At 42.7% G+C, this 71,117-nt stretch overlaps 3 protein-coding genes and 3 pseudogenes across 6 annotated transcripts; 3 read left to right on the forward strand and 3 right to left on the reverse strand.

Moving 5' to 3' along the window:
* The first annotated feature begins 5,809 nt into the window (after positions 1–5,809).
* LOC147316750 (glutathione hydrolase 5 proenzyme-like) lies at positions 5,810–14,134 on the forward strand. The gene is made up of 10 exons (XM_086313050.1): positions 5,810–5,960; positions 6,645–6,822; positions 6,911–7,071; positions 7,299–7,445; positions 7,578–7,708; positions 8,306–8,490; positions 8,595–8,686; positions 13,550–13,656; positions 13,800–13,910; positions 13,997–14,134. The coding sequence occupies exons 1-10, from the start codon at positions 5,810–5,812 to the stop codon at positions 14,132–14,134; spliced, it is 1,401 nt and encodes a 466-aa protein (XP_086169176.1).
* Positions 14,135–19,004: 4,870 nt separating this feature from the next.
* On the reverse strand, positions 19,005–34,093 carry LOC147316751 (glutathione hydrolase 5 proenzyme-like). Of its 3 annotated transcripts, none has more exons than XM_086313317.1 (12): positions 33,763–34,093; positions 31,461–31,591; positions 31,291–31,386; positions 25,771–25,948; positions 25,522–25,682; positions 25,148–25,294; positions 24,885–25,015; positions 23,051–23,235; positions 22,794–22,885; positions 20,576–20,682; positions 20,291–20,401; positions 19,005–20,205 (listed from the first exon to the last, which is right to left on the reverse strand). In XM_086313317.1, the coding sequence occupies exons 1-12, from the start codon at positions 33,957–33,959 to the stop codon at positions 20,068–20,070; spliced, it is 1,674 nt and encodes a 557-aa protein (XP_086169443.1). In that variant the 5' UTR covers positions 33,960–34,093; the 3' UTR covers positions 19,005–20,067. The 3 variants fall into 3 exon arrangements, 1 of the variants encoding a protein (XP_086169443.1); XR_015131726.1 differs by lacking the exon at positions 19,005–20,205 and adding an exon at positions 20,873–21,323 and having other exon boundaries at positions 20,362–20,401; positions 20,576–20,702; XR_015131725.1 differs by lacking the exon at positions 19,005–20,205 and having other exon boundaries at positions 20,362–20,401; positions 20,576–21,323.
* A 5,493-nt stretch (positions 34,094–39,586) lies between these two features.
* Positions 39,587–42,305, forward strand: LOC147316752 (uncharacterized; annotated as a pseudogene). The gene is made up of 6 exons (XR_015131696.1): positions 39,587–39,728; positions 40,031–40,173; positions 40,543–40,686; positions 40,811–40,909; positions 41,098–41,362; positions 41,733–42,305. The product of XR_015131696.1 is annotated as an uncharacterized LOC147316752 (transcript).
* An 867-nt stretch (positions 42,306–43,172) lies between these two features.
* Positions 43,173–45,900, reverse strand: LOC147316753 (uncharacterized). The gene is made up of 8 exons (XM_086313051.1): positions 45,814–45,900; positions 45,413–45,646; positions 44,501–44,604; positions 44,338–44,385; positions 43,891–44,102; positions 43,589–43,786; positions 43,415–43,501; positions 43,173–43,252 (listed from the first exon to the last, which is right to left on the reverse strand). Exons 1-8 carry the CDS (start codon positions 45,898–45,900, stop codon positions 43,173–43,175), a joined length of 1,050 nt encoding a protein of 349 aa, XP_086169177.1.
* A 6,324-nt stretch (positions 45,901–52,224) lies between these two features.
* On the reverse strand, positions 52,225–53,967 carry LOC147316754 (uncharacterized; annotated as a pseudogene).
* Positions 53,968–71,088: 17,121 nt separating this feature from the next.
* Positions 71,089–71,117, forward strand: part of LOC147316755 (ribosomal biogenesis protein LAS1L-like) — a 2,179-nt pseudogene continuing 2,150 nt past the window's right edge.

A 71,117-nucleotide genomic window follows, 5' to 3' on the forward strand; every position in this document is an offset into this window, starting at 1 on the left:
AGAAAAACAGCCCCATAGCATGATGTTTCCACCCCCATGCTTCACAGTAGGTATGGTGTTCTTGGGATGCAACTCAGTATTCTTCTTCCTCCAAACACGACGAGTTGAGTTTATACCAAAAAGTTCTACTTTGGTTTCATCTGACCACATGACATTCTCCCAATCCTCTGCTGTATCATCCATGTGCTCTCTGGCAAACTTCAGACGGGCCTGGACATGCACTGGCTTCAGCAGCGGAACACGTCTGGCACTGCGGGATTTGATTCCCTGCCGTCGTAGTGTGTTACTGATGGTGACCTTTGTTACTTTGGTCCCAGCTCTCTGCAGGTCATTCACCAGGTCCCCCCGTGTGGTTCTGGGATCTTTGCTCACCGTTCTCATGATCATTTTGACCCCACGGGATGAGATCTTGCGTGGAGCCCCAGATCGAGGGAGATTATCAGTGGTCTTGTATGTCTTCCATTTTCTGATGATTGCTCCCACAGTTGATTTTTTCACACCAAGCTGCTTGCCTATTGTAGATTCACTCTTCCCAGTCTGGTGCAGGTCTACAATACTCTTCCTGGTGTCCTTCGAAAGCTCTTTGGTCTTGGCCATGGCGGAGTTTGGAGTCTGACTGTTTGAGGCTGTGGACAGGTGTCTTTTATACAGATGATGAGTTCAAACAGGTGCCATTCATACAGGTAACGAGTGGGGGACAGAAAAGCTTCTTACAGAAGACGTTACAGGTCTGTGAGAGCCAGAGATTGTCCTTGTTTGAGGTGACCAAATACTTATTTTCCACCCTGATTTACGGATAAATTCTTTACAAATCCTACCATGTGGATTCATGGATTTTTTTTTCACATTCTGTCTCTCACAGTTGAAGTGTACCTCTGGTGCATATTACTGACCTCTGTCATCATTTTAGGTGGGGGAATTTGCACAATCGGTGGCTGACTAAATACTTTTTTGCCCCACTGTATGACCTTGTGGCCATCAGGAGAGAACTGTGTGCAGGAGGGATGCACAGACAGCGCATGAAGGTCACCCACTCTCTTTGCCAAGCCAAAGCGAGTAGCAATGCAGTATTATATGAAAGAAATTTCATATCCACAGACTCAGTGGGTTCAAACGGGGGCTACAAAGGCCTCCAGCACCAAAGACAAGTCCCAAGCAGGGACACTGGACACTGGACTTAAGCACGGGCCTCAGCCGGCACACTCCTTTCAGAAAACGCATGGCAAGGGGATGTGCACCTGGTGTCACCCCGTCAAAGCAGTCTGCGTCCCAGCTGAAACTGAGCGAAGCAGCGATGAAACGTGGCCACTCTGTGCTCCGACAAACGTGCGCGGCTGGAAAGCGAGCATATTTCCAAACCGAGGAAAGAAATCTGCTGACTCGGAATTAGCGAGCTCTTTTGAAAGCTCACAGAAAACCCCAGTGTCTGAATGTGTGACAGAACCAGCGACAGCTGTGTCTCCACCTGCTACGAGTCACTACTGCTACGAGAGCCCAGTTGTCTAGGTAGGCTAAAATGCAGATACCTCTCTCTCTAAGGGGTGCTAGCGCTGCTTTGGCACATTTCGCAAATATGTTTCAGCTAGGGTTGCCAACTCCTTGAAAAATAAATAAGGGACACCTCGTGGCCAGGGCCGGGCAACCCAGTTCACCCTTCCCAGTGTGGTGAATTTTGTAGCTTTTTTTTGTGTGTGAAATTATTTTTTAACCATCCATCCATCCATCCGCTTCCGCTTATCCTTTTCAGGGTCGCGGGGGGCGCTGGAGCCTATCCCAGCTGTCATAGGGCGAGAGGCGGGGTACGCCCTGGACAGGTCGCCAGTCTGTCGCAGGGCCAACACACAGGGACAGACAACCATTCGCACTCACATTCACTCGCACATTCACACCTAATGGCAATTTGGATTATCCAATTAACCTATCCCCACAAGTTGCATGTCTTTAGACGGTGGGAGGAAGCCGGAGTACCCGGAGAGAACCCACGCAAACACGGGGAGAACATGCAAACTCCACACAGAAAGACCCCGGCCTGATGGTAGAATTGAACTCAGGACCTTCTTGCTGTGCGGCAACAGTGCTAACCACCGTGCCACCGTGCTGCCCCTATTTTTTAACCAATTGACTTGAATTTGATTTAAGCAGATGCATATTCTTTGTGATATGACCATATGGGAAACAAATGATCATTTAGCCATTTATTTTTAGCTCAAAATGACAACATTAACACAGTAAAACAGGTCTCTTTCTTAAACAGAAGCCTGTCATGCTTAACTTTTGAGAATATAAGTAAATCTTTCTTTAAAAGAACTCTGTCCTGCTTAACTTAAAATTACATAGAAAACAATAGAACGAAAAATATTCTTGTAACAGTGCACATATAGTGCATTTAGTACAATTGGCTTCAGTTGAGGTATTATTTCAGCTTTTCTAATGCTAATCAGCTGCTCCTTTTTGTAAACCCACTTGTTCCCATGATTACGCATCATAACTCATCATCATTATTAATCTATGTATTACTTTTATGTATTAGTGATCTATTTGTTGTAATCATCTATCCTTGCAGTTGTTTATTACACAAAATAAATTATATTATCACACTTCTGGCCACATAGCGCTGATATTCACTGCACATGCCCATATTAACCTTAACCAGAGGGTTTAAAAAAAACAAACCAGTGTTTACATACCATATCTGCTTCTGCCGTGGCCTGGTGGACAAAAAATTGGTTAAGGGTTCCCCGAGCTGTCACGCCCCTCATGTTCTTCATGTGCCCACCACTAGAAGCATGCCTATGGAAAAAGTGCGCCGGCACACAGTGCAGTGCGCTTTATAGGTGTTATCGTGCACTTTTCCAGCCAGGTGTTTTCCTTTTCCCATTCCTCCCTGTACTTTTGCAGCCTTTTTCTTTTTCTTTCTCTGAGGGGAACAAACATTGCTGCTCTAATGCTGGGCTTACACTGTGCGATTTTTGGCCCATTTTGAGACGATTTTTGAGTCGTGCGACCGATTTGGTGATCGGCCCGATTTTGGCCTTCATCGTGCATCGTGTAGTATACGTGGGGTAACGAGAAGCGATTAACACCTCACGACCAGCTCCCGATCATCAATCGCTCGTGAGGGTGTCACCACAGCCGCTCACACTGCTCAGCGCAAACACGTAAACGTCAGTGAAAAAGATGGAGCAGTACAGCTGTGCAGCGTGTGATCTGGACACAAGTGATGGAGGCACAACTTGTAGAACTTTGGAAAGCTCATCCGAGCCTTTTCGATGTGGCATCACAAAATTATCACGACCACAACAACCGTGAAAATAGTTGGATTTACACTGCTGCTCAATCACAGCTGCCTGATCAATGTTTTTCATTAGCAATTTAGCAAAGTTGATGGTGGTGGTGTGTCTGTGTGAGTGAAAGACAGAGAGAGAGAGAGCGATAGATTTTCTGTTATAACCTTCATTTTATGGAGGCACAGTGTGAGCACTCAGGTCGCATCAGAGCATCGGGCGGTATAGTGTGAGACCCTGCATCGTGACCTACCAACTTCTAACCTGTCAATCGGCAGTTTGAGCAGGAGCTGAATAACGTGACTGAAAAAATCGCACAGTGTCTGCCCAGCTTTACTGCCCAGGTGTACTGTCGTCCAAGACTTGCACCGCAGTGTCGGCGTTTGTTTCCCTGTTGGCCATGCTTCTTGTTGTGGTCATCTGTTGTCTTGCGGTATTTTCTCCGTAAGCGACCTTTCCTCGACCAATGAGATAAGCGGTAATCTGAATTGTCATACTCGAATTGTCATAAGTGTGCTGTCAGCTCATTGGTCACAAAGCAGGAGAGGGGCTGGGAATTATGTTTTCAAACGAAGCGTTAATTCCATTAACATTTATAGACTACTTTTGATTCTCACTGTATTACGGGACAAAGTGCGTCCCTTATTAGCTCAATACGGGACGTGTACTTTTGTTTCTAAATACGGGACGATTCCGTTTTTTAAGGGACGGTTGGCAACCCTAGTTTCAGCCCGAATGGCAGCACTAGGTATTCGTAGGCTACGCCCTCGAATGCAAACCTCAGAAACTGCCTGTGTTTCGGGTGTATAGTCACATGAAAATACGCATCTGTTAGATCGATTGTTGCAAACCAATCTCCCGAGCCGACCGCATTCAAGAGCTGTCTGAGTGTTAGCATCTTGAACTTGTACATTCGTAGATACGAGTTCAAGACTCACAGGTCGAGGATGGGCCCTCCCCTTTTTTTTGGAACAACAAAATAACGGCTGTACCAACCTTTGTCTGTCCCCGAAGCGGGGACCACTCGTATTGCTCTTTTCTGCGATAGCAACTTTATTTCCTCTCTGAGTACCATGGCCGCCTCTGTGGCAACAGTCGTGTTTACCACTCTCTGGAAACGAGGCAGCTTGACCCAGAACTGCAACCGGTAACCCATGGCAACGGTTCGCAGCACCCACGGAGAGGGGGCGCAAGCGTGCCATTGAGGGAAGTGAGCAGCCAGCCAGCTGACCTGCAGCACCGTTGGCGGGGCGTTATCCCTCCCCAGTGTGTCTGTAGGGGAATGCATCACCTGCCTGACCTGGCTCATTCTGCCTGCAGGCTGAGCATTTGTGATTGTTTGAGAATAAACAACACTCTTTATTGATTGCAACATGGGAACTTGTACAGTCATACATTTTGTTGGAGGAACCTTTCCTGGGGCACAACAATGAAAAACAGCAGGAACACTTGATGTGGTCACCTGACATTTTGTGTGCAGGGGGTTTGTGCTTGGGAGACAGTGTTAGGAAAGTGCAGCGCCTTCTGGGGCTGACAACCTGAACAGAACTTAAGCGGTACCTCTTGGGCGGCAACAGAGGGGTAAAAGCAGTGTCTCCCTGCCGCTGGACACCTTCTCTACTCGAAACCACAGCTAGGAGGGCCAAGGCTTCTTCCTCCTGGGTGTCGGGTCCCGTTGGGGGCCCGAGGGTGGGACTCCAGGCCGACTGGCGTGGAGCTCGGGCTGGAGGATGTGCTCCCGCTGGTGGCACACCCACTGCAGCGGTGGGTGCCGGTCTCTTGGCAGTCCGCAGAGGAGCAGTAGGCCTGTGAGAGCTAGCTGCGGACTTGGGCTTCGCCTGACGTCTGGGGATGATGTCGTGCAGAGCTTCTGTCTGCTTCTACCTCAGATCGAATCTAGCCAGCTCTGTCCCTATCTGAAACGTCAGAGAGGGTCAGCCACAGGTGCCTCTGCGCCACTACTGTCGAAGCCATCCCTCTGCCCAGGGAGAGCGCTGCACAGCGGGACGCACGGAGGATGTAATCTGTGTCGACTCTGACCTCGTTAAGAAGAAGTGCCAGCGGGCGATCATCAGGAACCAGTGAGCTGAGCTCCGCCAGGCACATCACCTGGTACGTCTGGAGCATGGTGACGGAGCTCATGGCATGAGCAGTGCCGGCCTGAGCCCGATAAATCTTCTCTAGCTGCGAAGCAGAGAATCTGCAGTGCTTGGACGGCAGAGTTGCGGGGCCGCCGACACCATGGTTATGGGACGAGGCAGTCAGAGACTGCTCCATAGGGGGAAGGTTAGCTAAGCCAGCCCCCTCGGTGCCATCCAATTCCATGTACTGTCCATAGCCGAGCACAGTGATGCGGGTAGACAGAGGTTTGTCCCATGATGCTGTTAGCTCGCAGACAAAGTCTGGGCAACCCAGTCTTCAACCCAGGCTGAAGCCCGTCAGCTCTCCTGCATGGTTCCGGCTCGGCACATATTCCATGTGGTCAGCCCAGCATCGACCGGATAAGACTCGGAAAGGAGAGGGTCATGCCGTGCGACAGCCGAGCGTCCCAGCACTTTTTCCACAATCGTCACCCGTCTTTCCAGGGTCGAGCGCTGGAGCTGGCAACAAAACGCACAAGCTTCGGGCTCCGTCAACGCTCTCCTAGCGTGGACGATCCCCATGCAGACAGGGCAGGCATTGTGCTGGTCGCTGTCATGCAAAGATAAACCGCATCCCTGAGGACAGGGGCGAACAGAAGATTTCTGCTTTGTTCGCTTCGGCTTGGAGTCCATTCCAAAACGCAAAGTGAAACGCTGCACAGGAAAACGCTGCTCCGCCAGCAGCTTAGCACCAACTGCGCGGTGGAGGCTAACACCAACAGGGGCAGTTAAGCTAAGTTCAAGTCGGCAGAGAACGAAGCTAACTAGCAGCAGCTAGCTAGCCCAACTCAGCAGAGGTGTTCTCAGCGAGGTGAAGAGCGTAAGAACTGAGGGATGACTGTGACAGCAGCTATATGTCGCAGGCACGGCCGTGCGCGTGTCATCACACATTATCTGGTGTGAATAAAGGTTTCTTCAGCCAGGACACGCGAGGGTGTGATATCCCATACTTATGTGTTGTACCGAGTGAATCGACTGAATGAGAACAGGAAAACACCACCATGTAATCCATTCATTTCAACAAAGTAACTGTATTCTGAATACCACCTTTTTAAACGGTAACTGTAACGAAATACAGTTACTCATATTTTGTATGTTAAATACGTAATGGCGGTACATGCATTCCGTTACTCCCCAACACTGCTTACAGTTTACTCAAAACACGAGCAAATGTATGTGGGACTTTCCAGCCCTGACTATCCATTATCTATCTAACCAGATAGCAGATGGATTGGGGTTCCTGGGGAAATTCGAGGTTATGAAGCAGCACACCGGCTTTATGGGAAGTTGCCGTGGGCCGACCTCTTTCAACCTGCCATCAAATTAGCCAGAGAAGGATTCCCTATTCCTTACTACCAAGGTCAACACATCCCACGCATTGGTAACACGTCACTACGGTATGAAATACACCCACAATGTGATTTCAAAAATACGAAGAGGAAACAATGAATGTTTCAGCTTTATTTCACTGTCTTTGTCTTTTAGGGAGTTATATTTAGATAAAAATGGGAACCTGCTTAAGACCGGTGATACTGTGAAATTTGAGAAACTGGCTGACACTTTGGAGACGATCGCAAATGAGGGACCAGATGTGTTTTACAACGGAACAATAGCAAAGAATTTAATCAGTGACATACAGAAAGCAGGTATTATCAGACGGGTTTCATCCTGCTCTCTTTCTGACCGTTTTCTATGTCTGCCAGGCACAATGATCTAATTACAAATTAAAAAATCTATTGGTTTTGGAAAAATCTAACATGATCCCTCACAGGCTGCACTGTGATCTGTCTGGAGCCATTCAAAGTCTTGATTATGAGATGTGTTGTGTTCATTTTTCTTCAACAGAATCATTTGTTTCACTGTTTTTGCTTAGGAGGAAAACTCACACTGGAGGACTTGGCATCGTATGAAGCTAATGTGACTGATGCGTGGAATATTTCTTTGGGAGAGTACCGGATGTACTTCCCTCCACCCCCTGCAGGAGGAGCCATACTCAGCCTCATCCTCAACATCACGAAAGGTTCATGATTGTTGCTTCTAGCATGTAGAGTTTGTTTCATATAAGAAAAGGATCATTCTCAATCTTTACAAATGTGATACACTAAGAAATGATGTTTTAAATAAAAGAGATAACAATTATTTATATTTTCAGGATACAAAATGAATTCAGAACCTAAGACGACTGATGAAAAGATTTTGTTTTATCACCGTTATATTGAAGCTTTAAAATTTGCCAATGGATTAAAGAAACATATCAGAGATCCAAAGTTCAACTCAGATAAAGTAAGTATCTGAAAATCCTACAGATTTGCACCTGCTTTGTTGCATATAGTATGATTATATTTAAGTGACTAAATGGGTAAAAGGAGCAATACCACATGAGTCTCTGCTCTGCCTGAACCCACTGCTCCACCCCCGCCTGCAGCTCATCCACAAACCACATCCCATCACAGTCGGTTTATGCACATTGATAATGAGTTGTGGCCTGAAGTTTTTTTGTAATATCTCTGAGCATTGCACAGTCGGACTTTGGGTTAATTTGCTGGGGTGAGATTGTGACTTTGTGTTAATGATCAGTTTATCAAGGGCATTTGCATATCACTACGTGGCTGCTACTTACCCTTAAAGTTCTTATAGAAGCTTATTATAACAATAATTAGTTACACCTTTTCATCATGTCTGGACAGCATCAGTATCACACATTGGTCTGTGCTGGCTGAAAGTGCTTCTGCTGTGTTCGTTACCAGCAGCATCAGTGATGCATCAATGATTAAAATTCTGGTAATATTTGGCTGTAATTTGTTAATTTTCTTGATATCAATGTATTTTCTGTAATGTTCTTATTTAATTATGGGTCTTAATTCTCTGTATTTCACACAGATGGCAAAGAATTTGACAGAGGATAGCTTTGCCAACCACATACGGAGCTTGATCAGCAGCGACAAGACTCATGATCCCCAGTATTACGGCAAAAACTTGTATCTGGACAGCATCGGCACCACACATGTATCTGTGCTGGCTGAAGATGGATCTGCTGTGTCTGTCACCAGCAGCATCAATGATGAGTCCATACCTGCATCATTCTGTTTCACTGTTAGAAACCAGCTGACTTTTCCACAACAGTGTGACAGGGTTTAGACCTAGTTCATTTAATGTTTATTCTTTACAGATTTGGGTCCAATGTCCTCTCTTCAAGCACTGGAATCATCCTCAACAACCAGCTCTCTGACTTCTGTGGTAGAGCTGATAACATTTTTCATGGTAAGGGATCAGCAGGATTCCTTCTAAATTTAATATTTATTAACAAATTTTCTGGACTTCAGTTCTGATTTTTATAGTGCTAATTCGCAGTTTTACTTTATCTGCTAAACTGATGCGTTACACATGGGTAACCCTTGTGGTGTCCTCAGATCAAAACTGGTCCCTAGGTGAATGGCAAACAAGCATATGGGAATTCCGAGGACATATACTTGATAAATATGCATGCAAATATATAGGCAAATATAAGAAATTTGAAAGAAAAAAACAACATCTGGGCAAACTGCACACCATGCATTTTTAATCTAATAGTACCAAAAAAAAGCACCATTGAAGAAATAAGAAGAGAAAATGGCATTTCATAATTCATTGTGATGCATCATGTGTTGTTGATCATGAAAATGGTCAACAAAACTGCCAAAACAAAGCACATCAGGTAAATTTGGAATAAATTGCATTTTCTATTTAATGTCATAGCCTGCTAAAATGTTTTCAATGTTCAAAAACAGGCACAGTTGAGCTCTGAGTGAAGTTCTGTTAACACAAATTACATAAGCTCTCTAAATCTGTCCTGTCTTCCTCACCTCACTCTTCAGCTAGTCACAGCAGATGACTGCCCTCTCTGAGCCTGGTGCTGTTGGAGGTTTCTTGCTGTTAAAAGGGAGTTTTTCCTTCCGTCTGTCACCAAGTACTTGCTCATAAGCGGCTCATCTTATTGGTTTTGTCTCTATTGAAGGGGGTTATCCTTATAATATAAATGTGCTGTTGTGATTTAACAGTATATGGATATTTATACTCATTTAAATATATACATAGGGCACCACAGTGGTGCGGTGTTGCCTTATAGCATGGAGGCCCTGAGTTTGATCCCACCACCTGTGTGGTGGTGGGATCAATATCTGTTGTAATTCCAATTTAACTTCTGGTCAGCTGGGATAATTGATGGATGCAAAGAATTTTACTTTGGTTACTGAGATTCTGAATAACGAGTTTTAAAGGAGTTACACTGGATCACCATATAGTATGAAAATATGAGAAAATAATATGCATTAATTTTATATTGGCTTGCGGACAAATTTACTAATTGGGACAAATTTTTGTACTAAATGTAATTAGTAATAACCAGCATTACAAACTATTCCACAATATTAACCTGAAATGAAAATACAGAAGAACGCCAAACATTATTAACTGATAGATCATGAGCAGTCCCTGCTTTAATGAAGATACCGTTACTGTGACGTGGGGAAATTTATATATTGTTCAGTTTTTTCTTTTCTAGTACATAGCATCATTCAAACATTAATCATTAGTCAGTCTGCCCCAGGGCAACTGTAGCTTGCCTCCACCAGTGTGTGAATGTGAGAGTGAATGAATAGTGGAATTGTACAGCGCTTTGAGGGCCCCGAAAAGCGCTATATAAAATGCAATCCATTATTATTATTAATCTAACACACTGTGACAGTCTCATTAATAGCTGCACTTTGACAGACATTTCACTAGGGCTGGGCGATATGGCCTAAAATCCATATCATAGTATAATGTGAAGCATGTGCGGTAACAATATATATATATCGCGATATAGTCTTTTCTTCTGTATAACGTATTTTACACACTATAAGGCAAAATGATCAGCGTTGCTGCTTTACTAGGTGTACCAATTAAGTTTAACATCCAGGCATCCATGAAAACAGAATTTATTAAATTCAACAGAGTTAGAGGTTAGCAGGAAGTTAGCTCAGTAGTTTCCCCCTAAACATAATATACCATGTTCTGACTGAGAGATTTCTGAAATAATTAAAACATACAGCTCTGCTATCACTTCCAACATAAATGAAGACAGAAAACTAAACAGCAGTGACTTTTGTAGTTGAACTAGCTGGTAAATAATGATGTCCTACGTAATCGCTAGCAATGCAGCTATGTTAGCATAACATTAACACAGTGAAGCTGAAGGATGGCCACTAACTTTTTCCCATTTGATAGAAGTTAACATGAGGGTTTCTGGTGGTTAGGGACAAATACAATCACATGGCAGGATGATGTAAACGGACCAAACTTCAGTTTGGAGAACAACTGAGATAATCTATCCACAATACGAGGTTAGTCATTAATATACTGCAACAACATGGGAATAGAGCAACTGCGAGAGAATTCAGCATTAATGGATCAATGGTACGGAAGTGGAGGAAGCGCAGTTTTTGGCTTTCCCCATATTCCAAAAGTGCTTTGTCTCTTTGCTATTAATGTTGCCCGGCATAATTTGCAGATGATGTTGTTCGCTGCAGCTGCAATGCTTTCGACGAAAACAGGCGCAGCTTGATGACACCATCAACATGCGCTATCGCGGTAGAGCGGTATAGTAAAAATCTCTACCGTTGGCCAAATTTATATCATTTCTACCATATACCGTTTATACCGCCCACCAGTGGCGGCTCCTGAAAAAAATCTCAGGGGGGGCAATTTTTATGATATCGACTAAAATGACCCATTTAACCCTTTAAGACCTACCATAGAACCAAGTTCGCCAGAGCTTATATTATATTTTTACATGCTGTGGAGCCATTTTTGGGAGCATTTCAAGTTGCTATACATCAATACAACCATTATAGCCCAAACTTTAATAATATGTCTGCATTAGGTGCATAGTAATTACATAAATTGCAAAAAAGTGCAATAAACTACAAAAAAATTGAAAATCGTTTTTGTTTTTTTAACATATATTTCTAGTTAGAGAAATTTAAGAGGCTTATCCCTCAAAACTGTAAATACAAAAAAGTTACACAAACTAGTTTCCCACCACAGGAAATTTATTTTGAGTGTCTTCATAGTTTTATTTTTGAAATACACCAATTTTTATATACTGCAGGAAAAACAAAAATAAATATTATAGTGCAAATTTGCAAAATAACAGCATATGCATCAAAATAAACTATTTCCAGCAGTGCAATATGAGTCTTAAGCATCCCAGAAACGACACAGAAAGTCATAAAGTCAAACATAACTTTTTAAAACACATAACAAGTAAAACACAAGCTCATAAGGCCTCGATCGTAAAAAACTACATTTCCGCAAAATGACGTCACTTCCGGTTTCGGGCAGGTCATGCGGTCATGTGATAGTTCGCGCTGATGGACGTAGGAAGTGTTACAAACAGCTGATGGATCGGCGAAGCGTGTTTCTGGAATATCATGTTTTTGTTGCTGCAAGTGATTTTTATGCAGTTTTTGCAAAGCTATATGTGGAAGGAAACTGTGACCGAGGACAAGCTGATGGCATAAGATGTAAGTACAACTCCTCCAGTTTCATATGCAAAAAAAATTATTGCGCTAGCTTACTTGGTTGCAGAGCTACCGGGATTTAAAAATAGTTACGCAAAACAGAGCGTGCCCGCTCCGATCGGCTGTAAAGGGTTAATGAGTACATCAAACAACACAATTTAAATTTAAATTTAAAATGAACAACCATATTCTGGCCATTTGTATAGATTTGTAAAAATGAACATGAACAGATTTTTTTTTTTTTTTTTTTGAATGAATGAAAAATAACTATTGAAAACAACAACTGTAAACTGATTGGGGGGGTGGGCTAAATGCGTCCCCGCATTGCTAGCTCAAAAGCACCACAAAACTTAATACAATCGATGATTTTAGATAAAATATGACGGTTTTTATCTACCTCTTCGTTGTGCCTTCTTAAAGCAATCCGATGTCCATCATCTAGCTGCGCCGCTATGCTAGTTTTCCCTAGCACAGCTAGCTTTACACTGTTGTCCATATGAACTCGTGAGCTTTCATGTTTCTTGATTCGTTCGGAGAGGTGCTTTAAGTCGGTTTGTCCAGATTGTGTCCACGTCAAATCACACTTGTCACTTTTGAACAGTATGCACGGGAAACAAAAAAGTGCATTAGCTGTTCCACAGCCTGTCAGCCACGACTTGCGCTGGAACCAACTCCGACAAAAAGTCCTGTTGTATGCTTTTGACTTCTCCTTCGTTGCCTGGGTTAGTTGAATTTCGGGCTTGTCAGGTCCCAACTCTTTAACTTGCAGTTTTTCTGCCATTGTCCTTCTGGCAAAAGGGTAAGTTAGAAGCGATCTAACCGAATTTGGGGGAGGCTGTGCCTCAACCGTTAACAATACCGCTGCCATCGTCTCTCTCTGACCTTATAGCTCACTTAGGCTACTGACTGAGGTAAAATTCTAGAACAGCAAATCTTCGCGCGTTTTCTGCAGGGGCGCAATTTTAAGCGCCCCCAAACCATTTAATTCAGCGACGCTGATAGGTCAAATATTTATTATTTTCCCCTGGCAACCATTTAATGATAGGCTATTTCGCTGCATATCAAGGGCGCTTTGACGAGCGCCCCAGAAGAAGAAAAACACCGTTTGTTGGTTGAACTTTAATGAGTCAGCTGGTGAAAATGTTAAAATACGCCTGGCTGTATATGGGCACACACATAGTAAAACTATCATTGATGAATTTTTTAAAAATATATATTTTTACTCCTCCACATTTGGGGGGGCGGAGCCCGAGCGCCCCCTATGGGCCAGCCGCCACTGCCGCCCACCCCTACATTTCACTTTTGTTTGATACAGATTCAGTAGAAAGCACTCACTTGTTGCGTATGCACTTTCATTTGTTGATAAGCATGGGCAGAGGCACTTCTAAATTTGTTTGTAGAGCATAAAAAATCCAGGTATGAAAATACTGCAAAAAAAAAAAATAACTGATTTGTGTGTGAAACATTTGTATGAATGATTTATGCACAAATATGTGTGTACAGACTGATTTCTGTTTTCTAGTTTTGTCCTGCAAAACCATTGAAAAAATGGTTTTGTTGTCCTGGTATTTGTTGTATTTCTCAGGGGAGCGACCTCCCTCCAATATGGCCCCATCTGTGCTGAAGTCTCAGTCGAAGATGTTGGTGATTGGAGGGTCTGGTGCTGAAATGATTCCACCGGCAGTGGCTTCGGTACGTATGCATGGTACACACACAAAAGTGTCATTACATATTAAATAAATTTGCTGTTAAAGCTTGCATCATAGTAACAAGATTCTTCACCCTAATTTATCCTGTAATCATCACGTTGTCATCTAATTTTCTTTCTCTTCAAGGCACTCATGAACCACCTTTGGTTTGGAAAGAGCCTTAAGGAGGCAATTGATACTCCTGTTGTTCTTGTAGACTCTCAAAGTGAAATAAAACTTGAATCCAAGCTTGAAAAGGTATTATATTCAGTGTATTTAAATGATAAATTAAGACATTTTACACCTTTTGTTCCATCTGAGTCTCTCTCCTCTTTGCCTTGCAGGATGTAGTTGATGGTCTTGAAGCTAAAGGACATAAAATAGCAAAATTCTACAACACAGTTAATGCTGTGGAAAAGGCGGGCAGCTGTATCTCTGCATGGTCTGATGAAAGGAAAAAAGGCAAAGCAGCTGGTTACTGAGACCAAGAGTCAGTGATGTTAGTTATACAGCATGGTCTTAAGGTTATGGACACTGCTGTAGCTACAACATTGGTCCATCTATATTCATCTGTTACGTGATAATACATTCATTCTTTACTCATATGCAGTGTTGGGCAAGTTACTTTTGAAAAAGTAATTAGTTACTAGCAGTGTTGGGACTAACGCGTTATTAAGTAACGCGTTACAGTAACTACGTTATTATTGTGGTAACGAGCACGGTAACTAGTTATTATGCCAAAATCAGGAACGCGTTACTCGTTACTGGGATTTAGATAGGGTCGTTACTCGTTACTTCGTGTGGTGGCTATCGCGGAGCTTCCACAGATTCAGTAACATTAGCAAGTGGTGGAGGCCAGCAGGTGGATGAAGGAAAAGGGACGCAGAAGGAAAAGAGACCCGAGGGGGCCGCCGGTCCAAGTGTGAACTGAACTTCAGGTAAGAAGTTATGACCTGCAGTCTATCTGGGTCAGATATAAACCAAGTTTAGGTGGAGTTTATTTTCGTTATGCTGACTTTTTCCGTACTGCGTGCTAGCTAGCATGACGGAGTTTCTATACAGCTGGGTGGGTGCTATGAAGTTAATGATGTTGAACTTTATTTTGTTCATAAGTTATTAGAGTTGCCAACCGTCCCCTCTGGTATTCAGAGAAAATATTACGCGTTTCTTATTGAGGTGAAAAGGAACAGTTTGTCCCGTAATTCAGCTACAATGAAAAAGGCACAAAGCTGGAGTTATTCTGTGTCTTTGCTGCACAGCTGCCTCTTCTTTCATTCTCCCCCCTCCCTCTCCTGTTTCTACTTCAATCATGAAAACTGATCAATGATCAGCTGATTGGCTTTTCTCTCTTGTTTGTTTATCGCTCACTTTGCGCCGAAAGAGGAAACCAGCGGATGTCGCACTAAACAACAGCAGCACGTTTAAGCTTGATCAGCTGTTGTTAGAATTTATTTAATATTAATTTCTAGTATCAGCTGATGTTTGCTGGAGCCACAGCTGCAAAAAAGCTGCTGGTCATGATATTGGTTTGGTTATCTGGTGAGAGGGAAACATGAAGATGAAACCAGGAGATGTCCTTACTGGATCATCAGAGCTGAACAGGTGATGGAAAAACAGGTTTACCTTTTAGGTGACATGAATGAGTTGAAGGGAAGTTATGAACTGAGAGACAAATAACACCAGGATCCTTTTTTAGGTAGCTGACAGCTGGTAACTGTGCAGGTGCGGATCTAGCAAAGTGTTGCCAGGGGGGCAGGTAGGGCATTAACAGGGAGAGGGGGGCACAAAGAAATACTTTTCTTTCTTATTCTCATTTAAAATGTCTCTGACCAGGCGTTCAAAGCACTTCATCACTACTGAGGTGAGGGCTACAGGGCGATAGTCATTGAGAGAAGCAGGGTGGGGTTTCTTCGGGACAGGAACAATGATGGACTCTTTGAAGCATGTGGGGATCACCGACTGAGATAAAGAGATGTTGAATATCTCAGTGAACACAGGAGCTAGCTGGTATGCGCAGTCTCTTAGGATACGACCTGGGATGCCGTCTGGTCCTGCTGCTTTCCTGGTGTTCACTCTCTTGAAGGCTCTCCTTACTTCATGCTCGGAGATGACGAGCACGTTTCCGGTGCTGGCAGTATCTTCCTGTCTGCAGCCGTTAGCGCCGCTAACACTAGCATTGTTGGAGACCTTAGCTGCAGCCTCGAAGCGAGCATAGAAAGTGTTCAGCTCGTCTGCCAGAGTCACGGCCGCGTTCGTCATACCGGTTGTTGGTGCTTTATAGTCCGTTATTGTCCTTAGTCCCCGCCACAGGCTCCTAGAGTCACTCTGTTGGAGTTGTGACTCTAGTTTCCTCCCGTAGCGCTGCTTCGCCTCTTTCACCGCCCTCCGCACGTTATATGACGCGGCTTTGTACGGGTCCATGTCCCCCGTCATGAGTCCCGTGTTGTAGGCAGCGGTGCGGGATCTCAGAGCGTCGCGGATGGTTTTATCCACCCACGGCTTCTGGTTGGGAAACGTTGTGATAGTCTTTGTCTCCACGGTATCATCCGCTAGTTTCCCGATGAATCCCACAACCGCTTCCGTAAACACGTTGACGTCATCGTCGGAGCTGTTTCTGAACATGCCCCAGTCTGCGTCATCGAGTGCGTCCTGTAACGCGGCCACCGATTGATCCGTCCAGCGCGCGACCTTCCTCTGAACCGGAACTTCCTGTTTCAGCCTTTGTTTGTATTTTGGCATGAGGAAGATGGCGGCGTGATCAGATTTGCCAAACGGGGGGCGGGATTGTGCCTTGTAGCCGTCCTTGACCGTAGTGTAGCAGTGGTCCAGTGTCCTTTCACCTCTGGTGGGGCAGGTGATGTGTTGATAAAAGTTCGGCGCTGCGCGTTTGAGGTTGGCGCTATTAAAGTCCCCCGTCACAATAAGCGCAGCGTCCCGGTGTTGTGTCTGGTGCTGTGTGAGTGCCTCATGCAGCTCGCATAAGGCGGTGACCGTGTCCGCTTGTGGTGGAATATAAACGGCACTTACAATGACCGATGTAAATTCCCGAGGTAGATAAAAAGGACGACACATGATGGACAGTAGTTCCAGATTTGGTGTGCAGGAGCGTGTGAGAGGAACAACGTTCGCACTGTTGCACCAGTTATTGTTCACCATTAAACACACGCCGCCTCCCCTTGACTTCCCCGAGTCCCGTGTCCTGTCCATGCGGTGAACCGAGAAGAACTCGGCCGGCTGGATGGCGTGGTCCGGCACCGCTGGGTTCAGCCATGTCTCGGTGAAGCAGAGGAGATTGCAGTCCCGAATGTCTCTCTGGAACTTTATCCTGGCCCTGAGGTCGTCAAGCTTGTTCTCCAGTGACTGGACGTTGGCGAGCAGGATGCTAGGCAGAGGTGTGCGGTGTGCACGAGCTCTCAGCCTGTTCCTGACGCCGGCTCGCTTCCCTCTAGGCCGCCGCCGCTTCCCTTTGTTCTCCCTCGAGATCTCACTCGGCCAGCTCAGATCCGGAGTTAAAAACTTCGAATTGTGAGTACATTGTATACCAATAGAAACAAGAGTGTCACTGTCATACCTAATGTACCCAATGGTGATGATTTTGCCGATTTAGAAACGCTGAAAACTAACTTAAAAAACAAAGACAAAGAAAAAGTGGTCGGAGCAGTATTTTGTTCATAAGGTTAGTTAGTAGAGTTGCCAACCGTCCCCTAAAAAACGGAATCATCGCGACTTCAGCTACAATGAAAAAGACACAAAGCTGGAGTTATTCTGTCGTTGCGCTGCAGCTGCCTCTTCTCCTCTCATTCTCTCTCCTGTTTCTACTTCAATCATGAAACTGATCAATGATCAGCTGATCGGCTTTTCTCTCTCGTTTATTTATCGTCCACTTTGCGCCAGAAAGAGGAAACCAGCGGATGTCGCGCTAAACAACAGCAGCACGTTTAAGCTTGATCAGCTGTTGTTAGAATTTATTTAATATTAATTTCTAGTATCAGCTGATGTTTGCTGGAGCCACAGCCGTAAAAGCTGCTGGTCATGATGTCGGTTTGTATACCTGGTGAGAGGGAAACATGAAGATGAAACCAGGACATGTCCTTACTGAATCATCAGAGCTGAACAGGTGATGGAGAAACAGGTTTACCTTTTAGGTGACATGAATGAGTTGAAGGGAAGTTATGAACTTTTTCTGAGAGACAAATAACACCAGGATCCTTTTTTTATGTAGCTGACAGCTGGTAACTGTGCAGGGGTGGATCTAGCACAGTTTTGCCAGGGGGGCCAGTTAGGGCATTAACAGGGAAAGGGGGGCACAGAGAAATACCTTTCTTTCTTATTCTCATTTAAAATGTCTCGCTTTTAACAAGTAATTATCTGAATCCTACAACAAACAGTGTACATCACTGTCATAACAGTGTTTGTTTTCATTCAAAGGCTTTATGATTTTTCCTATAATGGCGGGCCGATCTCTAGTCATAATGCCCGGGCCGATTTTTTGTCCCAGTCCAGCCCTGTATGCAGCTCATCTGCAGTCTGGTGTTGCCTACATCTTCCTATTCGGAAGGCAGAATTTCCAAGTTCTGAGTACAATCGAAAGCACCACGACTGCAGTTTTTGTGTTGGATGTAAAAAGCGCACATGACGCTGTGACGTAGGCTAGAATCATGGCGTCGGTCAACAACGGTCCAGGCGTGGGATTTCTCTTGTGGAAATATGCACATTATTTTTTCCTTTCCGTTGGTAGGTGGCACAGTGCACTTGTGGCAAGTAAGCAAATAGAAGACTGGGTATCCAGTTACGGAAGCAACACAAGAGAATTTTGAGTAAAACCAAAGTTACTTTCTCTAGTAACTAGTTACTTTGAAAGTAACGAGTAACTTGAAGTAACTGAGTTACTTTTGATAAAAGTAACTAGTAATGTAACTAAGTTACTAACTGTGTCTTCCACAGCACTGGGATCCTCTGCAGACTCAGGTTCTTCATGAAGAGTTTATGAAAGTCTCCACAAAGCTTTGGGGCACAGGTCTTGAGGACACGGGGACTCACCCCATCTGGTTCAGCAGACTTGCCTAAGTGTAGTCTTCTCATCTCATGAATAAAAGCAATAGGTGGGGAAAGGATGTCAGGACGTTTAACGGAGGCTATGGTGTAGCGTGGAGAGAGAGTGTCGTGGCTGTGGATTGCAGGCTGACTATAGGCACCACAGTCACACACAGTGCTTTAATGCACTGGACAAGACTACTCAGTATTTTCATGCAAGATTGGAAACAAAGTTGTTGAATCGTGATTTCCAAAAGGCAGCTTGGATGTAATCCAATAATGAAAACAAGGCAGACATTAAACACTGAAGAAAGGACTTTATTGTACACAAAATTGAGAGTTTCAAAACAAAACATATCCGTTCAAGTCTGGGTTATCTATATCTATCAGTAAAACACATTAAACAACTATAAAGGCAAACTGTTGCTTCGCAAAATGCTTGCCAGATTAACTTTTACCCTGACCATATCAGCAGAATTACCCACACTTTATAACAGCACAACAAAAGCAGGATGAACTAATAAAGCAAAAAAACAAAAAAAACAAAAAACGTAATACGCAAACTGAATTAAAAAAAAACAATACTAAAAAGCATTTAAATGTAGCTACTAATATTCAAATAAAAAACTGACCTTTCTATTTGGCTCTAACAGTCTGTGAGTTCCAGCTTTGTTGATGTTGACATACCTGTAACAGTAACTGCAGGTTATGCTGGTCTTTTTTTTAATTTTTTATTACAAATCAATTGATAACTTAGGGTACACTTTAGGGCAGCCCTATTTTATCTCCCTTCTGGACAATCTAGTGGGTTAAAATTTACAAAGTAAACATGAATTTGATAAGACTTGAAAATATGAATTGTTTACTGGTGGAATGGAACATGAAGTCTGTAGCTCATTTTCCAACAATCTTTTATATAACCAAAGATTTCTGCAGTCAGTCTCGTCCTGCTGGCCTGCTGCTTAGAAAGAATGCAGGTTGAAGGAAAAGGCATGGGCTTCACATTTCAACCTGAAAGCTGTGACCTTGTTTAGCCTATTCTGTGTATCAAAAACCAAAATGAACAAATATTTAAAAGGTCATATTGATTTTTTATTTTTATTTTAAAAAGACGGATATCAACAGCAACCCCTGAAATTAAAAACAAAACAACAACATCGTTTTTACAATGCTGTCTTTGCACTATTTTGCATGTGACATTGGATTTAAATAATCTGATTATCGCATTATGTTTTCAATATTACAAACTTTTTAGACACATGATTAAAGCATGAATGATCTATCAGTTAACAGACGAATATAGATTTACCAATGTTGTAGCTACAGCAGTGTCCATAACCTTAAGACCATGCTGTATAACTGACATCACTGACTCTTGGTCTCAGTAACCAGCAGCTTTGCCTTTTTTCCTTTCATCAGACCATGCAGAGATACAGCTGCCCGCCTTTTCCACAGCGTTAACTGTGTTGTAGAATTTTGCTATTTTATGTCCCTTAGCTTCAAGACCATCAACTACATCCTGCAGGGCAAAGAGGAGGGAGACTCAGATGGAACAAGAGAAATAGAACAAGGCTTTTATCATTTGAATACATTGAATAAATTACCTTTTCAAGCTTCGATTCAATTTCTACTTCACTTTGATAGTCAACAAAAACAACAGGCGTAATAATTGCCTCCTTAAGGCTCTTTCCAAACCAAAGGTGGTTCATGAGCGCCTTGGAGAGAAAAAATAATTCCATGAGATGATAAAGTGATGATTACAGGATAAATTAGTGTGAAGAATCTTGTCACTATGGGCCAAGCTTAAACAGCAAAGACGGGCATCAGTCTGCATCAATTTATTTTATTTAATATGTAATGGCACCTTTGTGTGTACCATGCATACGTACTGAGGCAACTGCCGGTGGAATCATTTCAGAACCAGACCCTCCAATCACCAGCGTCTTCGATGGAGACTTCAGCACAGATGGGGCCATATTGGAGGGAGGCCGCTCCCCTGAGAAATACAACAAAGACCTTGAATTGCAGGACAAAAGTAGAAAGCAGTCAGTATCTGGTGTGGCCACCATTTGCCTCACGCAGTGCAACACATCTCCGTTGCATTGATCAGGTTGTTGATTGTGGGCTGTAGAATGTTGGTCCACTCTACAATAGCTGTGCGAAGTTGCACATACACCTGCCCATACCAGAACTCCACCGCCACCATGGGCCGCTCGATCCACAACGTTGACGTCAGCAAACCGGTCACCCACACGAGGCCACACGCGCTGTCTGGAATCTGCCCTGAACAGTGAAAATCGAGACTCATCTGTGAACAGAACGCCACTCCAGCGTGCCAGACGCCATCAAATGTGAGCATTTTTCCACTTAAGTTGGTTACGACAACAAACTGCAGTCAGGTCCAGACCCTGATGAGGACGATGAGCATACAGATGAGTTTCCCTGAGACGGTTTCTGACAGTTCGTGCAGAAATTCTTCTGTTATGCAAACCGATTGTTGCTGCAGCTGTCCGGGTGGCTGGTGTCAGACCATCCTGGAGGTGAACATGCTGGATGTGGAGGTCCTGGGCTGGTGTGGTTACACATGGTCTACGGTTGTGAAGCCAGTTGGATGTACTGCCAAATTATCTGAAACACCTTTGGAGACGGTTTATGGTAGAGAAATGAACATTAATTTCATGGGCAACAGCTCTGGTAGAGATTCCTGCAGTCAGGATTCCAGTTGCACACTGCCTCAAAGGATGGGACTTCTGTGGCTGTCATGGTCCCCGTGTCTGCCCAGCCGGCCCCGCAAGGCTACATGTGTTTTTGCTTTGAAACGCAGACCTTCTCGTCGCTGGATGATTGTGCGAGACATGTTAGTGATCCTCTCTAGCTCTTGTGAATGTTAGCTTGTGTAAGATTCGTGACTTTGTGTAACCTGCCTTTCCTGTGTGATAGTTTTCCTCCCCGAACCCGTGACCTTCCCGCTGGGTGGACGTGTGTGTGTTGGAGTATAGGAGAAGAGAATGAGTGCAAGAGAGTTTTCCTCTGGACCCTTCCCTTGGACCCTCGGAACCCCGGATTTTTATAGGCTCAAATCATGGTCATAAATATTTTGTACTTGTAAATCAGGATTTGTATGTGTAAAAAGAATTTGTGTGTGTGTAAAAAAGTTTTGTATCTGTAAAAAGAATTTTTGTGTGCGTATGAAAGATTTGTGTGTGTCCAATCAGAGAACCCATCTGTTCTCTGATTGGATTGTTAAATTTGTGATTGACATGACATTGACCAATCAGCTGAAAGGAAGAAAAATAGGGTCAAAATTCATACTTGTAACTTGAAACTTGAGTGCAGAGTTTCACACGTATTTTTTAGCTAAGTCCACACACAAATCTTTTTAACGTACACACAAATTCTTTTTACACATACAAATCTTGTACAAATCAAGTACAAAAGTACAAAAGATTTATGATCACAATTTGAGCCCATAGGATTTTCCCCCACTGTATATATTCTGCACTTGGTGTTTGTAAATAAACCCGCTCTGCATGTGCCAGCTGCATTGTGCTGTGTGATCAAACTGCACATTTTAGAGTGGCCTTTTATTGCAGGCAGTCTAAGTCACACCTTTGCAATATTCATACTGTCTAATCAGCACTTTGATATACCTGTGAGGTGGAATGGATTACCTCGGCAAAGGAGAAGCGCTCACTAACACAGATTTAGAGAGCTTATGTAATTTGTGTTTATAGAAGGTCACTCAGAGCTCAACTGTGCCTGTTGTTGAAAACATTTTAGCAGGCTATGACATTAGAAAATGCAATTTGAATCCAAATTTATATTATAATATAATATATATTTGGCTTATATTTATATTGTTTTCATGAATGGTCAGATGATGCGTCACAATAAATTACGAAATGCCATTTTCTCTTCTGATTTCCTCAATGGTACTATTTTGCTATTATTAGAAATAACTTAAAAAAAAATGTCCTCTCAGGAAAATAATTTCAAGAAAAAAATTAAACTCTTTGTAGTATTCGTTTTTAAATAATCCGCCTTCCTCGTCTGATTACTTGTATTTCATAAAAAATAAATGTAAAAAGCATCCTACTGATCTCTTACCAGGAGAGACGCTATTAGCTCTATTACAGAAGTCAGTCAGCTGGTTGTTGAGAATGATTCCAGTGCTTGGAGAGAGGACGTTGGAGCCAAATCTGTAAAGAATAAACATTAAATTAACTACAACACCAAGACACTCTTTGTAGTACAAAAATAGTCTAAAAATAAGTTCCTCCATAATGTCTTAAATCTTCAGTTTCAAGAAAAAAAAATCTGATAGCTTGTTTCTAACAGTGAAACAGAATGATGCAGGTACTGACTCATCATTGATGCTGCTGGTGACAGACACAGCAGATCCATCTTCAGCCAGCACAGATACATGTGTGGTGCCGATGCTGTCCATATGTGAGGTGTCGCCGTAATACTGGGGATCATGAGTCTTTTCGCTGCTGATCAAGCTCCGTTTGCTGTCTGCAAAGCTATCCTCTATCAAATTCTTTGCCATCTGTGTGAAATACAGAGAATTAATAAAATGAATTAAAACTAATTAAATAAGCACATTACAGAAATACATTGCCATCAAGAAAATTAACCAGTAACAGGCAAATGTTAACAGAGTTTTGATCATTGATGCATCACTGATGCTGCTGTTGGAAGACACAGCAGGAGCATCTTCAGCCAGCACAGACCAATGTGTGGTACTGATGCTGTCCAGATATGAGGTCAAGGTGTAATTAACACTAGGGGGTTATGACACTGTTTAGTGATCAAACTCCATATGTAACTGGCAAAGATATATTCTCTGAAATGCTTTGCCGTGTGTGTACACCAGAGCATTGGAAAACATCACATTACACAAAATGGACAAATACTAAAATGATAATAATACACATTAAAATACTTAGAGACAAATAATAAAGCAATTTAGGTTTATGTGCTTTGAAAACTTTTATTCATACTTAAATGTTTCAAAAGTTTCATCAGAATTATGCTGAAATGAAAATGCAGAGTTACTGGGAAATTTTTCATAGTACTCTAAACAGACCTGTGAAGGACACCGTTAGTGCTTCTATAAGAACTTTAATTGTAAGTAGCAGCCAGGTACTGATAATCAAATGCCCCTGATTAGCTGATAATTAGGAAGGGTGAACACCTCTGTAAAAGCACTTTGTAAACACATAGTCACAATCTCACTCCAGCAAATTAAGCTAAAGTCTGACTGTGCAAAACTCAGAGATATTACAAAAAACTTCAGATCTCTTCTCACCTCAACTCATTATCAATGTGCATAGACTGACTGTGGTGGGGTGAAGTTTGCTGATAACTGCAGGCAAGGGGTGAAGCAGTGGGTTCAGGCAGAGCAGAGGCTCATTATTTTCATCATGTCCCCCCTGTTTTAGTAACACACCAGGGCCTGGATGCAGAGGTGGCAAGTAGAAGTAACTAGTGTTAAAAATTTGAGTGAATCTAAGTGAAGTTGGCTCTCTTTCTTATCCCTCCCTGTGAAAAACAGCAGCTGGACCTTTAGCTAGCAACACACTGTGAGACAAGCTGCACACAAACAGTCTGTGTGTTTGCTGATGTTTGTTGAGCAGACAGAAACGTTGCACAGACTCTTGTGATTAATAAATCAATAGGATTACCTTTCATGTGTTGCTGTTTCGACTTAAATCGGTTTGATGTTTAAAGGCTCGCAGTGACAAAATAATAACTTCCTTCAAATGCTTTAAAGCAAAAGAGCCTATTTTTAAAGTGTAAGGAGATGAAAGGACAGATGTTTGTTTATAAACGTAGGGAGTAAAAGTAAAACAATGCATACTCAAAGTACAGATACCTGAAAATTCTGCTTAAGTACAGTAACTAAATATTTGTACTTCGTTACTTCCCACCTCTGCCTGGAGGAGAGGTGCAGCTTGATTTTTCAAATATACTGATAATTATAAATTAAATAGGTACATTTATAATTATAAGTAAATTGAGCTAACAATGCTATATGCTCATATTGAAACCAGGGCATCCCCTTTAAATATTTTGCACTATTTGTTTTGTGTTTTGTGATGTGGTATTGCTACTTTTACTTGTTTAGTCACTTAAATATAATCATACTATATGCAATAAAGCAGGTGCAAATCTGTAGGATTTTGAGATACTTACTTTATCCGAGCTGAAGTTTGGATCTCGGATATGTTTCTTTAATCCATTGGCAAATTTTAAAGCTTCAATATAACGGTGATAAAACAAAATCTTTTCATCAGTCGTCTTAGGTTCTGAATTCATTTTGTATCCTGAAAATATAAATAATTGTTATTTCTTTTATTTAAAACATCATTTCTTAGTGTATCACATTTGTAAAGATTGATAAGGATCTTTTTTTAATATGAAACAAACTCTACATGCTAGAAGCAACAATCAGGAACCTTTCATGATGTTGAGGATGAAGCTGAGGATGGCTCCCCCTGCAGGGGGCGGCGGGAAGTACAGCTTATACTCTCCCAAAGAAATATTCCACGCATCAGTCACATTAGCTTCATACGATGCCAAGTCCTCCAGTGTGAGTGTTCCTCCTGAGCAAAAACAGTGAAACAAATGATTCAGCTGAACAAAAATGAACACAATGCATTTCATAATCAAGACTTTGAATGGATCCAGACAGATCACAGTGTGGCCTGTGAGGGATCATGTTAGATTTTTCCAAATCCAATCGATTTTTTAATTTATAATTAGATCATTGTGCCTGGCAGACATAGAAAACGGTCAGAAAGAGAGCAGGATGAAACCCATCTGATAATACCTTCATTCTGTATGTCACTGATTAAATTCTTTGCTATTGTTCCGTTGTAAAACACATCTGGTCCCTCGTTTGCGATCTTCTCCAAAGTGTCAGCCAGTTTCTCAAATTTCACAGTATCACCGGTCTTAAGCAGGTTCCCATTTTTATCTAAATATAACTCCCTAAAAGACAAAGACAGTGAAATAAAGCTGAAACATTCATTGTTTGCTCTTTGTATTTTTGAAATCACATTGTGGGTGTATTTCATACCGTAGTGACATGTTACCAATGCGTGGGATGTGTTGACCTTGGTAGTAAGGAATAGGGAATCCTTCTCTGGCTAATTTGATGGTCGGCTGAAAGAGGTCGGCCCAGGGCAACTTCCCATAAAGCCGGTGTGCCGCTTCATAACCTCGAATTTCCCCAGGAACCCCAATCCATTTGCTACCTGGTTAGATAGATAATGGATAGTCAGTGCTGGAAAGTCCCACATACATTTGCTCATGTTTTGAGTAAACTGTAAGGTCCTGACCTTTAATGATCTGAGATGACATTTGTTATAATTTGGTGCTTTGTAAATACTCCATTCTATTCTGCTCCATTTCAGAGGGAAACATTGTAAATTTTAAATGTGTGTGTTTGTAACTGATTATGTTAGAGATAACATTTTGCATCTTACAGTTAATTTTAGTTTATTTCACTATATTTACATATTTACACTATTTCTGGCTCAAAGAAGCATTTAGCATATCTTATACTTACTTTTCTTACTGTTTATGCAGCCTGTGTGCAGGAGTGTAGCACAGAACTCTGGGCCATATAAATAAATGGTGCCTGTAGCCCCCTTTCTTTCCTTGATCCATCTTTCTCACACATATTCTAATTTCTATTTTCTTTATTTTTTATATCTGCCACAAGCGAACTGCTCCAAGAAATACTCCCAGTTCTTATTGCGCTCCATCCCATACTCAAAAGACACTTCTTAACAGAGACTATGCTGATTCTATATATGGATCCACAGCTTCGCTTCAAAGTCAAAACACTATAGATGATCAGGAAGTAATGCAGGAGGGTCATTTGTACTCTGCTGACAGCAACATAAGAGACAGGGACATGTGCATCCACAGCAGCCTGTGTCTCTGGCCCCACTTCAGCATCTCACAACATTTTCAGCTTCACCTCCACAGACAGATAATCTGCCAGGGAACGAGTGGAGATGAGCCAAAGCAGAAACAATGACTGATAAAGATGGACTTGTGAGGAAATTTAAGATTCGTCCTGGATTTATATTAATTTATATTATCTGGAGACCAGAAAATGGGAAAGATGGGACAGCATTCTGGCAAGCTGTCTATTGTTGAACAGCCCATTCAGAAACTGATCTTTCTCTTAGAAGCTGTTTAATGTGACGATTATATTTTTATTGTATAAAGACTTTATGTGTGGACATTCTCTGCAGACTCGCATTGATAATTCTATTAGAGGTGGACAGGTCAATCCAAATATCGATAGTATCAATACCATCACTGATATCAGTATCAAATCGATCCATCCATCCATTCTTTGGCGCTTATCCTTTTTCAGGGTTGCAGGGCGGCTGGAGCCTATCCCAGCTCTCTTAGGGCAAGAAGCAGGGTACAGCCTGCACAGGTCGAATTTGGCAAATGTGCAGTGATTCAGCTCAAACAGTAAAGGGCTTTAACGTTGTTAAGTGCTGCTGTTTTTGCAGCTTGTTATCACGACTCAATTCAAAACCTTTGAAGGTGATTATATTACTGCCTATGGAATTGGCTGCTTGCACATCTGGCAATGCACCATCAGTGCTGAAAGGTGTACACAGGTCTTAGAGCAACTTATGCTTCCATCGAGTTGACATCTATTTCAGCAAGACCACGCTAAACCGCATACTGCATCTATTACAATAGCATCTCTTCACAGTAGAAGTACCTGGGTGTAGAAAAATGGCCTGCCTGCAGTTCAAACCTTTGACCAAGAAAAAAAAACACATTGGGTGCATCATGAAATGAAAGATATGACAAAAAGGACCCAGGACTGTGGAGCAGCTAGAATCCTTTGGCAAATAAAAATGTGGGTTTTTTGACCCGGTATTTGAATTTCTCTGGACTTGTTAATTATTTCTTTGAAGAGGTATAAGATCATTTATGTTTTTGTTGCTGAGTAAATTATTTTCTTGTATTTTGAGTTTGATTATGTTTTCTTTGTGTCCAGTCTGTCTCTGTCTCATCTGAGGGTCCTGTCTTTAGTGTTTTAGTGTTTTGTTCTTTTGTCCAATTGTTTTGTCCTAGTTTAAGTGTGTGTGTGTGTGTGTGTGTGTTGTTGTATTGCTTATAATGTTTGCACTCCGTGCTTACTGTCCCTTGTGGTCCACCGTAGTGGCAACGGGGAGTGTTTGTTTTCACGAAAGTGGGTGTGTTTTATGTTGAACTGAACGAGCGGCAATAAAAAGATAATGGTGGCTCACGAAGCAGATTATGAATACGTTATTCATAAATTTGAGACAGAATATTACATGGTGTCAGAGTAAATCGAACTAAACGCCCACTGACAGAGCGAAATGGATTCGTCGGGAGTTCCTGCACCACGGATGGACTGGGATTCAGCCACGACGAGAACCTCCGTGCCATGCTTGAGCGCACACGGGAGCGAGGAGTACGTCTCAATCCAGAGAAATGTGTCATAGGCGCCACAGAAGTGAGTTACTTTGGACACAAACTCACCCGGGAGGGCATCCAGCCAGACCCAAAGAAACTGCAGGCCATAAAGGACATGCCACCTCCTGAGAATAAGAATGAGCTTGAGACAATCCTTGGAATGGCGAACTACCTGTCCAGATTCGCACCACGACTATCAGAGGTGAACGCACCGCTGTGTCAGCTGCTCAAACAAGACTCGGAGTTCATCTGGGATCAGACCCACGACAGAGTCTTCCAGCAAATGAAAGATCTCATAACCAGAGAACCAGGCCCCATACTGGCATACTACGACACGACCAAGGAGCTACGGCTACAGGTAGATGCATCGAAGTATGGTTTGGGAGTTGTGTTGATGCAGGACGGACACCCAATAGCATATGCTTCAAAGACACTGACCCCAACAGAAGTCAACTATGCACAGATCGAAAAAGAGCTCTTTGCAGTGCTGTTTGGATGCAAGCATTTCCACACCTACATATACGGCAGGAGAGTCATCGTCGAGTCGGACCACAAGCCGTTGGAGCACATACTGAAGAAACCAATCTCTGTAGCCCCTGCTCGTCTGCAGCGCATGCTGTTACAGCTGCAGAGATACGACATAGAGATTGTGCACCGGCCCGGAAAAGACATACCTGTGGCCGACACACTGTCCAGGAAACCATTGCACGACCAAGACAGCACGCTGAGTGAAGGCATGGAGGACCAGATCCACTCAGTGATAAACAGCCTCCCAGTAAGTGACAAAAAACTCTCAGAGATACAGGCTGCAACAGGATGCGACCCGCAGCTCTCCCTGCTGAAGCAAACTGTGCAGGATGGCTGGCCTGAGGACAGAAAAAAATGCCCCAAAACCCTTTTGGACTTCTGGAATTTCAGAGATGAAATTTCACACTTCCATGGCATCATCTTCAAAGGTGACAAAATTATAGTGCCGATAGCCCTAAGAAACAACATGCTGGAGAGAATCCACACTGGGCACATGGGGATTGAGAGGAGTAAGCAGAGAGCAAGGGACGCCCTCTTCTGGCCAGGCATGGGCAAGGACATAGCTGCCACGGTGGAAAACTGTTCCATATGTCAGGAGAGGCGCGCGGCGAATCCCAAAGAACCTCTCATCCCACACCAGATCCCTGAGAGACCATGGCAGGCAGTGGCCTCAGATCTCTTCACATGGCGTGGACGGGACTACTTGGTAGTTGTGGACTATTACAGCCGCTACTTTGAGGTTGAAAGGCTATTCTCTACCACTGCAGGGTCGATGGCTTCAGGTCACCCGCGCAGCTCCTCATGAGTCGACGTCTACGCTCAGTGCTTCCCATTACCGGATGCCACCTGGTACCTCGCATCATAAGCCCGACGGTTGTGCAAAAAACACGGATGGAAAGACAAGAGCATCAGAGGCGTTACTACAATCGCAGCGCCACACCACTACCGAGGCTGCAGCAGGGGGACCACATTCGCTTTCAGCACGAGTCCAGAGCCTGGAAACTGGCTGTCATCATCCAACCTGCAGAGACTGCCCGCTCTTTCGTGATCCGCACTGGCGAGGGACAGACTATACGGCGTAACCGACGGCACCTGAGAGGCGCCAAGGCGTCACCGGCACCTTCAGCACCAACATCCGATCTGGTCACCCAGCCAGATAGTGCAGCTCAGCAACAAGCAGAGCCCCTGTCGCCATCTAAAGACACTAAAACACCAACCATGGACACTAGCCCTGCACTGACCACCAGATCAGGACGAGTGGTCAAACCGAGGGTTATTCTTGACCTGTGATTGTAAAGGGTGTAGGCGGATCGCTGCCCTAAAAAAAAAAAAAAAAAAAAAAAAAAAATGGAAACATGTCAAATGTCCATGTACTAATGAGTGCATATCCCGCATTGCATTGTTGTTGTTAGTTTTATGCCCAGTAATTTTACACATGGCAGTGTTGAAAAACTGTTCCTTATCCTCATGTTCAGGATGTTCTATTTTGAAATGTATACCAGCTGTGTCACTGGCGGACATTTAAAAAAAAAAGGGAGATGTTGTATTGCTTATAATGTTTGCACTCCGTGCTTACTGTCCCTTGTGGTCCACCGTAGTGGCAACGGGGAGTGTTTGTTTTCACGAAAGTGGGTGTGTTTTATGTTGAACTGAACGAGCGGCAATAAAAAGATAATGGTGGCTCACGAAGCAGATTATGAATACATTATTCATAAATTTGAGACAGAATATTACATGTGTGTGTGCGTGTGTGTCAGTGAAGCTCGCGTCCATGCAATAACGATACTGAGGCGAGTTGTTTAAGATATCCTGAACTTCCATAAATAGGAAACTCAAGCCTGCTTTAATGTTAGCTTATAACCAGCTGTTGATGTTTAGCTGGTTTGTTGTTGACTGCCTGGAGTTGGAAGCGCTGATTGTCCAGTCTCCTTACAGTAACTAAATAATAATGTTTATGCACTCCTTAGCATGTTAGGGTCCTGACTTTTGTTCAGGAGATGAGGTTAGAGGTGAGGAGGAGGATGACATTTTAACAAGATACCTGTCATGCTGTCTCTTTCCTTCGCTTCTTTGGTGACCAGAACCCTGTCTCAGGTGATAAAACAAAGGTATGATCCTTCATATCTTGAGTTTGTCTTGCAGACTAAAGTGCAGAATGTAAAAAATACCTCTACAGATAACTGAAACTTTTGTGTTACATCTTGTGCATGATTTGGAGAAAGACTTGTTAAGACCTGTTTGGAGAAAGACCTGACTACTTCAATCTCTCTGGTTGTTTCTGAAACTAAGGAGCATGTGTTTCATGGTGTTAATTTATGCTAGATTATTCTGATAGTGTCATATACGACACCAACTCATTGTCTTTAATAACTGCCAATGCCCAAACCCTCTGTAGTGGTTTGCTTGATCTCTTTTTTCTTTTCTTTTTATAATATCCTAGTTTTGCTTTTTTGAGGAAAGAGGAATGACTCACAGTGTGCATTAGCAGTGACCTGTACAGAATAAATTAGGTGTGGCATAAATGTGAGTCCAAGAGCAGATTAGACTAAAACATTATAAATATTAGCATTATGGAAGAAAAACAGCCCACCTTGCGGCCACTCTGTGGTTTTATGGCACAACTTAAACAGGTCAGACTTCACCTTCCTGGGGACAGTCTCTCTGGAGTTGATGATTTTCACTTTACCTTTGAAAAGATGACATATTATTATGTTATTCCCCAGCAGGGCTGAGCAAAGAGGAGCGAGGGTGTTTTGTTACCAGAGCTGTCCATCACTGTGAATATGACCCCGCCTCCGATCCCCGCACTCTGTGGGTTGATGATGGAGGTGCACAGCAGCGCAGCAATGGCAGCATCTACTGCAGAGCCGTTTTTTTTCTGAAGAATGTCCCTAAAACAGTTCATCGTTATCACTCTAGTGTTATTGTTATCATGTGTGTTAGAGGCGCACAATGAATTTAATTTTAGTGGTGTCCTCGGGATTCCCATATGCTTGTTTGCCATTCACCTATAGGGACCATTTTTGATCCGAGGACACCACAAGGGTTACAATTGTAATGTCAAATAAATTGCCTTGACTGAATAACACAACAATGTGTTGTCTTTGTTGTTATTGCATGTGCTAAGGATGCACACTTCATTGAATTTTATTTCTCAATCATGTCCCACAATTAAATTAACCTGATCATTTGCAGACAAACAGGAGGATCTTGAAATCTAAACAGCCACTTTTTCAGGTGTCTGTGAGGAGCCTAGCATCAGGACTGTGGACAAGCTGGAGACAGGGCAGAGAGGACTGACTGAGACCAGTGTAAGGTCAGTTGCAATCGTCCAAGTGGGAGGAAATGAGAGCATGAATTACAATTTCACCATCTTTCATGGAAAGAAAAGGTCTCAGTTCAATATTTAACCACCAAGTTAAATATGTCAAATATCACACCAAGGTTTTTTGCATAGGGTTTGATGCTGGACAGATGAAGCTGACCGCAAAGCTCTCTACTTAAACCGAGCACTTTGAGTGCTCGGTTTAAGTAGAAAAGCAATTTAAACAACAGTTTAAAAGTGAAAGCAGTGCTCTGTGGATTTAATCCTGTGTTAGGTTTTAGTAACTGCACTGAATTTAGGTGAATAAGGAGGACCAACTTTATTTTGATCCAAATATTTGTACATTAGTGGGGAAGTTAAAGTTTGTATCCAACGTAGAAGAAAAGACAGTAGCATTGTGTTTGCAAATTAAAAAGTGCAAGTAAAATGGTTACATACTGTTTCAAACAAATAAACTAAGAAAAATATTGAAAGTTGTAGCAAAAAGAGGTAAAATAAGATGGCAGATTAAAAGGTTTAAATTAACTGAATTGAACCCTACATGAGAAAAAGCTGAGTAATTAAAAAATAAATGAAAGAATCAGAAAATATTGAATGTAAGCTGACATTCTTTAGGGGACTGGGAAGACTTGATACTAGAACTGTGACTTAAACAAGTCGCTACTTACTAAGGAAAGTATGAATTACATTCCAGGCTCCTTCTATACCAGGTATTGTTATGGTAGGTGCTGATATGCATTTATATGTGAAAGTTTTGGTAATATCTCTTTAAACATTTGTTTTCATGTTGGCTTGAAATACAACATCACTGTTGTACTGCAACTTAAGTATGCGTTTAAATGTAATGCTTAGGAGAGGCAAAGCGTGATAGCCACATGTTGGACCAGCACATCTATTACATGCTTTACCGTGATACTGGGATATTATTCCCTATAGGGAACATAGGGGCATATATATATGCCTCTATGTTGTCAGACGATGTCAGTAAAAATACTGATTTGTCAGTCGGGAACAAAACAGGTCTTAGATCCGGATCTTTGAAGTGGACGATGGGTTCCGATTCCCCCCACACACACACACACACACACACACACACACACACACACACACACACACACACACACACGGAGAGAGAGAGAGAGAGAAGTAGCAGGAAGAGAGACGAGTAAGACAATAGCGGTAAGTGGGTATAAAAAGATTTATTTTTGACATATATGACCTATGAAAGATGTAGGCTAATGCAGATTTTGCTGTGGACAATCCGTTTGTCAGGACGTCATTTTTAAATGTAAGTTAATTAAGAAGAAAAGCCATCTGAGAATCTAAAGAATAACACATTTCTTATCGAATCAACTAAAAAAAAAGCGACTAACAAGTGTTTGTTTTATTTCTTTTTAAAATTCATTACATTAGCGTTTTATTTACGATAATGTAATAAGGTTTGTCCGGTAGAATGTCTCGTAAATAGGGAATTGGCGTGAAGATTCTGCATTGACCTGTATTATGCAGATCGGACTGAATTTTGCCTTTTATGAAATGGCATATTGGTTTTGTAAAGAACGAGAAGTTCTGAGTAGTTGTCTTGTAAAAAGATATAGAGAAAAAAAACAACCGCACACCTCCATGATGAGACGCGGGTTACACAGTTCTCAAAGATGTTTGTATTTGGAACAGTGCATAATATTATGTGTAATGTGAAAAACAAAAATTGTGTCAGAAGTTTAAAATGTTACTCACCGTCCAATCTCTGAACATTTCCTGGAGTCTGCGGCCACTGCAGCTTTTAAGAAAGTGTAACTAGGTGGAGGACTATGGTCCTTATCACACCGACATACCAAATAAGCAATAAGAACAAGTAGAAGACATAGAACACATATACCCCACAGATATACACGCTTTACGGATACTGGTGTATTGCAGTAGGACTCAGGCATCGCTGCTTTCTTCTGTCTAACCGTCGGCAGTTCACTTCCTCTGAAAGTTTACAGCTTCTTGATTCCCCAGATAGCACAGCGACATATTGCGCACATATATGCGCTGTGTGGGCAATGATAGGCGCAGCGTACCGGAGACGTGTGTTTGTGGTAAGCAGAGGTAGCTGCTTCGACGTTTAATGCTGCGGAAGCCACACAGACAGGGGTCCGGAAGCGCCTATGTTTTTTTCTTCTTCTCATCTCTGCAAGACACTTGGTGGACCTCAGTTGTTTCCTCCTTGTGTGTGATCCCACCAGGGATAGCGTGGACATCGTTTTCCCACTGAAAAAAAATGTAGCATCGACAGCCCTTATCGCAGTTTATCGACTTCCTACTGTTCTCTATGCGATGTTCATGAACCTCGCGCTGATCTTCCTCACCTAAACCATAAAGCACTTTGCATCAAGATGGTGACTTTTCGTCTCTCGTCAGTGATGTTGGTCTCACCGAGATCTGTGTAAATCCGTCTGTGGAGGGGAATGAGGGAAGAGACGTTACTACAGCAAATTATGATCTTCAGTTGGACTAATATCAAGTGCAGCAGAATGTTCGGGTGTCTGTCAGAGCTGCTTAAATACGAATTATTTATAGTGATCTAACACTGAACTAAAAACTCAAGTGTGAAAAATCCAGTTAACTGAAATGTAAAACTAAACTTAAGGAAAAATAAAAACTGAAACAATATTTTGTATTTAAATTGAAACCTATGTGTATAGGGCGCCCCATATATGTGAACTGTCTTTAGCTTAAATGTATTTTGTTAGCTTCAGATTTGGACAAATTTGTCAACACAACCTGTGAAAGCATTTGTTGAAACTGAAATGTCTGAGTTAACTGTATTCAGAGTGTTTGTATTTTAAAATGTTCTCTTTTTCTTTCAGAACATATTATATCTATATGTGTTGTATAAATAATTCAAATAAGTAACAATATTATAATAATAATTATTCTTATTATATTATAATATTATATAATATAATAATATAATATTAATTATATAATATATATTATATATATATTACCGTGCTGCCCCATATGGTGGCACGGTGGTTAGCACTGTTGCCGCACAGCAAGAAGTTCAATTCCAACATCAGGCGGGGTCTTTCTGTGTGGAGTTTGCATGTTCTCCCCGTGTTTGCGTGGTTTCTCTCCGGGTACTCCGGCTTCCTCCCACCGTCTAAAGACATGCAGCTTGTGGGGATAGGTTAATTGGATAATCCAAAATTGTCACTAGGTGTGAATGTGCGAATGAATGTGAGTGTGAATGGTTGTCTGTCCCTGTGTGTTGGCCCTGCGACAGACTGGCGACCTGTCCAGGGTGTACCCTGCCTTTCGCCCTATGACAGCTGGGATAGGCTCCAGCGCCCCCCGCGACCCTGAAAAAGGATAAGCGGAAGACCCCCTGTCTTTCTTGATCCATATCTTTCACATATCTTCTGATTTTTTATTTTTCTTTAATAAGGAGTTGATCCAACAAATGTACAAAACAATTTGTAGTGGTCATTAGGGTATCTGTATTTCTATATCACATTTAATGAAAGTCTAAAATAGGTCAGTAAGTCTGCATAGTTTGAAATTTCCCCATAATTTAATCCTAATGCTGTAGTTTACATTTACTTCATAGTTAAATAAGTTATGCTTTGAGAGGTCAAACCAAATCCTCGGGGTGCCCCATAAAAACTGCAATTATCTTCATAATTGTGAAAGTTTTAGTAAGTGCCCAGTATTATATGTGTTCATGAAACTGTAACCACAAGACTAAACTACCTTTGCTGAATTCCAATCCCCCCCCCCCCCCCCCCTCCCATATATGCATCAGGACTTGTTTCTATCTCTATCTCTATCTAAAGATATAGAGATAGTACTGGTTTGTCTGTATAGGAAATTTAGCAAATGGGCAGGAAATGCTGACAATGTCAGAGTTAGAAATAATGATTTCAGTGGAAATCAAATCATGAATGTATTCTTCCAACTTTGCCTTCCTCAAAACAAACACCTCTTTCAGCAATTCCGGCCTGGCAGATAATTCCACATGTCAATTTTTCAAGGTAATCTGATGAGACTTCACCCCATGCTTCCTGGAGTAAATATCACAAGTTGGATTGCATGATGGGGTCTTCCTCCCTGTCAAACAGTTTGAGCTGTTCCGACAGCTCAATAGTGTTTAGATCCGGAGACTGTGCTGGCCACTCCATTACGATCAGGATTCTAGCTGACTGATTATTTTTTAAATATTGCTGAGGTGTGTTTTAGGTCATCCTGTTATAGGATGAAATTGGGCCCAATCAAGTGTTGTCCACATGGTGGTGGTCCTTACTTAAGTTGCCCTTTTATTCCATACAAATAGGCTATTTTAACACCCCCAAAGCACCTCCAGACCATTATGATGCATCCATCATATTTAACTTATGATATTAAGCAGTGTTCTTGTCATGGTCCCTCAGTTCTCTCCACTTTAGGCTCACTGGTTTTGTTGTTGTTTTGGTTGTTTTTGTTTTCTCACTGTCTCTCCTTATTCCTCATTCTCTCTTTTCCTCTATCAGTTTGTGTTTAGTTTTGATGTTGGTTGTGTTCAGTTGCAAGACTCATTCTGGGGCCCCGCCCCTGGTTCCATGTGCCTCAAAGTAATCTGTGCACCTGTTCCTGATTACCATTACCATGACTAGTTAAGGTAGTGGTTAGCCTTCGGTCTTTGCTGGATTGTTGAACTAGTCTCAGTTAGTGGAGCCTGGCTCCTTGCCTTTTGCTGCTTAACCCACTCCAAGGTAATGGTGATTTTGTTCTTATCTTTGGGGAGAGAGGTTGGTGGTGAGAGCACTTTGAGCATTGAAGTTGTGTTCCATCTCAATGCTCTCTGACAGCTACTATTTATTGCAGCTACCATTTGAGTGCCTGTCTTTGTCAGTAACTACACACTCTGAGGTATTTGTCTTCTTCCACAGTTGTGCATCGGGGTGTCCCACTCCTTTTTCTGTCCTTGTCTGTGAAGGCCGTAGTTAACAGCACAGTAAGAGATTTAAAGTATTCTTGCAATTTCTCTGGTTGAATAGTCTTTCTATGCACAGCACTACACTGATGGGTAATTGTAAACACACAACTACTGATGCTTCAGATACTAAACTAACAAAGAATGCCATGCTCCCATTTTTGCCCTTATTAGCATAATAGTTTTCAGTTGAGCAACACAATTGAAAAATGGTTTCCATCTGCAGATGGCTGACAGTTGAGACAAGAGGCCTCTTTGCAAAAATGTAGATCACAAAAAATCATCTTTGATCATCAGTCATCGTCAATCGTCAGTTTAAAGTGTAGATATAGGTCAAACACTTCTCCTTTCATTAGGGTCGATATATATATATATATATATGTGTGTGTAAACACTACTGGTTAAAGGTTTGGGATCACTAGCAAATTATTTTGTAAAACACATCTGGTCCATGCTCTGCAGTCATCTTCAAAGTGTCAGCCAGTTTCTCAAATTTCACAAAATTACCGGTTTTAAGCAGGTTACCATTTTTATCTGGATATAACTTCCTAAAAGACAAACAGAGTGAGATAAAGTTAAAACATTCATTGTTTGCTCCTCATATTTTTGAAATCACATTTTGGCTGAATTTTATACCGTAGTGAAATTTAAGCAATGCGTGGGATGTGTTAACCTGGAACTGGAGGAATAGGAAATGGGTGGACCTCCAGGGCAACAGAAAGCTACGTGACTGTGACAGCTCATTATATCACAGCGGAGTGCGATATAATGAGCGGTATGTATTATTGTAGGGTCTACCTTACAATATAAAGCGCCTTGAGGCGAGTGTTGTTGTGATTTGGCGCTTTATAAATAAAATTGAATTGAATTGAGTGGCAGATATAAAGACTGTACTGCCCTATATTGTATCATTTTTATTTTTTTTAATAATTGCGTGGAATGAGTCTTGAGTTGAATGCTTTTAACCGGCAAAAAATACTTCAATAAGTAAATAAGTAAATGTTAAATTTTTGTATTTTTTCTTTTTTTGCTGATCCGAAAATTGATCCGATCCGTGACTTAAAACCGTGATCCGATCCGAACCGTGAGATTTTTGATCCATTGCACCACTACCATTGAGTAGTTCTCACACTCACCTGACCTAAATGCAATAGAACACCTCTGGGGTATTGTGTTTTGATCTATCTGACACCACCATGTAAAGTAAATGGAATAGCTTGCTGCATCATTTTTGATTTTGATTTTCTATGATTCATTCTTCTTTTTTTTCTAAATTCCATTTCTACCTGAACTATTTATTGATGGAATAATAGTTATTTAAGAAATATATATTTAGAATACCTGTTTTTATTGTAGATGACTTATGAACACTTTATTACTATATTAGACCACACGTGTACATGTTGGCTAATATAATTTATTCCTTGGAATTAGGATAAATTCTTAACATTTACTTCAGTTAATGACATTTAACTTAAACTGGGCTTTTATTATGATAACCAGAAGGTTAATACATAGTCACAGTGGACGTCTAAGCAACTGAATGGTGTGAGTTGTGTGCATCTCTGACACAACTCACACAACAAACACTGGTATTCCTACCTGGTAGTGATGGGATTTCCGGCTCTTTTTAGAGAACCGGCTCTTTCGGCTCCGAATCGGCTTTTCAGGTTGTTTTGTTGCTTTAATTAATTTATTATTAACAACAATATAAAATTATGCACAAAAGGAATTACTAATGTTAAAAAAAGTGGTTTTATTTATATATGTTTATATATAAATATATACGGTGGCCCCTAGAGACAAAGCACATACAAACTCCAAAACACATTCCTAGCGTTAACTGAACTTCCAAAACAGAGCTACCTAGATCACGTAAATTACACAATTGAAATCATATGTGTATTGTTTGTGTATTTATACACAAGCACTCATATATATTCAAATAATTAAAAAAAAAAAAAGTTCATTTACCTTTTACTACCACACACCAAATCCGGTCGTTGGTACTTCCTGGCTTGTGTAGCCACTAGTTAACAAAAGCTCAACACTGTGCCCAGCATTCTGGAGCACTTCTGTTGTCTTTTGTACGTGCTTCGGGGTTTGTACGTGCTTTGTCTCTAGGGGCCAACGTAAATATACTTTTATTTATTCACTCCACATAAAATGTAATAAATAAATCATATAATACAAAAACCAACTATTCACTTTTCAACTTTTAACTATTTAAATTTTCTGCTTTTTCCTTTTAAACAAATTTAAAGTAAAACAACACAAAACACTGCAAACCACAACACAATTAAATATAAATTAAAATTTGAAAACAAAAAGAAGATGCATATTCTCTGTCATATGGGCCTGCATGAATAAACTTTCTGAATCCTTTATCATCTGCAACTGAAAATAGTTGTGGATGATTACTAAAGTTGATGTTAAATAGCGAGTTTATTGAAATGGTTTTGTCTATTACAACAGCATTTTAAATATCATACTTTCTCTGGTGTCTTCAGTAAAGCTAAAACAAGAGTACATTTACGTCCTTGGTTCTTTCAGGAAAACTTTTTGTTGAGATTTGCTGATATTATACTAAAAAAAAAATGTATGTGCAGAAAATCTGATAGGTATTCTTCTATTGGAGATGAGGACTTGGATGCAAAAGTGCTGGACATTCAGCGTCATCACCCAAATGCCGGCTGCAGAATGATGATGGGACATCTACGATCCAGAGGCATACACATTCAAAGTAAGCTGATATTGTTTGAATATCCAAACACCAGTTTCTGGCCCAGAAAGCATGTGTCAGTGTGGCCATGATGTGATATTTTAATGTTTCCATCAAAAATGACTAGGCATGTTCTCATCACTGTTATGCAGTTATGTTCCTGTTTGAACCAGTTTGTACACGATTCTCTCTCCTCAGTAAATCTGTACAGCACCTGGATACTTACCTGAAGCAATGAAGATCTGTCTCATAAGCATTACAGTGTTTACAATACAGTCTTTTTGTAGTTGGTAGTACTAAGACATGATCTGTTTGTTAATCAGGATTTCGACTGATGGATTCAATGAGTCAATCCAGAAGGGGTCATGATGCGACGGTTATCTAGTCAGACTGCAAGGCGTCGTCAGTACAGTGTACCAGCACCAAATCACCTTTGGCATATCGATGGAAATCATAAACTAATTCGGTCAGTACTTGCATCACTTTTTCCCTATTCCATTTAAGTAACAGGATGCATGTATAAAATTGTAAAATGAAGCCTTGAGTTTGTAAATGTCATCTTAAATGTACTGTCATATAAGGCAATGTACAGGATGAGCTATAGTCATGTCTGAGGCTTTACATTATGCATGTGATTCCTTGCACTACAGATCTTTCTGTAAAGTGTTTAAGTTTCCCTTCTATTATTTCTTTTTCATTCCTGTTATAACATGTTGTCACTTTATATGGAACTGAAATATTGGTCTTACATTTTCCTTTAAAGATAGTATTCTTCTGTAAAAATGTAACTGGGGACATGACAATGTTTTTTTTTTTTTAAATTCTGCCTTGTCAGATGGAGATTTGTTGTCCATGGTGGGAAAGATGTTTTTTCTAGGTTAATTGTCTACCTTAAAGCTGCCACCAACAACAAAGTTACAACAGTTTTTGATGGTTTCTTATCAGCAATCAGACAATATGGCATACCGTCACGAGTCCGGTAAGAGGTGTTTAACAAATACAGTATGCCAAAAAAACTCTGTATTGGACAGTAGTTATATTCAGATTGTTACTCTCACTGACTCGGATCAAACTTCTCTACTCTTTTTTTCAGGTCAGACAAGGGGGGGGGGGGGGGGGGGGGAGGTTGCACATTTCATGGTGCAGACAATGGGGGAGAACAGGAACTCTCACATTACAGGCAGAAGTGTTCACAACCAGCGGTAAGGACAAGTAAATTGTCTTACATTTTTTGGCACACATGCAATTGTAATAAAACAAATGGTTTCTGAGCATAATTGACTGGTTTCACAGCACATTAACACTACACTAATAATTGACTTAGAAGGCTGTTGACATAGGAATACCTGAAAAACCCTAAATGAACAATTTCCCTCACTGTGTCTTACAGCATTGAGCGCCTGTGGAGGGATGTATATGAAAACGTCCTTGACCTTTTCTACACAATCTTCACCCAGCTGGAGATCCAAGGACTGCTCAACCCTGGTGAAGAAATTGATTTGTTTGCACTGCACAGATGCTTTTTGCATCACATTCAACATCATCTTCAGTCATTCCAGGAAGCATGGAATCAGCACGGACTCAGAACAGCAAACAACCATTCACCTCTGCACGTCTGGTTGCTCCACCGAAAGGAGGGACAAGATTTGTCACAGGTACATGACTATTTGATCCGTATTTGTTCTTGTATGTAAAACTCTGCTATCTGTAGTGGAGATGAGTTTATTTCTACTGTGAAAGTTGGTGTACCAAATATTTCTCCTGTAAGTGGAAATGTCATTGTGTCAAGCCATTCTCTCCTTTTATCTCATCTGTCAGGTATAGATGGCAATACTTTAAACAACGTTAAATTTGTTATACCTGAAGAGAACCAATCCTGACCTAGAATGGGTGAATGAATAATTAGTTGGTAGCCAATGCCTAAGAAACTCACATAGGCCCTGACAGACTCAATAAGTCCATCTAGGAACAGCTGCAGGAAACACCTCTTCAGTTTAGATTTAAAACATGTGCATGCTCTTTCAGGTTGATGAGGATTATGGTGTGGACTGGACAGGACCACATAATCATCGCCCATCAAATGAGATCACCATTCCTGAAATTCAGCTCCCACGTGCACTGAATGAACGAGGGCTTGCTGTGCTACCAAACAACAACATTTCACTCAGTCAAGCTTTGGATGCCTACTGTGAAACTGTTCAGTCACTCAAAGTTATGTTTGATACCACACCTTAACTCTTCAAAGTAAGCAGGTGCAATATGTTTACACCCCTTTTAGGTTTCTACATCTATGGCTTTGTAGCTAATACTGACTCAAAACAGCATAACCAATTTCATTTTCAACAAAACAAAACAGTGAGTGGCTATAAAACAGGATTTGTTTTACACAGCTGTCACTTTAATGATATTCATTTCTTGGATGTACAGTACATGTCAACTCTGAGCAGATTTAATACAATGCACACAGTACAGTAGTATAACACCTTAATGCAAATAATTTTTCCAGTAGCGAGAATAAACTAAACATACTGTGTAATTTATAATGTACAGTAAACAACTGATTTTGTTTAGTGAACTCTGTCAGTTTATATTAAAAGAAAAGCCATAAATGCTCACCTGTACTGTGTATTTTTCACTGTCAAGTGTATTAAAGGAACTAGAACTCACTAGATTGTCAGTTTCTTTGAACACTGAGTACAGTAATGTGATGCAAGAAAGAAAAAAATGGTCTAATCTTACCAAGTGGTTATGGATTCAATCCTAAACCAGACCAAAACCTGAGTCAGTAGATTTGAGACACACCTCAATTTCCATCAGAAATGACTCATAGGTACAGTAGTGTGCAGGAAGACCTAGTACTTCAAAACGGATGGAAGACTGCTGTTGACCACTTCCACAGTCATTTCTCTCGGCAAGACTTCCCATCCTGTCCAAAACTTGATGAGGGCTTTTTGTTGTGCACAAGATGCTGCAACAGAAGATTGTTTTAAACTATGATGACATCCTATATACATTATTTTGAATCTTTTATGGAGAAATACCATAAAAGATGACCACTTACATATAGGGCATAGGGCTGTGCGATATCACCAAAATCTCATATCCCGATATAAGAATTCTATCGTCCCGATAACGATATAAATCACAAAAAAAATGTAACATTTTCTGTAAATTCTGTGAATCTCGACTTGCGGGAAGTGTTTCCAGCTGCGCGTCATGTAGCTGGAGTCGAGTGTTTTAACCGATGCATGAAACTATACATTTTTAGACATAAGTTGTAAAGGCCGCAGTTTTCTTTGTGAGTATTTATTACACGGCGCGCTGCGGGGAAAAGCCTGTTCTAACGTTTGAGTCTAAGGTTTATTTTTTAGCACCTGGCGGCTCTTTTTTAATTCTCATCCGTAAATAATCTGCTCTTTCACGTGATTCCGTTTATTTTGAAAAGTCTCAACAGGATCTTGAGCTTTATTGTGAAAGGTTTATGTGGAACATAAACAAGCGGTGTTCTGGCTCACCGTCAAACAGTCTTGTAAGATCTGTGTTCCCTAAAAAGAGTACAACTAGGTTATGTTGCGTATGAGAAATCCAGGCAGTAATTTTAACACAATTAACTCATTTACATAACACATTTTCTTTACATGATGAAATATTCTCTTATTTAATCCACTATACATGTGCCCAGTCTAGTTTCATACATACATACATACCAAAATTCAAATGCAAGCCAGACTGTACTAGAGAAACTGCCTTTGAGAAGAAGAATCTCTTCACCCCTTCTCCAACAGCAACATCCCCTAAAAGAAAGAAGAAAAAAAAACTTGTGAAGTTTCGAATTAGTCAGTCACTGGATTTCTAATGTTTTCCCAATACAGAATCAATACCTTCCAGTTTGCATCTGACAGGGCCCGCCCACTCTACCGTTGGGGCTTTGTAGAGGGAGATAAGTGATCTCTGTTGATCCACAATACGTTCCCGCAAGTCCATTTGCAGGACTACTGCCTTTCTGGTCTTATACTTTGAAAGTAACTCGGACTTGTAGAGCCAGGCTGCTCTGGTTGCATCTTGTTCACATTTCCACTCTGAAAGGTACACATTTGTATGGATCACATAAATCAAAAGAAATACAATATATGTAATTTTTGCCATTTGTCTGGTATGTTCCTAACTTAATTCCTGTCACTACCTGGTTTTTCCCCTAGAAGTGACTTTTCCTCATCTTGATGAGATGCATCTTCCTGCACTACCATATCACCTGACGATTGCTCTGCTCTTGCTGAGGTTAAGGTGGATTCGAAGATGATACCATCTGGTTCCTTTACTCCGCAGGACAGATTCCAGGCATCACTGTTGCTACAGGATGGGACCTCTGACCTTGCTGTTGTACTACAAATCTGCCTAGCCCAGGGGTGGGAAATTCCAGGCCTCGAGGGCCGGTGTCCTGCAGGTTTTAGATCTCACCTTGGGTCAACACACCTGAATCACATGATTAGTTCGTTACCAGGCCTCTGGAGAACTGCAGGACATGTTGAGGAGCTAATTTAGTCATTTAAATCAGCTGTGTTGGTTCAAGGACACATCTAAAACCTGCAGGGACACCGGCCCTCAAGGCCTGGAGTTGCCCACCCCTGGCCTAGCCTGACTTTCAGTAACAGACTGAGGTTCAGCACCACTCAATGAACTGTGAGAGGGATTGGCAGAGATTTCAGCATCCATCACCAATATATATAAAGTGGATTTACTTAGTTTCCACACTGTATACTAAAATATATAAAAAAATCAAAGATGTTCCTTACCTTGTGCATTTAGTGATGTGGTTTTTCATTTTATTTAAAGGAATGTTAATGTCACAATTCAGGCATTTTGTGGGGGGTCCTTGTTGCTGGAGCGTTTTCAGGCTCTACAGACAATATGGATATATATATATATATATATATATATATATATATATACATGACAGGGGATTTCTAAAAATCACCCTGTAATTCTTCAGCTAAGACACCTGAGTTAGAAAACATAGAGACTGCAGTCGTTTTTACACGCGTGGGCAGCAATGAACGCACCTTGCGAACTGCGCTGCTGCTGCCTGCGTACTTTTATTTTATACAGCACATGTTGTGTGTTTGTGTGTGTGTGTGTGTGTGTGTAAAAATAACAACGTCACTCAGAAAAAACAGAATCAGCACATAATAAAAGCACGCTCTGCAAACCTGCAGTTTCCTGTCTACATCTGTTCTCTGAAAAAGAGGAAGTGGTTCAGTAGCTGGCACAAAAGTTATTAAGTGAAAAGTCACATAGACATTTAGATCGCTTAGCACATTTCATGAAGCTGATCAAATTATATAAAAACAAAAATCTCTTGACAATATATATATATATATATATATATATATATATATATATATATATATATACATATACACACACACACACTTGGTGCATGCGTGATGAGAAAATATTTTGACAGTTCTGCAATCGCATTTGCCAACGTGAGAAGCAGAAACAAATTGTAAACACAAAATGACATCTCCTTCTAAACTTTTTCTAGCAATTGCTTACATACACATTCAGAACCATTATTACTCATATGCAGTCATGTTTCTAACCAGCTGACAGCTAAAGTGATTTGACAAATAGTTGAGCTTAGCCATTTGAACTAGTTTATTAATACATGCAAATAACATATTCTGACCCTAGTCATTACTCACGTCTTCCAAATCAATACTTTTCTGCAGTGGCCTTATATAGATCAAAGCTTGTCCAATTCCACTCAATAGGCTGCGGAGATATCGCACTGTATATCCAGTGTCTGGGCTTGGGATTGTGCACAGGTTACGGCTTCGTGTTGTACCCGAGATTCTCAGCAGTTCAAACCCTCCTGTGTCTTTTAGCTGAGGGAAGGTATCCTCAATCTTTGCCTTGACCACTTCTGGGTCATCATCCTTTCCTGTAAAACACATTACTTACTGATATGTACCGTTATATGTACCGTTATATGTACCGTTATATGTACCGTTTTTGTAGTAATGTATTACTACAAAAACGGTACATATAAGAATAAAAAAAATAGTTTAACTAAATCTTGAAATATTAACAAATGACATGTAGCATCCCCTTGGAATGAAATCCGGTTCTCTCCAAGTCCAGCTGCTGCTAGGTCAAATTTGACTGCTTTAGCTGGCACTGTGTCTGACATATGATCATGTAAACAGAAGAAGGTGTGTATGTAAATGGAGCGGCATGCTTTCTTGGAAGATTGCGGGGTCAGAGATGAAAGTGGCGCTGAGGAAGGCCTCGCTCTGTAAGGGGCAAACAGTCTTGCGACTTCAGCTTTAAAAAGGGAAAAACAATATTAAAGAAAACATTCTAAAAGCTTAGATTAATTGCTACTTAATTTTCAAGCATTATACCCACTTACAAAATCACTACATTGAACTAAAATTGCTTTCTTTTCGTTCACATAGATTACTTGACTTCCATATTAGCAGAGAAGATAAGACACTTTAAAACAGTCATGATTAACTATTACCTACAACAATGTAAATAGTGATACAGACATTAACTCACAAGACGATTATCTTCTCTTACCTAATTTGAGTTCTTTGCTATGATTAAAAAAAAGTATAAAAAAAATCCGTGACTGAACTTATTCAAAAGCTCATTTTTGGCAGACAGACAGACTAACTGAGCAGTAATGACATATCGTTACTTACCCTGAACAGCGTTTTGCTAATGTTAACACTGTGCTGTTTTGATGACAACTTGGACCAGGGACCACTTCATCTCCAGTACGCTGCTGCAATACTCTCTCAGACTGAGGTGAAGACGTACAATCTAAGCAGTTAGCAACTTCTCTGAGTAACTCAGAAACGGACTTGTCTCCTGCAGCCATGCCCTTCACAAGCACCTGTAACGTTATTCGCGCCCAGTGTTTTACATTTGTCGGTGCCTAGCCGATACTGTTCTTGTTTTGTATTTTGTTTTTGTTTTGTTTTTTCTTCATCTTATATATGGCTGTTCTATTAAGTTCTGTAAATGTTCGAGGCTTAAAAAACAATGTCAAATGTAAAGCCATGTTTCTATTCTGCAAAGAAATTAAGGCAAACATTCTGTTTTTACAAGAAACACATTCTAGTAAGGAAGCATCAATGGGGAGAAAGTATTCTTTATTCACATGGTACTACTCACTCAGCAGGAGTGATGATTTTATTTAACAAATTTGCAGGGAAGGTTATTGATCATAAAAGCGATGGAATGGGACATTGGATCATGGTGTTGGTAGAAGTCTGTGAACAGAAAATTATTCTTATAAACGTGTATGGATACAATAACAGGTCTCTAAATAGAAACATGAGGTTAAACTTAAGTAAATTAATTGCAAATTGGAGTAATACATAAGGTTCTACCCAGGTAATAACTGGAGGCAATTTTAACCTGGCACCTAACTCATGGCTTGACAGGCAACCAGAACACGATTGCATTATTTGTGACTCTTTTGTACAAGAACTAATATGATGGATTATTGGAGGATGACAAACCCAAATACGAAGAAATACACTTGGTTTAGTCCAACAAATAAGAACGTATGTTATTGGCTTGTCTCCCAAACAGTATCATCATATGTTACTAAATGTGAAACCCAATCAACCCCACTTACTGATCATTGTCTCATAAGTCTCTCATTATCTCTACGTAAACAACAAAGATCTGAGAACTTATGGAAATTTAACAATAGTTTATTACAAAACAAAGATTTCTGTACACAAGTTAAAAAAATTCAATTAGAAATTAACAATATGATGATGACTAATGTCAGTAAATGGGAATGGTTTAAATATAGTGTCAAACAACTAGCTATAGAAACGGGAAAGAAAGTGTCTGCCCTACGCATATGTGAACAGAAAAATCTAATCGAACAAATACATTTATTATGTGGTAAGCCTTGTATGACTGCAGAATAGTCAGAATGCTTACAATCTTTACAAAATCAACTACAGGGAGTGCAGAATTATTAGGCAAGTTGTATTTTTGAGGAATAATTTTATTATTGAACAACAACCATGTTCTCAATGAACCCAAAAAACTCATTAATATCAAAGCTGAATGTTTTTGGAAGTAGTTTTTAGTTTGTTTTTAGTTTTAGCTATTTTAGGGGGATATCTGTGTGTGCAGGTTGCTATTACTGTGCATAATTATTAGGCAACTTAGCAAAAAACAAATATATACCCATTTCAATTATTCATTTTTACCAGTGAAACCAATATAACATCTCCACATTCACAAATATACATTTCTGACATTCAAAAACAAAACAAAAACAAATCAGCGACCAATATAGCCACCTTTCTTTGCAAGGACACTCAAAAGCCTGCCATCCATGGATTCTGTCAGTGTTTTGATCTGTTCACCATCAACATTGCGTGCAGCAGCAACCACAGCCTCCCAGACACTGTTCAGAGAGGTGTACTGTTTTCCCTCCTTGTAAATCTCACATTTGATGATGGACCACAGGTTCTCAATGGGGTTCAGATCAGGTGAACAAGGAGGCCATGTCATTAGTTTTTCTTCTTTTATACCCTTTCTTGCCAGCCACGCTGTGGAGTACTTGGACGAGTGTGATGGAGCATTGTCCTGCATGAAAATCATGTTTTTCTTGAAGGATGCAGACTTCTTCCTGTACCACTGCTTGAAGAAGGTGTCTTCCAGAAACTGGCAGTAGGACTGGGAGTTGAGCTTGACTCCATCCTCAACCCGAAAAGGCCCCACAAGCTCATCTTTGATGATACCAGCCCAAACCAGTACTCCACCTCCACCTTGCTGGCATCTGAGTCGGACTGGAGCTCTCTGCCCTTTACCAATCCAGCCACGGGCCCATCCATCTGGCCCATCAAGACTCACTCTCATTTCATCAGTCCATAAAACCTTAGAAAAACCAGTCTTGAGATATTTCTTGGCCCAGTCTTGATGTTTCAGCTTGTGTGTCTTGTTCAGTGGTGGTCGTCTTTCAGCCTTTCTTACCTTGGCCATGTCTCTGAGTATTGCACACCTTGTGCTTTTGGGCACTCCAGTGATGTTGCAGCTCTGAAATATGGCCAAACTGGTGGCAAGTGGCATCTTGGCAGCTGCACGCTTGACTTCTCTCAGTTCATGGGCAGTTATTTTGCGCCTTGGTTTTTCCACACGCTTCTTGCGACCCTGTTGACTATTTTGAATGAAACGCTTGATTGTTCGATGATCACGCTTCAGAAGATTTGCAATTTTGAGACTGCTGCATCCCTCTGCAAGATATCTCACTATTTTTGACTTTTCTGGGCCTGTCAAGTCCTTCTTTTGACCCATTTTGCCAAAGGAAAGGAAGTTGCCTAATAATTATGCACACCTGATATAGGGTGTTGATGTCATTAGACCACACCCCTTCTCATTACAGAGATGCACATCACCTAATATGCTTACTTGGTAGTAGGCTTTCGAGCCTATACAGCTTGGAGTAAGACAAGATGCATGAAGAGGATGATGTGGACAAAATACTCATTTGCCTAATAATTCTGCACTCCCTGTAGATGAGGTGTACTTGATTAAGGCTAAAGGAGCATATGTAAGGTCCAAAGCCAAGTGGATTGAACATGGGGAAAAAAATTCATCTTATTTCTATAGTCTTGAGAAGCGTAGACAAACAAAGAAAAAAAAATAACTAAATTGAGTAAGGATGGCATTATGATAGAGGAACCATTACCATTAGGAAATTAACATATTCTATCGTAGTCTGTATAAACCAAGAACCGAAAAAGAGAATGCGGACATCTTTTTTGATATGATTAAAGACCAGGTAAAAAAATTGGAAGAGTAAGATAAAATATGGTTGTGGAATACACCAGGCACAAACACACGCACACGCAGGTATGTACTGCCAATTTCCACATTTATTGACGTTTATGTTTTGACAGCTGAATCGGTCGCACAGCCTGACAGCTCACGAGTCCAGCTGATCTCTCTCTGGCCGCTCCTCCCCGTCTCACTATAAACACAGCGGAGGGAGACCATCATCAGTACATAAACACCATCAGCTGTTCTTACCGGCCTCGCAGCGCCGCCCTGTTGAGCCTTCTGCTCCACTCCTCCCCTGCAGCTGCGCTCGGGGCCACGCCTCCGCCACACACCCCCACCGCCCGTTCGAGGCCGGGGAGCCGTCCGGCCGAGCCAACTCCCCCCCCCGCGAGCGAGAGAGGAAATCGGCCACTGCCATCTGCGCCCCCGGCCTATGGATCACCTTGAACTTAAAGGGCTGCAACGCCAGATACCACCGGTTGATCCGGGCGTTGGCATCCTTCATGCGGTGGAGCCACTGCAGCGGGGCGTGGTCCGAACAGAGGGTGAATGAGCGTCCCAGGAGGTAATAGCGCAGGGAGCCGACCGCCCACCGGATGGCCAGGCACTCCTTCTCCACGGTGCTGTACCGGCGCTCGCGCTCCGCTAGCTTCCGGCTGATGTATAGGACGGGGCGGTCAGCCCCCCTCACCTGCTGGGACAAAACGGCTCCCAGCCCTCTGTCCGAGGCGTCAGTCTGCAGAACAAAAGGGAGGGAAAAGTTAGGAGTGTGAAGCAGCGGCTCCCCACAGAGAGCGTTTTTCACTCGCACAAACGCCGCCTGGCACGGCCCCGTCCACTGGACCAGATCCGGGGCACCCTTTCGAGTGAGATCGGTCAGGGGGCTGGTTAGCTGCGCAAACCCCGGCACAAAGCGATGATAGTAACCCGCCAACCCCAAGAACCGTCTCACCTCCTTTTTCGTCCTGGGGCGCGGGCAGGATGCGACAGCCGCCGTCTTCTCCACCTGTGGACGCACCTGCCTGCCCCCCAGGTGGTACCCCAGATACTGCACCTCCCTCCATCCAACCGCGCACTTCTTCGGATTGGCCGTGAGCCCCGCCCCCCTCAGGGACTCCAGGACCGCGGCCACCCGCAGCACATGCTCCGCCCAGGTGTCGCTGTGGATGATCACGTCATCCAGGTAGGCGGCAGCATACGCTGCGTGCGGACGCAGTACCCGGTCCATGAGACGCTGGAAAGTGGCCGGGGCCCCGAACAGGCCGAACGGGAGTGTCACGAACTGGTACAAACCGTACGGAGTGGAGAAGGCCGTTTTCTCCCTGGCCTCGGCAGACAAGGGAATCTGCCAATAGCCCTTGGTTAAGTCCAGTGTCGTGAAAAAGCGGGCCGTGCCTAACCGGTCCAGGAGCTCGTCGACCCGAGGCATGGGGTAGGCATCAAAGCGTGACACTTCGTTCACCCTGCGATAGTCGACACAGAACCGTATAGACCCATCCTTCTTCACCACCAGAACGATGGGGCTACACCAGGCGCTGTGCGACTCTTCTATTACTCCCATCCTCAGCATTTCCGCCAATTCCCTCTGCACGATTTTTCGCTTATGCTCCGGGAGCCTATAGGGCCGTGAACGCACCGTCACGCCGGGCTGCGTCACGAAATGGTGCTCGATGAGGGACGTCCGGCCGGGCAGGGGGGAGAACACGTCCGCAAAACGCTGTTGCAACGCGACAACATCCGCTCTCTGGGCCTGTGTGAGATGGTCATCACAAGGGAGGGAGGTGGGAATGATAGAATTTGGCACCTCAGGCCCCAACTCATCTCTCTCCTTCACCAAGCTCACCAGAGAAGCGGTTTCGACCTCTCGCCACTGTTTGAGGAGATTGAGGTGATAAATCTGCGTGGCTCCTCCCCTGTCCGACCGAGCGACCTCATAGTCCACGTCCCCGACTCGCCGTGTGACCACAAAGGGTCCTTGCCACTTGGCGAGCAACCTCCCCAAAGTGTGGAGTTTTGCTCTCAGGTCCAACACGTACTGAATCTCATTTTTGGCGGGGTTCGGACCGTCCTCCCAGCTTTCTTTAATCAGGTCAAGCACCCCACGTGGCCTCCTGCCGAACAGCAGTTCAAAGGGAGAAAATCCCGTGGAGGCCTGGGGCACCTCCCGCACTGCGAATAACAGAGGGTCTAGCCAGTGATCCCAATTGCGTTCATCCTCGTTAATGAACTTCCGAATCATGGACTTTAAGGTCTTATTCAGCCGCTCCACCAGCCCGTCAGTCTGAGGGTGGTAGACGCTGGTCCGAATAGATTTAACGCCCAGTAATTCGTACAGTTCCCGCAGTGTACGAGACATAAACGACGTGCCCTGGTCAGTCAGTATCTCTTTCGGGATTCCGACTCGGGAGATGACCTGAAACAGTGCCTGCGCCACACTCTTTGCAGAGATGGTGCGCAGCGGAACTGCTTCCGGGTACCGCGTTGCGTAATCCACCAGGACTAACACAAAGCGGTAACCGCGTGCACTCCGGTGAAACGGCCCGATGAGGTCCATGCCGATGCGCTCAAACGGGACCTCAATGAGGGGGAGAGGGCGCAGCGGCGCCTTCGGTATGGCCGGCTGGTTAACAAGTTGGCAGTCCGGGCAGGACGCGCACCAGCGGCGCACATCCGCTCGGATGCCCGGCCAATAAAATCAGGCCGTTATTCGCTCCAGAGTTTTCTCGTAGCCCATATGCCCTGCCATGGGGTTAGAGTGGGCCGCCTGGAAAAGTGTTTCCCGGCGGCCCTGCGGCACCAACAACTGGGTGTGTGTTTCCTCTGTCTGAGTGTCACGACTCACTCGATATAATCGGTCATTTAATAAGACGAAACGCGGGTAGGTCTGCGCGGCCTCAGGGCGCACCACGTGACCATCAATAGCCATCACTTGGTCAAAGGCTGAGCGTAGGGTGCCGTCACGAGACTGCTCCAGTGGGAAATCACCCATGGGGGACACTTCCGGGGCTGGCGGGACGTCCCGTGAGGGACCCGCCGGCTCCTCCCCCCCGGAGTCGGTGTCGGACGACCCCGCGTCACCGCTGAAAGCCGCGCACACGCTACACCCCGCTTCCGGTCGTGATCGCACCCCCGCGTACTGCCCCAGTAGCTGATGAAACCCTGGCCAATTGGTACCCAGAATCAGGGGGTGCGACAGGCGCGGGCTAACCGCCGCCGTTACCCTATGTGTATGGCCCTTGTATTTTAACAGCAGCGGCACTATGGGGTACCGGTGCACATCACCATGAACACACCTCACCTCCACCCATTCTGCCTCCAATAATGCCCCGGGGCGAACCAAGCCTTGGTGCACGAGGGTCTGTGTGCAGCCCGTGTCCACCAACGCCTGGCGTATACCCCCTCGAGTCCTTACCGAAATACTGTATGTCCCTCCTGGACCGGGGGAGGGTGCTGGGGCGCCAGCAACGCGAGACACCTGCCCCACTTCCATAAGCGGACAATCCCTCCTCAGGTGTCCCGGCTGCCCGCACTTCCAACACTCCGGCCCCGGCGTCTGTGCTGCCCTCCGTGGCTCGGGGGCGGCTCCACTCGGCTCGGCTCCCCTGGACGGCACCAACGCCGCGAAAGGGTTAGTGGGGCTCAGCGCCGGCAGCCGCTCTGCCTGCCCTGGTGCCGGCACACGGCGCCTCGGGGCCGGCACTGGGGCCTGTTTGTTCGGCCTCCGTCCGGCGTCCCCGGGCTCCCCTGCTCCAGCGGCAAGGTGGTCCTCCGCCAGCGTCACCGCTACCTCCAAGCTTGCGGGCCGGTGGCACCGGACCCATCTCGCCGTCTCCGCTGGCAATCCCTCCGTGAACTGCTCCAGCACCACCTTGTCCACCAGCTTCGTCTCGCCCTCCGATGCTCCCGGCTGCAGCCAGCGCACCGCCGCGTCGCGCAGCTGCCGGGCCCAGGCGAATGGTCGGTCCGTTGTAGCCAGCCGACAGGCCCGGAACCGCCGGCGATGGTCTTCGGCGGTGAGCCCCAGCCTGTCCACCACCGCCCGGCTCACATCCGGGAAGCTGCTCCTCGACGCCGGAGGCAGACTCAGGGCCGCTGTTTGTGCCTCCCCAGACAGCAGGGGGAGCAGCCGCGGAGCCCACTCCTCCTGCAGCCATTGGCAAGCCTCCGCCGTGGCACGGAAGGTCTCCAAAAAAACCTGTGGGTCGTCCCCGTCCCCCATCCAGGGCACCGCCACCGACAGTGGCGAGGGCTTCGGCGTGGCAGCGGCCCCGACCAGCCGCTCCAGAACTTGCGTCTGTCGGTCCGTCTGCTCCCGCAGCGCGGCCAGGTGGGCACGCTGGTCGGCCGCCTGATCCCGGCTCATCGTCGCCATCTCCGCCAGCATCTGCGCCAAGAATTGCAGAGGCTGGGCGGGTGGCGCGGCCTGTGGGTCGGACATTCCCCCACCGGCACTTTCCTGGGTTTCGGCACCACTTGTGGAATACACCAGGCACAAACACACGCACACGCAGGTATGTACTGCCAATTTCCACATTTATTGACGTTTATGTTTTGACAGCTGAATCGGTCGCACAGCCTGACAGCTCACGAGTCCAGCTGATCTCTCTCTGGCCGCTCCTCCCCGTCTCACTATAAACACAGCGGAGGGAGACCATCATCAGTACATAAACACCATCAGCTGTTCTTACCGGCCTCGCAGCGCCGCCCTGTTGAGCCTTCTGCTCCACTCCTCCCCTGCAGCTGCACCCGGGGCCACGCCTCCGCCACAATGGTTAGAAGAAGATTTGAATATATCTGAATTAGAAACAGCTCTAAAACAAATGGAAAATGGAAAATCACCTGGAATTGACGGCCTAACGATTGAATTCTATAAAACTTTTTGGCAAGACATTAAAGATTTGTTATTTAATGCTTTTTTGGATTGTTTAATAAATGAAGAACTATCCCCAACAATGAAAACAGGATTAATAACCTTATTGCCCAAACCAAACAAAAATTTACAAGTGCTAGACAATTGGAGACCCATAACACTTTTATGTAATGATTACAAATTATTAGCCTTAGCATATGCAAATAGGATTAAGAGCGTCTTAACCAAACTAATTGATGAGTGTCAATCAGCGTTTATTAAAGGAAGGCAGATTCATAATAACATAAGATTAATAGATATGATTGACTACCGATCCTTTATCAATTCAGAAAGTTTGATATTATTTATTGACATTTTTAAAGCATTTGATTCAATAGACCATAATTTTCTATTTCGATCTTTAGAACTTTATGGATTTGGAAACAAAGTTTGCAAAGTGATCAAACTGTTGTACAAGCAGATTTATAGTTATGTTTCGCTCAATCCAGGCATAACACCTAGGATAGACGTATTCCGTGGAATTCGACAGAGTTAGCAACATCCCCCAAGAACCCGAAGAGGAGAGTCCTGGCCCCTAGCCCTGCCAGTGTAGCAGAAATTATGACGGATGATGATGGCAGTTCTTCTCTGGGCGAGTAGTTTAATGTTGTTCGTGTGTAATTTACGTTGAGTAGGCTAACCACGTTATTAAATTAATGCATGTAAGGTTAACTAGCAAACACCGTTGTAGTTACATGCGGCTGTCTTCTTGTTTGATGGCAGATACTCCCTGTTTCCAGCTAAACATGAGAGGTTTTTGGACAAAGTTTGTGTTTTTTCCGTTGTTTAAGCACTGCTTCCAGCCAAGAGTGATACCATATATGCCCTATAGCTGCAGAAAAGGCTAACATTGTTGTCTTTTTACAAAAAAACAGCTAAACATGGGAGGCTTTTGGACAAAGTTTGTTTTCTCCATTCTTTAAGCACCGGTTCGAGCACCGTTTAAGCAGCACAGTTTCAAAAGTACCGGTTTGGCACCGGTATTGGATAAAACCGAAACAATACCCATCCCTAGTAACTAGTAACCAGTGTTGGGTAAGTTACTTTAAAATAGTAACTTAGTTACATTACTAGTTACTTCTCTCAAAAGTAACTCAGTTACTTCAAGTTACTCGTTACTTTCAAAGTAACTAGTTACTAGGGAAAGTAACTTTGGTTTTACTCAGAATTCTCTTGTTAATGTGTTGCTTCCATAACTTTGCCAGTCTTCTAGCTTGCTTACTTGCCACAAGTGCACTGTGCCACCTACCAATAGAAAGGAAAAGATAATGTGCATATTTCCAAGCACATCAAGCACATCCCGAACATGCTCAATGGGTGACATGTCCGGTGAGTATGCTGGCCATGCAAGAACTGGGTCATTCTCAGCTGCCATCTGCCCTGAACAATGTGAACCATGATTCATCCGTGAAGCGCACACCTCTCCAACGTGCCAGACGCCATCGAATGTGAGCATTTGCCCACACAAGTCTGTTACGGCGACGAGCTGGAGTCAGGTCAAGACCCCGATGAGGACGACGGGCATGCAGTTGAGCGTCTCTGAGACGGTTTCTGACAGTTTGTGCAGAAATTGTTTGGTTGTGCAAACCAATTGTTCCAGCAGCTGTCTGGGTGGCTGGTCTCAGACGATCTTGGAGGTGAACCTGCTGGATGTGGAGGTCCTGGGCTGGTGTGGTTACACGAGGTCTGCGGTTGTGAGGCCGGTTGGATGTGCTGCCATATTCTCTGAAACGCCTGTGGAGACGGCTTATGGTTGAGAAATGAACATTCAATGCACGGGCGACAGATCTGGTTGACATTCCTGCTGTCAGCATGCCAATTGCACGCTCCCTCATTGCTTGTGGCATCTGTGGCATTTTGCTGTGAGACAAAACTGCACATTCCAGGGTGGCCTTTTGTTGTGGGCAGTCTGAGGTACACCTGTGCACTACTCATGATGTCAGATCAGCATCCTGATGTGGCACACCTGTGAGGTGGGATGGATTATCTCAATATAGCAGATGTGCCCACTACCACACATTTGGACTGATTTGTGACCACTGTTTGGGAGGGATGGTTATATTGTGTATCTGGAATGAATTTTAGGTCTCTACGTCCATCCCATGGGGAATGGGAGCAGTAACAAAGGTGTTGCGTTTATATTTTTGTTGAGTGTAGCTTTTTTTGTGTTTTGTCCAAAATTGGACTGAAATTAAGGGAGCACCTGGTGGATTGATTTTTATTAATGACTATACCAAGGTAAGTGACAGACTCTTTCACTGGGATGCCAGCAATAGATAGACTGGTACAATTTCTAAGGGCAAGCAGTTCACATTTGCCAATGTTTAGGTGGAGTCCTGAAGCTAAAGAAAAGGCATTAATTGTGTTAATAGCCATCTGCACCTGTGAAGCATTTTTTAAAAAGAGAGTGGTATCATCAGCAAGTTGACTAATGAATATTTCTTCATCTGCAATTGTTATACCTTTCAGAGGACTGTGTTTAATATTATCAGAGAGAAGTTGAGCATAAATGAGAAATAAGTATGGGGAGATGGGGCAGCCTTGCCTGATACTGCGGTTCAAGTTAAACCTAGGTGATGTACCTGCTTGTAGTTTGATGGAGCAATTTACATTTTTGTACATTGTTTTAATTGCATTCTGAAAATAAGGACCAAAGCCAAATTTGTCCAAAGCCTGAAAAATAAAACCTTGTTCAATCGTATCAAACGCTTTGCAGAAATCTATAAATAAGATAAAGCTATCATCCCTACACAAATCTGCATAATCAGTTAGGTAAAAAACAAGTCTAATGTTGTTGGATATGTGTCTGTTAGCCATAAAGCCAAAAGACTGAGTTTCATCAATAATATCATTCAAAACAGCTTTCAGTCTTTTGGCAAAGATCTGAGCTAGGATCTTATTGTCATGGTTCTGGGTCGTTGACCCAGCGTTTTGCGTTTTTTCTGATCTGTATTAGTTAGGGTTAACCTGAAGTTTGGTGTATTGTCAGCCCTACCTGTGTCTGTCCTTGGTGCTCTGTTCATGTCCCCGTGTTGTGTTGTACATCAGTCTGTTTCCTGTTTTATTTTGAAGGCTCGTGTTCTGGATTTCCTGTTCTGTTCTGAAGGTCTGTGTCTGTTGTTATTGTGTTCAGCTTGTCTCCTCCGGTCCCCAGGTGTATTAGGTTCAGCTGTTCTTCCCTCCTGTGTGTGATTACCTGATTACCTTGTGTGTGTATATTTAGTGGGTGTCGGTCTGTGTTCGTTGTCGGCTCGTCTGCGTTCATCCATGTATCACTGCGTTCCTCCGTGTAGCTCTGCATTCTATGGTGTTTCGTTCCTGTCTCTGCGTCTCTCTGCCCCGCACCACTTTTGTATGGTCTCAGGTTTGTCTTTAGTTTCTCCCAGTTTAGGTTTGTAATTGCTCATGTTGAGTTGCCTGTTTTTGCCACCACCACCACCTTGTAAATAAACATCACTCTGTCATCAGTTCGCTGCATCTTGGGTCCTCCTTTTCCTCCACACCACACGGCTCCCTCCGCCAGCCGTGACACTTATAATCATTATTAAGGAGGCAAATTGGCCTCCAATTGTCAATATAAGTGGGATCTTTCTTTGGCTTTGGGATTAGGGTTAACAGACCTTGTGAGAAAATGGGGGGAATAGACTGATTTGTAAGTCTTTCAATGTATACATTAAGAAGAAATGGAGCCAGTTGATCTGCAAAAGTAATGTAAAATTCAGAGGTTAAGCCATCGGTTCCTGGGGATTTATTAAGTTTAAGACGTCGAATAGCAGGTAGCACTTCACTAATAGATATCGGCCTATGACAGAAACTCATCTGATCTTCTTTAACTGTTCGCACATCAGGGATTTGTTCCATAAAGTTCAGAGCAGCACTCTCATCAAACTCTGACTTGTATAAATTTTTATAAAAATTGGAGCAATAGGTGGAGACTTTTCGGGGATCATCAGTTATAATACCGTCAATATTAAGTCTCCGAACAGAACTAAGTTTAGAATGAGATTTTTCTAATTTAAAAAGTCTACACCGCCACGTCCTTAAAATTCAGGGAAATGAAGGACGCATTTGAGGGCCGCATTTCGAGCAGCCTTCGAATTGGGACAGCCTTCAGCGCGCCGCTGTGACTTAATCGGCCTTGAAATGCGGCCTTTAAGGATGCAGACCCTGAATTGGGATACAGCCACAGTCTGTCAATGATAATGATATAAGTGACCATTTACCAGTCTTTGCGGCTTATAATTTATCATCATAAAGTTAACAGAGATGAACATAAGATTATTTACAAGAGAATTAGAACAGAGAAGACATTTAACTGTCTTGAAAATGAACTTTTAAAGCAAGATTGGAATTTTGTATATGAAAATAAAGACGTTAAAAACCTTACGAAGCATTTTTAAAAACACATTAAACACACATTACTTGATAAAAACTGCTCAGTGATTGAAATCAACATGAAGCACAACTATGCAGGAAGACCATGAATGACAAAAAACAAACTATCTAATATAATGAGAACCTGTAAAAGAGAATATTTTATTAAAATGTTAGAATACAATAAAGATAACACAAAGGTATATGGAATGTCATAAACAGTACAATGAGGATCGATGAGGAGCATTCTCACAATTCAGTAAGCGCTGGATTATTGTTACTGCTGTTCACAAAAGAGGAGATGTGAGTTAATTTTGTGTGATAAGTGCCTATGGAAACTGTTTTAAGGTTCTTTAATTCTGTTATTATCGATTGCATTAAGTTGTCATATACGAAAATGAGAGGTGTATGGTCACTAGTGTTGATTAAGTTGTTTTATAATATTAATGCAAAATGTGTTCACTGCCTTGTGCAGGTTGGTCTTTTTGTTGGAGTGTGAAATTGTGCGAGTGAGACCAGTACATTCACCTGCAGCGAGCCAGGATTCAGGATCCCAGCTGCGATGCAGGAAGGTTTGCAGCCTACTAAGAAGTGACAGACACGTTACTTCCTGACAGATAAGCTTATGAGATCTCAAAACAATACACTACCGGGAACTTCCGGTGGCTCGTAGCACCGCATGGCCGCATAGAGAGTGACCTCCGGCACCAACCGTGTGTTTCCCCGGACTCGAGAGCTGTATTAGGGCTACATTGCCATTTTTCGACTCAAGAATGAGTGGGGATAAATCTAAAAAGGGAGGATACGGGCTACGAAACATTCTTGACTGTGAAATGGAGAAGGACGCCGCGGCTAGTGAGGCAAGCCTCGCATCGGGACAAGATGGCGACCGAGGTGAAGGTCTGGGTTGGCTTCGGGATGCTGTGAGTAGCGTACTGGTGGCCGAAATGGCTACATTGCGAACCGAATTGAAGAGTGACTTCAAAGCATTCGGTACGGAATTTCGGGAGGATGTAAAGAAGCAAATGGCCGAACTCTCTAAGGAATTGAATCAAAGATTACACGAGATGGCGGATCAGGTGGAGGAGATGACTGGTCGGCTAAAGCACGTCGAGGACAACATGGCTGACTCGGAACGCTGGGACATTGGTGTTAGGGATACACTTGTGCAGCTGTTGGAAAATCAACGGGCGCTTCAGGAAAAGGTGTCCGATATGGAGGGCCGCGCTAGACGCAAGAACATCTGGATCTACGGCGTACCGGAAAACTCGGAGGGCTCGTCGGTGACTACCTTTGTTGAAAATCGGATCAAAGAACACCTAGGCGAAGATTTCGGCCCGGACCGTGCTCTCGGCATTGAGCGCGCACACCGCGCGTTGGGACCGAAACCACCCCCGAACGCCCCACCACGCTCAATAATAGTGCGCTTCCTCCGGTTCTCTGTTAAAGAAGAGATTCTCCGCACGGCGTGGAACAAAGGGGTACATATCCAAAACAAACGGGTGTATTTCGATCATGACTACTCTCTGGAAGTGCAGAAAAGGAGACGGGAATATATCCCAGTTAAGAAGGCTTTGAAGGACAACGGGATCCGTTTCCAGACGCCACTAAGTAAGATGCGAGTGTTTTATGCGTCAGGCAATGTCCCATATAATACCGCGAGCCAAGCTGCCGAGGATTTAAGAAAGCGGGGAATAGCCGTGGGTAAGATCACCTTGGGGAACCAAACCAACAGGATGACAGAGGACACGATAAAGCAGCTACTTCCTTGGGAAACGCAGACAGCACACTGCGGGGGCGGCTTCCAGCAGCACGTGCGGGAAAAACTCCAAGCATTCCGGAGGGAGCAAGAAAAAGTGTCAGCAGACGAGTGAACAGCTGATGGCGGGACAACGGTGAGATAGCTGGCGGTAGAGTTTTGATAATCTAACCGCAGGAACACTGACTTTCGTATCCTTCAGAATTCATATTTCTTTAGGTTGGTGCCTACGGACATGGTTAGAGAACCACCACGTTATGTCTAGTAGTGATAAGAGACTGTTTCGTTTATTTTTTGCCCTTTTTTGGCTTTTTTGTCGGTCACTCCCCTCTTGTCGGATGAGGGGCCCCACCCTGTGGCCAGTCCCCTCAATGTCAAAGGATACTGTTATATCCTTTGTATTGGAAGCTCCTGTTAATGTTTTGTGTGTTTGCTGTTCAGTGAGTTCTGGTTGTGATGTTCTGAGGTCTGGGTTGATTATGTTGTATTCCACATATCCACTTGATGGCTTATAATTTCTATAAAATGCTGTCACTAAATGTAAATGGCCTGAATAGCCCTATTAAAAGAAGCAAATTAATTGCCAAATTGAAAAAGGAGACAGTAGACTTGGCATATTGGCAAGAAACTCATCTAGATAATGCAGAACATGAGAAATTAAAAAAGATGGGTTTCAGACATACATTTTATTCATCGTATAGGACCGGGAAAAAACGAGGAGTAGCTATCCTTATCTCAAATAAAATAAAATTTGAACATATATCTACTATAAGTGATAAGGAAGGTCGGTTTGTTTTAGTAAAAGGTAGAATAGAGAATAAGACGGTCACACTATTAAATGTCTATGCACCCCCAGGAAGCAACGCAAGCTTCTTTAAGAAGATATTTGATTTGATCTCTAAGGAAACGGTGGGAACTCTTATTTGTGCAGGAGATTTTAATTTACTGTTAAATCCCAGATTAGACTCAAATAATAGGGACAGGAAAAGCACGTCTGGAGGGAAACGGGTTAAAGGAATGTTAACGGAATTAGGGCTTATTGACGTGTGGCGATCTATCCATGGGTCAGCGTCAGGATTCACTTTTTACTCTGCTCGACACTCAGTGTATTCGAGGATAGATTACTGTTTTATGTTTAATAGGGATTTACACAGGATAAAAGATTGCAGAATAGGTCCAAGAGATGTCTCTGACCACAGTGGACTTTATATAACGTTACATTTGGACGGGACACGGAAGACAACTTTGTGGAGACTAAATACCGGTATGTTAAATGACCCCGCTTTTGTGAAACAAATGACAGCCGATCTTAACTTGTACCTGCAGGACAATGATAATGGAGAGACAAATCACAGTATTGTATGGGATGCAGCCAAAGCTGTCCTCAGAGGTAAAATAATTGCGTGGTCGACCATGATTAAAAAGAAAAAGTCACAAGAATTGTTACAACTGCAGAATAGATTAATGGCCTTGGAACAGTCAGGTCTAAAGGATAAAAATACTACAGTAACCCACCAGATCAGACAGATTAAGCAGGAGATAGATAAGATATTGAGCGAAGAAGTAGAGAAAAACATAAGGTTCATGAAACAGAGGTATTATGAGGCGGGGCCTAAGGCGGCGAAGCAGTTGGCGTGGCGGATTAGAAAACAGCAAGCTGAAAATAATATTTATAAGATTAGAGACCCGGTTGGTAACAATGTTGTAACTGACCTGGATAAAATTCAAAAAGCGTTTGAAAAGTATTACAAATCCTTATATAGTCAATCTACTCAGGGTGATGTAAATAAGATGACTGACTTTTTGAATTCCTTAGACCTGCCTACGATTGGTCGAGAAGCAAATAGTAAGTTAACGTCCTTAATATCTCGGGAAGAAATAATTAAAGCTATCTCCAGCCTTAAATCCAATAAATCACCAGGTACCGACGGGCTCCCTGCCGAATGGTACAAAACCATGAGGGAAAGCCTTCTTCCCCTGTTGGAAACTAGTTTTAACTACATTTTGAAAGGAGGTCTGGTACCTCCCTCTTGGAAGGAGGCCTTCATATCGGTTTTGCCAAAGGGGGGACAGGATAGACTAAACTGCAAATCTTATAGGCCGATAAGTGTCCTGAACTCAGACTATAAACTATACACAACTATTTTGGTGCGAAGAATGGATGCTGTAATGCCTTCTTTGATTGATGAAGACCAAACGGGTTTCTTGAAAAATAGACAAACCCACGATAATATTAGACGAGCTTTACACATCATCGAACACATTAATAATAAGAAAAAAAGCTCAATTATTCTTAGCTTAGATGCTGAAAAAGCATATGATTCAGTGAATTGGGACTTCCTCTTCCTAGTGATGAAAAGATTTGGTTTCTGTAGCGAGTTTATAAGATGTTTCCAAGCTCTTTATTCTCTCCCTACTGCCAGAATAAAAATTTACAGTAGCCTCTCCGATACTATTTTTTTAGAACGAGGATGTAGACAGGGGTGTCCAGCAAGCCCCTACCTCTTCAACTTGTTTATCGAACCTCTAGCCCAGGCTATACGTCAGGAAACATCGTTGAAAGGGATTGTAATAGGAGGGGACGAGTACAAGGTGTGTTTATACGCAGATGATGTCTTGGTGACAATCATGGATCCCAGCTCAGGTATACCAGTATTAATGGGGATGTTGGAAACATATGGCCTGTATTCAGGGTATGTCCTTAATGTCAAAAAAACTCAAGTTCTGTCATTTAATTTTTCTCCGGACCAGACACTACTGGCAAAATTCAAGTTTAATTGGGAGGCAACTGCTATCAAATATTTGGGAGTGTTTCTGCCTAGAGATCTGACACAACTGTACGATATTAATTACAGTCGTATTAATAGAGAAATATATAGCAATCTCAACATTTGGGCCTTGCTCCCTCTCGACCTTGGCAACAGGATACAGATAATTAAAATGAATATTCTCCCCAAACTACTCTATCTTTTTCTTGCTTTACCTATTCAAATTCCAGAGAAGCAATTCAGGGAATGGAATAAGCAGATTTCGAGATTCATTTGGCTTAACAAAAGACCACGGGTGAAGTTCTCTACTTTGCAGTTGCCGAAAGACAAAGGGGGCTTGGCTCTACCTTCATTAAGGAATTACTACTTATCTGCTCAGCTGAGGTCCTTGGTGTGTTGGTGTAATCCATCTTTTTGTGCGAGGTGGAAGACTATTGAGATGTCTCTCTCAGACACGCCAATCCAGTCTAGACTTGGTCACGCGGCTTCTGATTTGGACGATACCTTGACGCCCAGCCACTGGGTCACTTTTACATTAAAAATATGTAAAAGCAGGCGCAACTCCAGGAAGAGATAAAACTTCTGAGGTGGCCAGCGTATGACCCTGATTTTCTACCTGCTTCCCACGATAGTAGATTTAAACAATGGGTGTGGCATGGAATCACTGCTGGGTGTTTGGTTATTGTAAAATCTAAAATTATGGCTTTTGATACCCTATGCAAGACTTACGATCTCGGGAAACAAGACTTTTTTCGATACTTGCAACTCCGTGACTATATTGGCAAAAGACTGAAGAGCTGTGTCCGTGGAGACTTCTCGATTGTTAATATTTTCATTGATGCTTATGACTCTGGGAGTAACAGAGCCTTGATAAGTAAACTGTATAAATGTCTGACTAAGCTCAAAGGGCACTCAACGATTTACATAAAGCAGAAATGGGAAAAAGAAATGGACATTGTGATTACAGAAGATGGGTGGGCACAGATCTGGGAGACACAGTTTACCACGACTAACTCCAACATGTGGCGGGACTTCTGCTGGAAGAACATTATACGCTATTTCATAACGCCTAAACAGAAGTCTAAATTCAGTGCTACACCTGCGTTTTGCTGGAGGAATTGTGGGGAAGTCATGGCTGATTACGGTCATATATTCTGGTCCTGCCCACTCATACGACCCTTCTGGACGGAAGTTATAAAGATAATTACAGAGGTGTTGGGATTCCACGTGTCTTGTACATTTACCTCATTGTATCTGGGATATTTTACAGACGATTTAGTTGCAGATGATGTTTACCTTCTGAAAGTTCTCTTGGCTTCTGCGAAGAAGGCCATAACAAAACGCTGGCTCTGTAGAGATCCTCCCACTGTAACACTTTTTACCTCTATAGTGGAAGACGTCAAATTGATGGAATGTATGACTTTCACTCTGCGACTGTAGGGAGATTTGGGAAGGAGACGGTGGAGAAAATGGCTGGACTTTACAGCTTGTGGCAGCACCCTTTGATGCATAGAATTAGCAATGCAGACTTGTTGACGTATGTATGTGTGGATGTGCAGATGTATGTACAGGTGTATGTTATCTTCCCATGACCTCATACTGTTTCTGTTTTTTCTTTTTTCTTTTATCTTGTTGCATAAAAATGTTCCTAAACAAATAAAAAGTGTCAAAAAAAACAAAACAATACACTACCTGGGTAGTACTACTAACATTAACACTATCCACACACACTTCACACACCTGAACAGAAAAGACTGAAAAGAACTCTGAACTGAGTACACAGGCTGACAAACATGGACTATTGGAATTTTCTCATTGTGAATTGTTGAATGACTATTTATGGTTTTGTTTAAATAAATGTTAACTGTTCTTTTAACTGTGTGTCACGTGCTCTTTAGTCGATTTCTAGAGAACATGAACCCAAGATCCTAACTTCCTCTACGTTCTGTAGTGGTAAAGTATCATGTGTTACAACTAGGTTTTTAGCGTAATGTGAGACAGGATATTCCTCATTTCAGAGATATTGCACAAATGTAAGAAGCAGTCCTACATATTTGTTTAATATGTGCATTGAAGGACATATCCTGGTCAAAAATTACTCCAAAATTACTTTCCTGCAACCAGGAAAGAAATTACTAGCCAGGGAGACGTGGCTAGTTGTTGCTCCATTATTTATTCCAATTCAAGCAGTCTTTTGTTACTTTATAGTAGTACAACTGTGTATTTACTTTTTCCAAAAATAGCTCACATTATGATGATGATGATGAAGCTTTATTTGTCACTTGCAGTTGCCTGCAGCAAAATTGGACCCCTTCTGACCATACATACATTACACAAACATCACATTGGGGAGACAGGTCAGAACAGGGAGCTTACAGAAAAACAGTGAAATGTACAACACAATAGGGGAGTGGAGGAGGAAAAAAGAGAACTCTACTCAGACTGAGCTCCTGGTAGGGGATCAGTATGAGAACAGAAAACAAAAATTCCTCAGCACAAAAAGCACATGAATCTTCACACTGTAACACCATGAAAACACATGACAAGCAACAGGGATGGGTAAATGGGGTGAGAGGTCGCCAGTGTAGACAGCAGCATGATTCCACGCTGGCCCGGTCAATCGCCGTCTGCATCGGGTGGGTGCAACCATTGGAGGCGTTTGGAGGGGGGAGAGGGGTGAGTGTACATCTGCGTCAGTGTACGTGTGTGTGTCCTGTTCAACTTGAGAGAGAGTGTCCTTTTACCTGGTTAAGCAAAGTCAACAGTCCTGATCCGACGCAGGTGTCCTTGAAGGATACGATCAGAGAGAATTTCTTGTTCAGGAGCCAAATGAGTGAAGGAGATGATTGTTTGGGTTAATGTGAACAACTGCATGCAATTTCACAGTTGGTCTAATGTCCATCACTGGTCACTTGATCTGTCAATTTCCCATTGCAGAGCCGTGAGCTTCTCTAAGATCTTATCCATATTGCGTTCAATAAATGCAGTGTGAGTACTCAGAGATTGCCCATCGTCAATCACATCGGCCAGCCTTGTGGGACCACTTTCTTTGTTTTCGATAAGCCAGGTTCAGACAAGCTCCAATCAGCCAGAACTCTGTTATCATGGTTCCAAATGGGTAGATCTCGTTCAACGTCCTCTATTGAGAGTGTCGCCAGACACACGATGCAACTGACCACCAAGTATCCGGCAGCAAGGGGCTCTGCAGGACAATCAGGCTCTCCCGAGCCCAGGCTTCTCATCAAAGATAATTCATAATTCTTTAGGTCTTAGAGAACAAGACTGAGAGAATCTCTGAGGGTTAGAAAGTTACACGAGAATGCACAGGGACATGAGAAGCCAAGCAGGAAAGATAAGGGAAGGGAGAGGGAAAAGATGCAACTGCTTCCGTCAAGAGCGAGATAGGATTTCACATATTCTCAATACGTGTTCCGTTATCAGATAGACAAAGAGAATGAACATATTCCACTGTCATAGACAAAGCCGATTTTCTTATGAAACTCGCTTCAAAATGAATGCTAAAAAGATAATACATGAATTTCGAAAGATTCCGAAAGAATGGTGTAATCACTACCATCTTGATATGTACACTGAATTTAAGTAAATACTTTATGGCAGAAAACAAACAACTAAAACAACACACTATAAAGGTGGAGCCGATCAGTAACATTACAGAACGTTGAATTTACTAGACTAAACAATGTTTCTGTGCTTTCAGTTTCTGACCTTAATAACTAATCTATGCAATATATCGGGTGTGACTGCTTTTATTTTCTATTTCTGGTACAATACTAGCCTGCAAGCAGGAAAGAAATGATAAGGCAGGGAGTACATGTAACATTATGAGAAAACAGTGCTGAGCATGCTTCTGACTACTAACAACAGGCCAAACCATGGTCTCACACTGCCACCTACTGGTACAAAAATGGAGCATCAGCTACAAATATCCCAGACTAGTTACCAGGTCTATAGTTAAAACTAGTTAATTTAGAGGATTTTCAAAAGAAAATATCACTTACATTTAAAGTAAAATAGCTGAAATATAAGTTAATTCACATAAATGTGATTAGACGTTAGTGGCTATCACACACACACGTTCATACTGTTGCTCTTTGATTAGATAACTCTATGGCTGCTGTCAATATACAGGCGAAGCTTACGGGTTATGCAGCCAACTTTGTAAGTTGGATCATTAAGTCTATGAATCACCCTGTTAAGCACAAAAAGGTGCTTACACAACTGAAAAAATCTGCTATGTCTTTTCCACAGGGGACTCACCTTTGTATAGCAGACCGATATAGATTGAAGACTGGTTGGGTTGGCCAAATAGTCCATTCCAACTTTAACTCTAAGACAGAGGGGTGGCCATCCTTATGGGTAAAAACGTCCCATTTCCTGTATCAACCATTTTATCTGATCCTATGGGTCCTTATTATGGGTCCGCATTACTGTGGTTGGCCAACATTATGGACTTTATGGACAACTTTATGAACTGATTTAAGCCAACATTTACGCCCCCAAATGGGATGATGAAACCTAAATTGTCTATTAATTCTCGTGAATTCTGGATATGACAACACACAATCTCATTTTAGCTGGAGGTACAAGCTGTGTGCTCTCTAACCTAGAAAGAAGCTCTAATAAGGATACTCATCCAGGACATGCTCCGACTATATTCCTGTCCACAAAATGTTCTATTGGATAAATTCATTTGTCACTGATAAATGTCCTCTTCCACTTATTGAAACTTGCAATTATCAATCTATTGTTATTTCAGATCATACCCCCCTATTGATGAGATGGGGGTTGGATGCCTCACTGCCCTCCGCCTCTGGCAGTGGCCCTTTCTACTAAGGAGGCAAGAGTTCTGCATGTCCTGGTGACCCTCCACCTGTTTCACAGGTGGGTGCAGCCTGATCTATCTAGTGAAAGTCTAGACAGACCAGACCAGCCCAACCACACAGACACTTCCTACCCGATTTTAGGACAAAAGCAGAGTATGCAATATGTGGGACAAACAAACACACACACACACAAATGGCAAATGTGAGATCATGGGAATCTAAGCAGCTTGAACCGAAAGTGACTAAAAATTGTCAAGGCTGAGCAGGACTCAAGCGCAGACTACGAATCACAATAAACTTTTTTTTTATTTACATGACACAGAGTGCACTATATACAAGTGGGGAGAAGGGGTCCAGCAAATCCAGAGGTCCATGGAGGCAGTGGCGTGTCTAGAAAATTTTTGTTGGGGGGGCCAGGTAGGGGCACAGATTTGGAGAAGGGTGGCAGATTTAATTGGCAGATAATGTTTTTAAAAAAAAAATTCTACCAACCCTTAACCATAATTCAATAATCCTATAAACCTAATAACCGAATGCACTTTTAACTCTTATTAGAATGAGATTTTAACCACTACGGTGCAAAGTTTTTAGATACTGCGTTGATAAAGTACAAGAGATACAATCAGTGCTTTGTCAGTGTTTACTCAGCATTCAAGGACAGCAATATTTGCATAGTATTTTTACTGACATATACTGCACATATGTTTTGGGCAAAAACATTTTTGAATATTAAAATACGAACATTTGTAGCAAACAATTGACAAATTAGCCATTCCAATGCAAAACTTTCTCTGCCTGTTAAAAAAAGAAGATAATCTTCTCACAAACTGGTGTTTGATTTTGAAACAGGAAAAAAGTGGAGAAACAACTGAAAAGACTAATATTTGAATAAAACCTGAAAGCAAGTAAATACTTTCTATGCTGCCTTATGGTAAACTTTGGTAATATTGATAAAGAACAACACTGGCTGATGATGAAATACATTCAGCTGGCATGGTGACACTGCCAGTATAACCTGCAGGGCTGGACTGGGACAGAAAATCGGGCATTTTGACTACAGACCGACCCACCAGGTATTAAAGCCATAAAGCCTTTGAATGAAAACAAACCCTGTTGTGACAGTGATGTACAGTCTTTTTGGTATATGTATGATTTCTATACATTTTACGTCAGATAAAAACTTTGGTTGTAAGATTTAGATAATTATTTAATAAAAGCTAGATATTTTAAATGAGAATAGGAAAGAAAAGTATTTCTTTGTGCCCCCTTTCCCTGTTAATGCCCTACCTGGCCCCCTGGCAAAACTTTGCTAGACCCGCCCCTGCACAGTTACCAGCTGTCAGCTACATAAAAAAGGATCCTGGTGGGTGGTCTTCACGTTTCCCTCTCACCAGATATCCAAACCGACATCATGACCAGCAGCTTTACAGCTGTGGCTCCAGCAAACATCAGCTGATACTAGAAATTAATATTAAATAAATTCTAACAACAGCCGATCAAGCTTAAACGTGCTGCTGTTGTTTAGCGCGACATCTGCTGGTTTCGTCTTTCTGGCGCAAAGTGGGCGATAAACAAACAAGAGAGAAAAGCCGATCAGCTGATCATCGATCAGTTTCATGATTGAAGTAGCAACAGGAGAGGGAGGATGAGAGAAGAGGCAGCTGTGCAGCGTAAAGACAGAATAAATCCAGCTTTGTGTCTTTTTCCATTCTAGCTGAAGTTCGGGACAAACTGCGTCTCTTCTCAGCTCAATATGAAACGTGTAATATTTTCTCTGATTGAGGGACCATTCCATTTTTTTAAGGAGCCGTTGGCAACTCTACTAACTAACCTTATGAATAAAATAAAGTTCACTATCAGTAACATCATAGCAACCGAACAGCTGTATAAAAACTCCAAGCTGGCTAGAACGCAGTATGAGTTATTGCAACTGACAGTAAAAAGTCAGCACAACGAAAATAAACTCCACCTAAACTTAGTTCATATCTGACCCAGATAGACTGCAGGTCATAACTTCTTACCTGAAGTTCAGTTCACCTGACACTCGGACTGGCGGCTGCCTCGGGGCTCTCCTCCTGCCTCCCCTTCCCTCATCCACCTGCTGCCTCTGTGGAAGCCCCGCCATAGCCACCACCAAACAACGGAGTTATTTCTACACATCGACCTGCATCTGGCCAATCCACCACCTCTCATTGTTCATGCCCTTACAAAAATAAATAAAAAATAAGTCAAATAAGCCCGATGGCCAGTCCAGCTATGTTAACCTGCAACCAAATCTGCAGCTCCATACAGCAATGTTACGACTTAGATTACATCTTATAACTCATAACTCTTATGTTAGCTCCCCTCTGTAGCATACTGTCTGAAATATTCCACGGCTGCAATAATTCTTTAAGTGTTATTTTTTCCTTGGTATTCTAATTTCGCCGAAGTTTACTAAACTCAACAAACTTAATATTACTTACCGGGACATTTATTCTGTCCTCATTTTCTTTCACCGAAAAATTGTTTCCTGCAGTGACGTCTTTCGTGCTTGGCTCTCCTACCTTTGCTAACGTGATGCACATAGCGCAGAAGCCGATGCTGCATTCACTTACACTCGGATATCTGAGCGTCACCGTGAAAACATAATCGGACATTTGATATTTGATTGAATTTTATTGTTTTGCCTTTGGGGTGGCACCTGGGTTGGCCAGTCTGGTTGGGGGGGTGGCCTGTGCCCCCCCAGGCCACCCCGCTGGACACGCCATTGACCATAGCCAAAGAAAGCTCGTTTATGACCAGCATCATGTAAATAAGCGCTCTGTAGAACCATCGCTCCATCCTCCAATCCAGCAGGTGGCGTCAGCGTGCCCGCAGGGTGAACGTCAGCCACAAACGAAGCCGAAGAAAATGTTAGCGTCATTTCCTGGTTGCTGTGCGACAAGCAACTGT

Source organism: Aulonocara sp. 'chitande type north' Nkhata Bay, linkage group LG12 (genome assembly GCF_057382095.1).
Source record: "Aulonocara sp. 'chitande type north' Nkhata Bay isolate Kocher_YH1m ecotype deep benthic linkage group LG12, A_spYH_male_GT1.1, whole genome shotgun sequence".
NCBI lineage: Eukaryota > Metazoa > Chordata > Actinopteri > Cichliformes > Cichlidae > Aulonocara > Aulonocara sp. 'chitande type north' Nkhata Bay.

What these genes read in the sequence shown, in the direction of transcription:
- LOC147316750 (XM_086313050.1), top strand. Translation starts at nt 5,810, where the DNA reads ATGCCGTGCGACAGCCGAGCGTCCCAGCACTTTTTCCACAATCGTCAC. An exon ending in TCCCCATGCAGACAGGGCAG is followed by an intron (nt 5,961 to 6,644) that starts GCATTGTGCTGG and finishes CTATCTAACCAG; the next exon opens with ATAGCAGATGGATTGGGGTT. An exon ending in ATTGGTAACACGTCACTACG is followed by an intron (nt 6,823 to 6,910) that starts GTATGAAATACA and finishes TTTGTCTTTTAG; the next exon opens with GGAGTTATATTTAGATAAAA.
- LOC147316751 (XM_086313317.1), bottom strand. Translation starts at nt 33,959, where the DNA reads ATGCCTGAGTCCTACTGCAATACACCAGTATCCGTAAAGCGTGTATAT. An exon ending in AACCACAGAGTGGCCGCAAG is followed by an intron (nt 25,949 to 31,290) that starts GTGGGCTGTTTT and finishes CTATCTAACCAG; the next exon opens with GTAGCAAATGGATTGGGGTT. An exon ending in AGCTAATAGCGTCTCTCCTG is followed by an intron (nt 20,683 to 22,793) that starts GTAAGAGATCAG and finishes TGTATTTCTCAG; the next exon opens with GGGAGCGGCCTCCCTCCAAT.
- LOC147316753 (XM_086313051.1), bottom strand. Translation starts at nt 45,900, where the DNA reads ATGTCAGACACAGTGCCAGCTAAAGCAGTCAAATTTGACCTAGCAGCA. An exon ending in AAAGTATTGATTTGGAAGAC is followed by an intron (nt 44,605 to 45,412) that starts GTGAGTAATGAC and finishes TATTGTCTGTAG; the next exon opens with AGCCTGAAAACGCTCCAGCA. An exon ending in TGTCAGATGCAAACTGGAAG is followed by an intron (nt 43,502 to 43,588) that starts GTATTGATTCTG and finishes TCTTTCTTTTAG; the next exon opens with GGGATGTTGCTGTTGGAGAA.